The 55,696-nt window shown below is 39.7% G+C and overlaps 1 long non-coding RNA gene across 1 annotated transcript; it reads left to right on the forward strand.

Annotated features, from left to right (window-relative positions):
• Window positions 1-21,748: 21,748 nt before the first annotated feature.
• Window positions 21,749-42,276, forward strand: LOC118496779. The gene is made up of 3 exons (XR_004899331.1): window positions 21,749-22,040; window positions 40,071-40,074; window positions 42,265-42,276. It is a non-coding gene; the product is annotated as an uncharacterized LOC118496779 (long non-coding RNA).
• Window positions 42,277-55,696: the final 13,420 nt, after the last annotated feature.

Genomic DNA, 55,696 nt, shown 5'->3' on the forward strand with positions numbered 1-55,696 from the left:
ACCTGGAGCTCAGAGTTACCTTTGAACCCTTATTATTACTTTTAATGATACATTTAGTTTCCACAAGGCAGCACAGACTGACAAAAATAGCTCTCCCTCTTGGCTTTTATCTGTTATATAATTATAATAGCTAACATTTCCAGAATATTTGTTCTTTCTCAGTCATTGTTTTAAGTAGTTTACACATTATCAACCAATGGGCATTGGCACCAATTCAGTGCCAACAGGAATTACCAATTTTGGATGCAGTGAAGAAGGAAACTTTATTCAGTTCAAAACAGCTTAACTGTGATACAGCATGGTTGTGTAAACAACACAGCTGCAAGGCAGCCCTGGGATCAGGCAGCCCTGTGGCCATATGGCCTTGGTGCTAGGACCCTTTCCAGCTGGATAGCTCTGCTCTGCTCCTCACTGGTCTTCCATGCTTTGCTCTGTGCCAGTCTTCTTTGTGCTGTATCATGCTGGTCTTCTCCTTTCTGCTCCTGCAAGACACCTTTGGTGTTTCAGCTCAGCCAGGGACACACAGTCTTTAGCCTTCAGTGGAAAGGAAAAGTATGCTCTCAGAGACAGAGGGAAACTGGTTCATACATACAGAAGTTCCTGCCCCTGATCCCTAGTTGGTCTGTCCTCGTGAAAATGAAGACTCCAAATCCTCCCAGTCTGGCCCAAAAGACACTGTCCTGATTGGTCACAATAGAGCTGCTCTGGTTGTTTGGAGCTGTGCAGCTCCAGTGTGAACTGGGAAAGCCTTAATCCTATTGGTTGAAATATGATCCCAGGAAGCCCTTTATAAGGGGGAGTGAAGGCAGGAAGTTCAGTGCAGGCTTTTTCCTGAAGTGCAATTTGTGTGAGAGGCACCTATGTAGAAATGGTTGCTAGGCTCTGTGTTGTTGTTATTTTGAACCTAGTGGGCCACCATGAGCCCTTCTTACTAGGTGGCTTCTTTCTCAGGATTCACAACATGTAATTTCATTTGATAATATTACTCAGTAGCATAACCTCTCAGACATAGTAGCTGTATCTGTACTTTTAAAGGGGAAAAAACACATTGTCCTCTAACTGTGTACATTATTTGGTAGGTTAAAAACATTAAAAATATGAGGACTACGGAGGGAATGTCTATTAGGCTAAAAAGAGGCAAGCCTCTCTTTAGTTATTAAGAAAAATCATTCCTGGGGAGCCCTTGGACCCCCAAAATAATAGTTGATTTAAAAAATAATATTTAGAAAAGATTCTCAGTATGGCTAGCTATCAGAGAGATGCAAATTAAAACCACAATGAGATACCACTTCACACCAGTCAGAATGGCCATCATAAACAAAGCAACAAGCAACAAGTGTTGGAGAGGCTGTGGAGAAAAGGGGACCCTAGTGCAGTGTTGGTGGGATTGCAGACTGGTTCAACCACTATGGAAAACAGTGTGGAATTTTCTCAGAAAACTAAAAATGGATCTGCCTTTTGACCTGGCAATTCCACTGCTGGGATTATATCCTAAGAACCCTGAAACACCAGTCCAAAAGGACCTGTGCACCCCAATGTTCATAGCAGCACAATTCACAATAGCCAAGTGCTGGAAGCAACCTAGGTGCCCATCAGTTAATGAATGGATCAAAAAACTATGGTACATTTACACAATGGAATTCTATGCAGCAGAAAGAAAGAAGGAGCTCCTACCCTTTGCAACAGTATGGATGGAACTGAAAAGCATTATGCTAAGTGAAATAAGCCAGGCAGTGAAAGACAAATACCATATGATCTCACCTTTAACAGGAACCTAATCAACAAAACAAACAAATGAGAAAAATATAACCAAAGACACTGAAATAGAGAAGAGGCTGACAGTGACCAGAGGGGTGAAGGGAGGAAATTTCAGGGGAAAAAGGGAAGGGTTTACAGGAACAAGTATGAAGGAAACATGGACAAAAACTAGGGGTGGGGTGGAAATGGGAGGAAGGTGGGGAGGAATGGGTGGGTAGGCTGGGCTGGGAGTATAAGACAGAAAACCGTACTTGAATAAATATATATATGAAAGAAATCACACAAAATTCCATCACCCAGACAAAATATTCACTAACATTTGGTGAATGTCATTTACAGATATGAATAATATCTTTATGAATAACAGAGATGGAATGATATATAATTATGGATGAAATCTAAGTTGTGTACCAGGAACATTATATAGGAAAATAAATTGCAGGATGTCAGAGGAATGGTGAAGTGAGAAATCCCCTTGGCCTCTCCCCTTGACGTTTCAATAGCCCAAACAACCATATCTTAACAAAAGCTTCCCTGCTGAAGACACAAATATGCTTCAGTGACCTGTGCTTTAAGACATTTAAAGGTGGGCAAGGGGCAAAAAGGCAAAAGGGGAATGGCGCTGATATGAGCCAGGGATGCAGCCTAGTAGGTGAGAGCTCACTGCAGGGCTTAGCTGGAAAAAGGGAGGAATCTGGTCGTTGTAAAGACACCCTTCAACCAGGAGCAACAGAGACTGGGTGGGCACTTCTGCAGGAGTGAGCAGTCCTGGGCAAGAACACAGCTTGAGAGAAAGGTGTCAGTTGTCAGGCAATTGGCAATTCAGACACTGAAACAAAGCCACAAAGCCTGGCTGCCTCCCCTTCACCTCCCAGAGTTCCACCTTTTGCCTATGGTGTCTATTGTGAAGCATTTTAACTATGAACTAGAAAAAAAGATCTTGTAGAATCACATTTATCCCTGAGCAATGGGTACATACTTTGTTGTCAGCCCCAGGATCAGGACAGAGGAGGGCCACATTACTGGGAGGACAAAACAACAAAGAACATGGAGGGATCCTCCAGCCCACCCCAATGCATCACATAGCTACACTGACTGCAGAGGCTGCAGGAGGGAGAGCTGGGATCTCACAGAGCTAACAAACAAACAAACAAACAAACAAACAAAAACCCTTGTTATTTAGAACCACCTACTGGAAAAAAAACAGACCTCCTCATGTTAATCTGCTAAAGCAGTGACATACACACATTGATGCCTAGTCAGAGAAGGAATTCATCAAGTACCATGAATAGCTAATGTAGTAAGGCAGCTTAGAAAGAAAATAAGAAATCTCCATGAAACAAAAGTAAGGACATGGAAATATATGACATAAATTACAGAGAATGCAAAATTGCAGTTCTGAAAATATTCAATGAGATGCAAGAAAATATAGAAAGGCAATTTAATGGACTCATAAAACAACTTAACAAACAAAACAAGTACTTCACCAAAGAGACTTAAACTTTAAAAAGAAACCAAACAGAAATCCTGGAAATAAAGATTTCAATTAAAGAGATGAAGAATTAACTAGAGAGCATAGGAAATAAATCATACCAAATGGAGGAAAGGATTGGTGATATTGAAGATAGACATCTAGAAATAATGCAGAGGGAAGAAGAGGGAGACTTGAGCATTAAAAAAACATGAGATAACTCTACAAGAACTATCTAACTCCTTCAGAAAGAGTAATGTAAGAATAGTAGGTATACCAGAAGAAGAAGAGAGGGAAAACAGAGTGGAGAGTCTATTCAAACAAATAATTGATGAGAGCTTCCTAAATCTATGGAAAAAATTAGATCCTAAAATCCAAGAAACAAACAGAACACCTAGTTACCTTAATTCAAAAAGGCCCTCTCCAAGACACATTATATTAAAACTGTCAAAAATTAATGATAAAAAGAGGAATCTCAAAGCAGCCAGAGAGGAGGGAAAGTAACCTATAAAGAAAGCCCATTAGGTTATAATCAGACTTCTCAGCAGAAACTCTATAAGCCAGAGGAGAGCGGAACCAAATATTCAAGCTACTGGAAGAGATAAATTACCAACCAAGAAGAATACATTCAGCAAAGTAATCCTTTCAATATGAAGAAAAAATAAAGACTTTTCCAGACATACAGAAACTGAGGGATTTTATCACTATAAGACCTTCATTGCAGGAAATACTCAAGGAGATTATTCTACCTGAAACAAAGAATATAAGGTTACAAATCTTTGAGTACGATCACCAACTAACTTACATAAACAGGGATAATTTGTGAAAAGCAAAACATAAAATAGAAGGGGAAAAGGTCTGAACTGACAAAGGACAATGGAGGCCTGAGGCATTCAAAAGAAAAAAGACTACTGTATCTATGAAACTTTCTTTTTCATTATATGGATGCAATGGTAACCGCGCACACACACGTACACACACACACCAAACTCAGACACTTAGCATAGAAAAAGTGGAAACAGAGGAAAGAAGTATGGAATATCACCAAAGAAAACAACAGAAGGAAACACAAAGGAAATTAACCAATGGAGGCACATAGCTACCATAAAGCAAAAGATAAGATGGCTATTTAAAAAACTCACATACATCAGTAATTACCCTAAATGTAAGTGAACTGAATTCACCACTAAAGAGGCACAGAGGAGCAGATTGGATCAAGAAAAAAACCCCAACCATATACTACCTTCGTGAGACACATTTAAGCTGCAAAGATGAAGGCAGATTCAAAGTGAATCTCCAAGAAAATAATATCCACAGAAAATCAGGTGCAACCATACTTATATCTGACAAAATAGATTTCAAATTAACAAAGATAATGAGACAAATATGGACATTTTATAATGATAAAAGGAACACTACATCAAGAAGACATACAATTCCTAATGTATACACACCCAATCAGGGAGCACCAAGATATATAAAGCAACTACTAACAGAATTAAAGAGAAACAGACCAAAACGCAACCATAGCTGAGGACCTTAATACTTCATTGACAGTTCTAGACAGCCCATCCAAACAGAAAATCAAAATAGAAATATTTACCTTAAATGATACATTAGACAAGTGGAAATAATTGACATCTACAAAGCCTTCCATCCCACAACATCAGATTATACATTCTTCTCCAGTGCACATGGAACAATCTGAAGGCTAGACCACATGTTAGGTCACAAAACTAGCCTCAATAAATTCAAGAAGATTGAAATTATACCAAGCATATTCTCTGACCAGTGAATTTTACCAAACATTCAAAGAAGATTTGATACCTATCCTTATCAAATGCTTCCAAAAAAACTGTAGAAGAGGCAATGTTTCTTACACATTTTATGAGGCAACATAAACCTGATTCCAAAACCTGGCAACAATAACACTAAAAAAGAAAACTACAAACCATTATCTCTGGTGATGACTATGGATGAACCAATTCTAAACAAAATACTAGCAAATATAATACAACAATACATTAATACATCATGATCAAGTGGGGTTTAGTCTAGAGGCACAAGGATGGTTCTAAATAAAAAATCAATCAACACAATACACCACATTAACAAAACAAAGGAAAAATTATATGATCTTATCAACAGATGCAGAGAAAAGCATTTGATAAGATATAACATCCATTTATGATCAAACGTTCAATAAAATGGGTATAGAAAGTACCTCAACATAATAAAGGCCATATATGACAAACCCTCAGCCAATATCACACTTAAATCTTTTCCTCTAAAATCAGGAACATAACAAAGATACCCATTCTCACCACTCTTATTCAGCAAAGTTCCGCAAGTCCTAGCCAGAGCAATCAGGCAAAAAAAAAAAAAAAAAAAAAAAAGCACACACATTTGGAAGAAAGAAGTAAATGTATCACTTTTTGCAGATGGCATGACTCTGTAAATAGAAAACCCTAAAGACTTCACCAAAAACTATTAGAAACAATAAGCACAGTAAAGTTGCAGGATACAATTTCCATGTACAAAAATTCACTGCTTTCCTATGTGCTGACAATGAAACTTCAGAAAAAGAAAGAAAACAAAAAAAAAAAATTCATTTTGCAACTGCAACCAAAAAGAATAAAATACCTAGGAATAAACTTAACAAAGGGTGTGAAGGATCTATACACTGAAAACTACATAGCATTATTAAAACAGACTGTAAAAGACACAATAAAATGGAAAGATAGTCCATGTTCATGGACAAGAAGAATCAATTAGTTTAAGTGGCCATATTAACCAAAGCAAAATACAGATTAAAGCACCCCCTCAAAATCCCAATGTCCCTTTTTAAAGAAGTGGAAAGAAATCATCGGATTTGTATGGATCCCCAAAAGGCCCAAAATAGCCAAATCAATCGTGAGAAAGAAGAATGAAGCCACAGGTATCATACTACTTGACTTTAAATTATACTACAAAGTGAAGTCTGGCCAGATGGTGGTATAGGTAGATATACTTTGCTTCTTCACACAACCAAAAGAAAGATAACAACCAATTTAAAAACAAAAACAACCAAACTGCCATAAAATAAAACTGTATGGAAGTCTGACAACCAAGGAGTTAAAGAACAAACATTCATCCATGGTAGGAGGGGTGGGAAAGGGAAGCTGAGGTGGAGAGTACCCTGGGACAGGAGTGGGTGAGGCAGAGGCTGGTGGACTGGGCCATCCCATATTTGTGTGCGGATAAGCTGGGAGGAGCAACTGGGAAGGGAGACAAACTGTGCAACCCAAGGTTCCAGCATGGGAAACTAAAGCCTCAAAATCTCTGAGTGAAAAAACCTGTGGAGGCTGTGACAGTGAGAGAAACTCCCAGTCCCACAGGAGAGTCCATGGGAGAGATCAATGGTCCTAGAATGTACACAAATCTACCCACCCAGGAATCAGCACCAAAAGGGCCCAATTCACTTGTGTGAAGTGAGGGAAGTGACAGAAAGTGGGGTGAGAGCCAAGCAAGCCTGTGAGCAGCATTGTTCTCTCTGATCCTTGTTGGAAACCATCATGCCTGGTTTTAGGAGCTATAACCTTGCCAACAGGTGAAAAGACCCCATGGCTAGGGAACCTTGGGACCATAAGCCACTAAGGATACAAAACTTATCCTTCCAGCAGGGGTGCAGCCTCTGCCCTCTTTACTTCACCCTGCTTGGGCCCTGGAGGATGGCTGGATAGTCAAGGACAAGTAAGATTCCTCAGGAAAGGAATCTAAGACAGGCACAGTTGTGAAGGGCCATCAGGGAAGGACTTAGGGTATTATGGAGGAGGTACAAAAGACCCTTACCCCTCGGCTTTGTCATAGCCTGAGTCTTCATTCTATCTGTAAAATGTCTCCTAATCTCTTGGCTGCCTTGCTTCCGCCACCTGATTCAGGCTTGAAACCATGCCAAAGTGGGATGCAGCCCTGTACAGGGACATCACTTTCTGGGAGAGACCAGACCTGAGAAAGAATGCATTAAGTCCTGTGAAACCTGCTTTGCTAAGAATGTCCTCAAGCTATGCATACTAAATGTTAGGGTCCAAGCACAAAGTAAGTTTGTTTTCCCAGTTTTAATGGCCTATTGGTGTCACCCTGTCTACCAGACCCTGACTCAAAAGGACCCCCAATGATCCTACCAATGTTATCTGTTAACCTTACTTCCTTTCTTTGATAGTTACTGTCTGACACTGATTGATAAGCTTTACATGCATACTATGTATATCTATACAAACTGAACTCAGTAAAAGCCCATTGAGAAAAAGGCTCCAGGCCTTTCTCCTCTGAGAGATTGGCCAGACTTTTCTCCCCAAGCAGACCATGTCTTGGTAGATATATTCTTATCCTTGGTGGCCAGGAGAGCTCTGCTGCATGGAGTTCACCCATAGATCCCTCCTCTACATACAGCTCCACAACAGTCAAGTGGGTTGCCCCACCCTGGCAAATACCTAAGACTCAGTCCCTTGCAATGTAACACGTGTGCTGAGATTAAGAAATATGGCCCAAATGAAAAAACAGATCAAAGCTCCAGAGAAAGAACTAAGTGATGAGGAGATAGACAACCTATCAGATGCACAGTTCATAACATTAGTAATTAGGATGGTCACAGAAATTATTGAGTATGGTCACAAAATAGAGGAAGAAATGAAGGCTATGCAAAATGAAATGAAGGAAAATGTACAAGGAACCAACAGTGAAGGGAAAGAAACCAGGACTCAAAGCAATGATTTGGAACAAAAGGAAGAAATAAACATACAACCAGAACAGAGTGAAGAAACAAGAATTCAAAAAAAAAAATGAGCAGAGGCAGGGGAAACTCTGGGATAACTTTAAGTATTACAGCATATGAATCATAGGGGTGCCAGAAGGAGAAGAGGAAGACCAAGGAATTGAAAACTTATTTGAACAAATAATGAAGGAACACTTCTCCAATCTTTTGAAGGAAACAGACCTCCAGGAAGCCGATGAAGCCCAGAGAGTCCCAAAGAAGTTGGACCCAAAGAGGAACACACCAGGGCACATCATCATTAACTTACCCAAGAATAAAGATAAAGAAAGAATCTTAAAAGCACCAAGAGGAAAGGAAAGAGTTACCTACAAAGGAGTTCCCATCAGGCTATCAGCTGATTTCTCAAAAGAAACCTTGCAGGCAAGAAGGAGCTGGAAAGAAGTATTCCAAGTCATGAAAGACAAGGACCTACATCCAAGAATACTCTATCCAGCAAAGCTATCATTTAGAATGGAAGGGCAAATAAAGTGCTTCTCACATAAGGTCAAGTTAAAGGAATTCATCATCACCAAGCCCTTATTATATGAAATGTTAAAGGGACTTATCTAAGAAAAAGAAGATAAAAAATATGTACAGTAAAATGACAGCAAACTCACAATTATTAACAACCACACCTAAAACAAAAACAAAAACAAACTAAGCAAACAACTAGAACAGGAACAGAACCACAGAAATGGAGATCACATAGAGGGTTAGCAACAGGGAAGTGGGAGGAGGAGAGAGGGAGAAAAGGTACAGAGAGTAAGTAGCATAGATGGTAGGTAGAAAATAGATGGGGGGTGGTAAAAATAGTATGGGAAATGTAGAAGCTAAAGAACTTATAAGTATGACACATGGACATGAACTAAAGGGGGGAATGTGGGTGGGAGAGGATGTGCGGGGTGGAGGGGAGTGAAAGGGGGGAAATGGGACAACTCTAATAGCATGATCAATAAAATATTTTTTAAAAGATGATAAAAATATGATCAATGAAATGACAACAAACACAACTATCAACAAATGAATCTAAAAAATGGGAAAAAAACAACAAAAACAAAAACTAAGCAAACAACTATAACAGGAACAGAATCAGAGAAATGGACATCACATGGAGAGTTTTCAGTGGGAAAGGGGAGGGGAGGGAGAGGAAGAGGGAGGAAAAGGTACAAGGAAGAAGAAGCATTATTGGCAGGCATTAAATAGATGGGGAGAGGTCAAAAATGGTATAGGAAACAGAGAACTCAAAGAACTTACATGTACAACCCATAGACAGGGACTAAATGGGGGGTGGATCTTTGAGCGTTGGAGGTGGAGGGAAGGGTGGAAGGGAGAAAATTTGGGAAAACTATAATAGCATAATCAATAAAAAAAATACTTAAAAAAAAAAAAGAAACATCAGGGTCAGAGAGAAACATCAATCAGCTGCCACTGAACATGCCCTGACTGGGGACCAAATTGGCATACTAGGTATGTGCCCTGACCAGGAATTGAACCTTTGACCTGTCACTTTACGTGTTGATGCCCAACCAACTAAGGCAGACCAGTTAGTGCTGGGCAAATACTTTTTGACAAAGGAGCCAAAAATATACAATAGAGAAAAGAAAGCCTCTTCAATAAAGGTGCTGGGATAATTGGAAAGCCACATGGAAAAGAATGAAATTAGATTACAGTTTGTTCTCTTCTACAAGAATTAATTCAAAATGGATCAAAGACCTAAATGTAAGATCTGAAACAATAGACTACATAGAAGAAAACAGAGGCACTAAATTTATGGACCTTTGTTGTTGAGAAAATTTTATGAATTTGACCCCAAAGTCAAGGGAAGTAAAGGCAAAAATAAATGAATGAGACTATATCAAATTAAAATGCTTCTGCACAGCAAATGGGATTGATTATCCCTACATTATGATTTACAAATAATCCAAATAGAGTTTTCTCTTTTCTTTTTTGCTATTTTCCTTGGTTAACTGTTTGAAAACTCCCTTTATTTTTCATTTTACAACAAAACAAAAAATCAAATGGAAGATGATATTTGCAAACAACAGTTCAGACAAGGAGCTAATATCCAAAATTTATAAAGAACTCATACGACTCAATACCCAACAGAGATTCCAATTAAAAAATGGCAGATGATCTGAACAGATGCCTCTCCGAAGACATACAAAGAGCTATCAGATACGTGAAGAGATATTCAACTTGACTAGCTATTAGGAAAATGTGAATCAAAACTACAATGGGACAGCACCTCACACCTGTTAGAATGCCTATTATCAACGAAATAGGTAATAACAAATGTTGGGGAGATTGTGGAGAAAAAGGAACCCTCATCCACTGCTGGTGGGAATGTAAACTGGTAAGCCACTATGGAAAACAGTACAGCAGTTCCTCAAAAAATGAAAAACGGAGTTAGCATATGACTTAGCAATCTCTCTTCTGTTTATTAACCAAAAAACTAAAAAAAAAATTATTCACAAAGGTATGTGTGAAATCAATAAACATGTTCAGGTTTATTGCAGCATTATTCATGGTGGCCAAGACATGGAAACGACCAAGGTGTCATTTGATAGAGGACCGAATAAAGAAAATGTGGTGCATATATACAATGGAATACTATTCAGCCATAAGAAAAGATGAAATGCTGTCATTTGTGACAACATGGATGGACCTTGAGAATATTATACTAAGTGAAATGTCAGTCAGAAAAACCTAAGAACCATATGATTTCACTCATGTGTGGGATATAAAACTGAAACTCAGAGACATAGACAGATAACAGTATGGTAATTAACAGAAAGAAGGGTGTGAGGGGTTGGTAGAGGATAAAGGGGACCAAATATATGGTGACAGAAGATAATTTGACTAGGGGTGGTTAGGTATACTATGCAATATATAGATCATGTATCCAGTAATGTACATTTGAAAACTGTATGACCAATGTCACCTATTAACCAATGTCACCTCAATAAATTTAATTTGAAAACATTAATTGCATTGTTTCTCAATATACAAAATGGGGTTTCAAATAGTTCAAAAGTAAAAAGGAAAATAAGGCAAAAAAATCCTAACATGGATTACCTGTAAACCATAGTCTAGGGATGATTAATCTCCAGACAAACACAAAACAGTGAGTAACCTTCCCAGGGTCATGCTAACAATTTGAATCACGAATTGACTCTTAACTACTTTGCTATAGTTTTAGAATTTGATATTATATTAGTCATGCTATTCTATAGATTTTACATATTAAATTAGATTTACTTGAATATAGAAAAAAGAGGAAATTAAATGACTGTAAATGAGCTTTGAACATCAGCTAAACATTTATAATAAGAGCCCTCTCCTCTAAAGATAAGGAAAAGAAGATTATGAAAAACATAAAGCAACTGGAGTATGTATTTATTTAACATTTTAATTGTTGTTCAAGTACAGTCTTCTGTATTTTACCCCCATCCCATCCCACCCCCAGCCCTCCCCACCTCCCTACTGTTTCCACCCCCCCTTGTTATTGTCCATGCACCCTATATACTTGTTCCTGCAAACCCTCCCCCTTCTCCCCTGAAATTTTTTTAAACTACACATTTCAATTTTGGCAGTACCTATTGATTTCTTGCTGTGAGAAATGTAGAAATTGTATATATTTGTATACACCCCCCCCACACACACATATTCCCCTAACACTCAATTTTTGTGAACTATTTTATTCTGGAAAAATTTATAGTTTACATTGTATAAATACATCATAATTAATTTCTATGAATGCTTAACTTTGGATCTATATTAAATTGGATCCTATGCTCAATAATATTCCATTTATTCCAGCTTTTCTAAATATGAGTTCTTCATTAATGTCAGTTTTGTTGGCTGAATTTCAGCAAGTAATTTTTGTTATGGTTTGATTTTTAAAAGGCAGAAGAGACTAAAGTTATGAGTTGTTTCCCTAATGGGAGTTATGGGTTAGGGAATACAACTTCTTTCCTTTTGAGATTTAACCAGCTGTGTGACCATGGATAAGACATTTGACCTTCTTGGGTGTCAGTTTCCCCACTTCTAATATATGTACTTGAACTAATCACCTCCCAAATCCTATCCACAAATGAAAGTAGGTGGTTCTTGAACTTTGACCAAAATACTCATCCACTGAAAGCCCTATTCTTGTTTTCCAAGCAGCTTAAACACCATTGAACAGCAGGGGATGCCCTAAACACAGTGATCCATTCCTTTCCCTTTAAGCCCTCTGACAATTCAGGTGGAGAGTGGGAGAGCCAGCCAACTTCTTAAAAGCCAGCATCCAACTGTCCAGAGGCCAGCCTTCTCCCTGAACAATATGGGTGGCCAAGGCCTCAGAGAAATTTGTTGATTTTGTATCTTTCCAAATATTTGTGAGGTGAAACATTTAATTGTATTTTAAGTATGATATCATGGAAGATAATATTCTTATAATCTATGGTAACTTACTGCTCTAAAATCAAACAGATGACTAATATAGCTTTTTTTTTGGTGTGGTGGGGGGACAGTTTTTTCACATAATGTTAAGGGTTCTGCATGAACTGATTCATTTATTCATATTTATTGAGAGTCTAGTATGTGTCAACATTGTTACATCATTAATATAAACATCCCTTGCCCACATTAAAGTTTATATTGTATGAACATTTTAAGATGGTGGGCTGAAATGGGAAGCATTTCATATGTGGAACCATATTTGAGCTAACGAAGCATATAGCCCTTGTAAACACCATATAGTATCCAAAAGAAATTACTCTGGGTATAGGAAATCAGCTGACTGTTCAGGAATTTTCCCCCAGCAAAATGCGGTAATTGAGAAAATGACTGATGAATAAGTTAAATACATAGATACAACCTTCTAGAAAGAAAATCAAGCAAGAAAGCCAGTTCAGTTTGTGTGTGTCAATCTCAGGCAAGTAATTGGGGGAAGGGATATTAGTTTTCAGACTAACCAGAGCAGCTACATCACCAACTGTGGTAAACAGTGCAAGTTCTAGAATTAGACTATCCAAGTTGGAATGCCACTCCTCAGCTGGCTGACTTTGTGGAAATTTCTTAATCTAACTTCAGTGAGTCATGTGAGGAGCCATCAGAACTGCGGCCTGGCATATAGTAATTGTTCAATAAACATCTACCATACTCATTAACCATGATCATCATATAGTTTAAATTGGCCCACCTCCTGATTTCTTTTAATCCTGACTAAGTTACTTGAAAACACACTTTTACATGCCTGAATAAGTCTGCTTAGTAAGAAAAAAAAATGAGCAGCTACTAGTTGTTTGGCACTGTTCTAGGCATTAAAGATTGGCAATAAACAAGGCAGAGTATCTACCTTCTCAGGAACTTATAATTCCTGGGGATGCCAGGCAATAAATACATTAAAAAGTAAATAACAAGTGATATAATAGATATGTTATATTTCTTTCTGTTGGCATTAATTTTTAACAGCATTAAATATTATTTGTGGTATTCTTTGTGATATTGGCTATAGGCTGAATGTTGTGTACCTCCCAAAATTCATACTTTGAAACCTAACCCCAGTGTGATAGTATTTAGAGGTGGAGGTTTTGGGAAGTCATTGAGTCATGAGGGCAGAGCCCTTATAATGGGAATAGTTCCCTTATTAAAAAGATCCAGAACTTCCCACCAAGATGGAGACTTAGTTAGATACACTGTACCATCTCTTACAACCAAAAGAAGGATAACAAAAAAATTTAAAAAACAAAACAAACCAGAACTGATAGAAATTGAACTGTATGGGATTCTGATAACCAAGGAGTTAAAGAGAAACATTCATTCAGATCAGCAGGAGGGGCAAAGATGGCAGCCAGACAGAAAGGACTCACAGCAAGGAGGCAGCTGGTGGAGTGGGCATTTTCCACATTTGCATGCAGATAAACCGGAAGAAAACTGGGTAATGAGACCGACTTTGCAACCCAGGGTTCCAGTGAAGTGAAATACAGCCTCAAAACTCTGACTGAAAAAACCTGGTGTGGGTTTGCGATGGCAGGAGAAACTCCCAGCCTCACAGGAGGGTTTGTTGGAGAGACCACAGAGTCCTAGAAGTACACAACCCACCCACCTGGGAATCAGCACCAAAGGGCCCAATTTGCTTGTGGGGTAGTGGGGAGGTGACGAAAGCCTGCAGAGAGCTGAACCACAGCACTGGTTCTTGTCTCAGATGCCTCCCCCACATACTGTGCCACAATGCAGTGACTAGGGGGCTGACTTACCCTGGTGAATGCCTAAGGCTCCACCCTTTACTACATAACAGAAACACCTGGGCAATAAATAAATAAATAAATAAATAACCCAAATGAATGAACAGATCAAACTCCAGAAAAAATACAACTAAGCGATGAAGAAATAGCCAACCTGTCATATGCACAGTTCAAAATCCTGGCAATCAGGATGCTCACAGAATTGGCTGAATATGATTGCAAAATAGAGGAAAAAGTGAAGGCTATGCAAAGTGAAATGAAGGAAAATGTACAGGAAACCAACAGTGACAGGAAGGAAACCAGGACTCAAATCAATAGTTTGGACCAGAAGGAAGAAAGAAAAACCCAGCTGGAACAGAATGAAGAAACAAGAATTCAAAAGAATGAGAAGAGGTTTAGGAATCTCGTAAAGAACCTCCAGGGCAAACTTTAAACATTCCAACATCCGAATCTTAAGAGTACCAGAAGGAGAAGAGGAAGTCCAAGCAATTGAAAACTTATTTGAACAAATAATGAAAGAGAACTTCCACAATCTGGCAAAGGAAATAGAGTTCCAGGAAGTCCAGAAAGCTCAGAGAGTCCCAGAGGCTGGACCTGAGGAAGTACACACCAAGGCACAACATAATTACATTACCAAGATTAAAGATAAGGAAGGAATCCTAAAAACAGCAAGAGAAAAGGAGACAGTTACCTGCAAAGGAGTTCCCATCAGGCTATCAGCTGATTTCTCAAAAGAAACCTTGCAGGCATGAAGAGGCTAGAAAGAAGTATTCCAAGTCATGAAAGGCAAGGACCTATATTCAAGAATACTCTATCCAGCAAAGCTTTCATTTAGAATGGAAGGGCAGATAAAGTACTTCCCAGATAAGGTCAAGTTAAAGGAGTTCATCATCACCAAGCCCTTATTATATGAAATGTTAAAGGGACTTATCTAAGAAAAAGGAGAAGATCAAAAATAGGAACAGTAAAATGACAACAAACTCACAACTATCAACCACTGAACCTAAAACAAAAACAAACAAACAAACAAAACTAAGTAAACAACCAGAACAGGAACAGAATCACAGAAGTGGAGATCACAAGGAGGGTTATCAGGAGGAGGGGGAGGGTGGGCATGGGGGAAAAATGCAGGGAATAAGTAGCATAAATAGTAGGTAGAAAATAGACAGAGGAAGGTTAAGAATAGTGTAGGAAGTGTAGAAGCCAAAGAACACATATGTATGACATATGAACATGAACTAAGAGTAGGGGGAATGCATGTGGGAGGGGGTATGCAGGGAGGACGGGAATAAAGAGGGAAAAATGGGACAATTGTAATAACATAATCAATAAAATGTATTTTTTTAAAAAAGATCCAGAAAGATCCTTTACCCCTTCCAACCTGTGAGGATGCACTAAGAAGATGGCCATCTATTATTCAGGAAGTGGGCCCTCACCAGACACAGAATCTTCTGGCATCTTGATTTTTTTTTCATTGTTGTTCAAGTACAGTTTTCTGCCTTTTCCCCCCACCCAGCTCAACACCCTAGCCTTCACCACCTCCCTCCCATCCCCTCTTCATTATTGTCCATATGTCCTTTATAATTGTTCCTGTAAACCCTTCACCCTTTTCCCCTGAAATTCCCTCCCTCTCCCCTTTGGTCACTGTCAGCTTCTTTATTTCAGTGTCTTTGGTTATATTTTGCTTGTTTGTTTTGTTGATTAGGTTCCTATTAAAGGTGAGATTGTATGGCATTTGTGTTTCACCACCTGGCTTATTTCGCTTAGCATAATGCTTTCCAGTTCCATCTATGCAGTTGCACAAAGGGTAGGAGCTCCTTCTTTCTTTCTGCTGCATAGAATTCCATTGTGTAAATGTACCATAGTTTTTTGATCCATTCATTTACTGATGGGCACCTAGGTTGCTTCCAGGACTTAGCTATTGTAAATTGTGGCACCTTGATCTTGGTCAGACTTCCCAACCTCCAGAACTGTGAGAAATAGATAGTTTTTGTTTAAGGCACCCAGTCTATGGTGGTTTTGTCATAGCAGCCCGAACAGACTAAGATGTATGCTTATGTAAGAAAACATCTTCTACTCAAGGAACTGATACATGAATCCTAGAAAAAACCTTAATTCAAGATATCTTTTGGCTTCCTTCTCCACTTATACAAGATGTAAAGAGAAACTGAAGATGCTACACATTTCATTTTGGTAAAAGGGCATTGCATTTAAGTGTAATAAGATTTTAAGCCTGATTATATCTTGAACTGTATTTGTTCTAGCAAAAGACTGGATTCCAGGTTGATAGCCATAGTATAATTCCAGTAACTAGGGAATGAATGGATGGTATTTCCTTTAGGCCATATAATATTTGGATAAAATGAATATATATTATTGTTACTGGTTTTACATTTCTCACCAGTGAACCATCTTCAGCAGGAAAGGAAAGCTTCTACTAGTCCAGACAGTATCTTTGTGCAGATTAGAAAAATGCCTCTTCCTTAAGGCACTTTACTTCCATCTTCCTGAAATTTTTCATAATGTATGTTCTTTTCTACAAGATCTAATATATGAATTGTACTTCCTAGTTTTGTTCAGTGTGCAACCTGCACAGTGATACAAAACAGCTCTCCTGACAGTTCTAATTAAGTCCTATCAGGGAGAAGTAGAAGACCAATGTATTTCATAACTTAATTTTGTAATTGCCTTCTTTCTATCTTTTCCCTTAGGCATCAACTCTTTTCACCTGGTGACAAACCCAATATTTTATGCCAGTGATTATAAAGTTATTTTCCCCATACCCTAGCAATTAAGTATATTCTTGAGAGAAGGCAGTTAGCCAATATCTAGATGACCACAACAAACAAGCAAGCAAATAAAATTGCACACACACTCTTTCAAAAACCAAAATAAGACAGAAAAAGAACCAGAAGACATCTCAGTTTGGTCTGGCCATCTTTTTTGCTGCCAGGTGAGCTTTCATGCTTTTATCATCTCTGCTGAATGGGTATTGTTCCATTGTTTTGGAATTACAATGGCTCTGCAATCTCTTGAATCAAAACAAAATCCTGTATAAATGGGGGAATATCAGATCTGTTCCATAACAGTTGCTGGAGCTCCAGACCTAGTCTCCAATGCCAGGTGGATATCTCTGCATGACCATAAAGTATCTCAAGTTCAGCAAGTATGAAATTTACCCCATACTCTTCTTTTCCAATCCTCTTTCTTCTCCTGAGTTCCTTGATGTCCATCAATTTCATTACTCTCCTCTTAGTTTCACAAATGATTAACCAACTTCTGACAGTCTTCCTCAACATCTCCCTTTCCCTTCATGCCAACATCAAATCATTTATTGAGCATCCATCTCTTCCGCTAAATTCTTAAATCTGTCAGGTTCTCTCCATTCCATTGCTTCAGCCTTGAATGTAGATTTGGTCTCTTGTCCTTTCTCCCAGGGACTAAGGCAATAGCTTCTTAGCCAGTGTGCTGGCATTTGGAAGGCTCTTTACCTTTCAATTTTCTGCTCTCCTGTTATCTGTAAACAGAGAACTGATCATTTACTTGAACTACTTGTAAACCTCCAGTGACTTCTTACCACCTTTGATGTTATTGTATATCCTAATGCCCTCAGAGCTGATACTTCAAAAGTCCTGAAGAGTTGCTTGAAACCTTGAAATGGAAAGATAAGAACAATGAGATAGACAGGTGAATCCATGGATTGTTGAGAAATTTTTGATGAGCTTCAGGGGTGGAAGGGAGGAGACTATTGTTTCAGTGGGCCATTGGCTGTTTAGCTAACTAGAAAACAAAGATTATTAAAAATCAAAACTTTCACTAGAAAGTTTCCTGTATATTTGATATTATGTGGTTCTATTGTACTGTGGCTTTACAAAATGAAATAAAAGGATCTGTGCTATTGACTATAAAGTGATTATCTTTAGAAAGACAGACACCAAAATTAAAAAAATCACTAAATTAACTGAAAGTCCAGAGTTGTAGAATTGACTTAAGGGCTCCAGCAATGGGTCAGGTATTAAATGGTTACCTTTTATATCATTCTTCAATCGTTACAAAATTCAGTGTAGGGAACTGATCCACCTGGCATTGGCAAATGTAGCCCAGCCCTATTGCAAAGCCCACAGGTTAATGTCTGCACACAGGATGCCAAAACCACAGATCGGCTTTCCTGTGGGAAAACCAGGCCTGCATTATACCTAGGCTGCTTTGAGGCTTGCTCTTGCTAAAACTCACTCACCCTGAGTTGAAGCAGCAAATGCTTACTGCATATCTTTAAAGTAACTTCATGAAGTCTGTGCTAATTCTCCCAGTGACAGAGTATAACTAGTCCAATCACTCCTATCATTCCCTTGCATCTGCAACATTTTTTCCTTGTTAATCTGTAAGAAGTAGTCAGTAACATCCTTTCCTCTGTTATCTGTAAAAATTAATCACCTAAAGCAAACCTGAGCATAATGAATGAGAACCTTCTTTGATGTATGCTATTAGAAAGCCAATAACAGCCTGTCAAGGCAGGGGTTGAGGTGTTCTCCCATTGAGAGAGTGGCCAAGACACTCTCTCTCTCACAGAGTGGCCATGCCATCCCTTTTTCTCCACAGGACTTCTCTAGTCCATGTGAATTTGTTTCTCTCATCCACAATACTGTGAACACTGCAGGACGGTGTCTGTATCAGGTAGTGTCCAGACCAGGGACCCAGGCCTGCAAGCCATCATTGTGGACAACACACCAACTTGGTTGGAATGCACACATCAGCTCAGGTAAGGCAGATGACACTGAGTGCTTTTTACTAAGGTCGTAGGGTGTGTTGGATTTTGGAGGAAAGGGGTTTTCTTACTAGGTCACCCTCTTGTGACTGCTTTGCAACTGTACCTTCTTTAGTAAGCTGGAGCCTTGCTCTCTCTCCCAAGTATTTGCCACAATTTTGCAGGCACAGTTTGAGCACTTAAGAACCACAAGGGTGCTCACCACTAGAAGACTCCTATGAGAGGATAATCTGGGGCATGGACTGGGACAGAACACTAGGTTTCCTGCCAGCTGCAAGCAAAAGTCCATGCAACAAGAGGCACACTGTAAAAACACTCACAGGCCCATCCCCACCACACAACCCCCTACTAGGTCTAGGTCTTGGGAGAAAAAGCAAGGACTTTCCCTTTAATCAGCTTTAAAAACAGCAACTAGTTACAGGGCTATTTACAAGCATATCAGCAAATTCTTTCTTTCAAGCTGCTTCTTGGGTCCTTTTGATTTTGCCTTTTCCCTCCGTCTACCTGCATTAGAAAAAACAGATAGTGAATGAGTGTTTCGGTTTCTACCAGACCCCAAAGATCACTTTCCAGAAGTATTTAGTGTTAGTCACAGGTTTTGTATGACAGCCTTAGGCATTTGCTGAGCTCCGAAGACAAAAGGCACTTCCTCCCCTTGGCTTGAGAAATCGGGTATTCCCACGTGAGTCTGAACCTTGTGAGGGTATCTGGTATTAATTCCCGAAACATGCAGGGGCCTTATAGGGACCTCCAAAACAATTTAATATAACTTCTGGCTCATCCAGGGAAGCATGATATAAATGTTGGTCACCTAGAGCTTCGAGACCGCCCCCACCCCCCCACCTCACAGTCTTAAATGCTTGGGTGAATACACAAAACCCATAAGCAGGGTTAGGGTACTCGGAAAGTCTGGTACCCCATCCCAGACTCTCTTCCACAAACAGCGCATTTTGACCCACTACATTCTTTTCACTAGCAAGAAGTAGGATTTAAAGGTGCAGACAGAATGAAAACAAAATTGAAACTGGTTTTGTAATAGCTGTGCTTGCAGCAGGAGGAATTTCAGTAGAGGTTCTTTTATTTGTTAAGACATTTCTGTAAAGGTTTCTGTGAATCCTCAACCATGGGGAACGGGCTCTCTAAGGAATAAGAACAATGTTTTAAGCCAATTCAGCAGCTTTTTAAGGCTGTTGGATGTCTCCCAGATAAGGGGTCTTTAGATTTGGAAATAATGGGAAAAAGCAGGGCAGAGAAGCCCTCATAACCAGGAAAGCTTAGACAAAAAGAGAAGGGGCCTGTGGGATAGTGGCTGCAGAGACTCTGGATGCCTGCCAGACCCTTATGTGGGTTGCTCCAGCTGAATCAAGCATCATGGCCATGCCTGGTGAGCCCAGCCCAGGCGCTGGCTCATGTGCGCTCGCAGTGCCTCAGTGCGGTGGGCCGGATCTCTCCACTGAGGATGGGAGGCCGCAGCGAAGGGTGGGGTTGGTCCCCCTCCCTTCCCCTCCTCCCCGTGTGCTCCTGGGCAACCTTTGCCCCTGCCCAGTGCTGGGCACGTCCCGACCTGCTAGGTCCACCTCTGGGCCACGGTCTCACATGGAGCCTTGCCTTGGCCAGTGCCTAGCAGCAGACTTGGAACTGGTGCAGATAGCACATCATGAAGGGGAGTTCCACCCAGGTCACCCCTAAGGTAAGAGACAACAGCCCCTGTGCTTTGGGAGGCTGCTAGCATGCTTAGTTAAAAAAAAAAAAAAAAAAAAGGATTTCTATTTTGTTTACATTTCTATACCTAGGATAGAGGGTATCTCTCAGCCACACAAAAGTATGTAGACTCTTAAATGTTTTAGTCTAGATGGGCAAGTTGGATGAATTCAGTCTTATGTCCTTCCCACCCCACTTAATATCAGGGGCAGCACCCTCCTCACAATGGGGAATGGAAATCGCCCTGCTCTCAGCATTAACCCCAGAGGGTTGCAACCTGGAATGATTTGACAAATAGATGTTAATCCTAGACCTAGAAACTACCTGATCCTGAGAACAATAGATTAATACACTGCTCAAACTCACTGCAGTTTGTAGAAACAGCAAGGGGCCTATCTTTTTAAGCAGACACTTACTCAGGTGCTCCACAGGCCCTGCCCCTCACTGGGGAATCAGCAAAGAATGTTAGAGCTTGAGACCTTCAGAGACTTAGGCCATCCACAAGAAATCAAGGCTAATAATAACCTGAGGTATATTACACAAACCACTCAGGCTTTTTTAGAAAAATGGGCAATTTGGCATAAAACAGGCATTCCCTATAACCCTATGAGCCAAGCAATTATTGAAAGAGCTTACCAAACCTTTAAAACATTATTAAATAAACAAAAAGGGGGGAGTCAGGAAACATCCTCCAGGAATTTAACCATGCTGGTAATATATATGTATAATTTTTTGAATTGTGATGATAATATAAAGTCACCCATAGAAAAACACCTTATGCAAAACAGGCCTGCGGTTCCACACCCCTTGGTCTTGTACAAAGACCCATTAGGAGAAGGAAGATGGGAAGGCCCAGTTGAACTATTAACTTGGGGGAGAGGGTATGCTTGTGTTTACTCCCCAGAAAGAACTTTGGAGCTGCCAGTGAACAGGGTGAAGCCATATCGCAGAAAAGGCTACCCTGGCGATGACCCTCCTCTGCCCCATTGATCCAGGATTGTCCTGGATTCTACTTTCCTGATCCAGGATTCTCCAAGCTGTGTGGCACTCTGCTCTAGTGGAACTCCAGCCAGCACTCCTGGAGTGATATTCGACATTGCCTAAGAGGGGCTTTTTCTACCAACTTAAAGGGACAAATTGATAAATTGCAGCTAGAGTTGCATCAGCAGTTGCAGGACATTCAACGCTTGACCAAGCAGGAGGTTTTTCAAACCCTCTGTGTTAATCTTAGCTGGCTAAACCCCAAAAATTGGTTTGATGGACTTAACCTAAGAATGTGGGTCTTTGGAGCCACTGGTTGTTTACTGATTCAAATAATTCCTTGTATACTTTGATACATTTACAAATTATTTTCCCAGGGTCATATGCAAGAGTAGTAAGTAGCAAGCTTTGTGGGATCTATAGCAGTCCTAACTAAAAGCAAGGGGGGAAATATAGGGAACCTATCCTTATGGAATGATAAATGTAGCTCAGCTCTATTGGAAAGTCCATAGGCATGTGGTGGCACACAGGATTCCAAACCCACAGATCAGCTTTCCCATGGGAAATCACGCCTGAAATATACCTAGGTTGCTTTGAGGCTTGCTCTTGCTAAAACTCCCTCACCCTGAGTTGAGGCAGCAAATGCTTACTGCATATCTTTAAAGTAACTTCCTGAAGTCTTTGCTAATTCTCCCAAGGACTGAAGTGTAACCTGACCAATTATTCTTATTGTTCCCTTGCATTTGCAACATTTTTTCCTTGTTAATCTTAAGTAATCAGTACTTCTTACGGGCCAGTGTCCCCATCAATTATGTAAAGATGTAACATACTATGGGAAGTGAAGTGGTGTTATCCAATCTGATTCCAAGGTTTGAAAAGCTGTAGGTGCTCAACAAGCACATTAATATTTAATTGATTTCAGGGATTTGTTTAAGAAAGAAACAAGAACTATATATTTCAAATTATGTGTATTATTTTTTCAAATGACTTCTAAATGACTTATATAATACTTGTGTTATTTAAACCTAATAACAGAAGTTTTGAATATTCTTGTTGGCCTAAGGGGTTCATGAAAAATTACTGTGATGATCAGGCACTGTGAGCTGAGAAAATTTGAGGACCTCTGCTATAGATAATTAATCCCACCAGTAACACATATAGATATATCTTTAGCAAGGTTTTACTTAGGAGTTCATCATTTTCTCTGTTCACTATGCTACTGTGTATATTAATTTGTTGTTTTGGAATTTAAGCCTTTCCTAAAGAGGGGAACTTGTCTTTCCTACATTTTTGAAAGTATATGGTAGAGTCTATGAATGTCTTTCATGGGGGTGTGGCGCCTTTCACTAATTACATTTGTGGGGAAACTGAAAAGAAAAAATTGCTGAAAACCACAAGGAGAATTGACATGTGACCCCAACAGTACATGAAAAGCAGGTTTTTCCAGACTCTGCCATACATTTTGGGGGACTTACTAGGAAAAAAATCCCGAGTCCATGTAAACCTTTATATATTGTTTATTTTGGGGTGGTAAACCTTTACTTGTGGTTTACTTTTTGGTGAAACAAAAATTATCATCAGAATTTAAAATACCAACCTAATTGTCAGAGCTTCCATGCACTGCGTCTAGTTTGTTTGTTTAATTATTTGGTGATCTTTCAAATCCATGCAACACGGTGATGAGTCCCCTCCAAAGTGCTTGATAATGTGCTCAGGTTTGAATCAATATAATGGCATCTTCTTGAATGTTTTTTTCAACTTGAAGTTTTCCTGTATGTAAATCTTAAATGCTTGATCTAAGAACATGAGCAAGAATTTTCAGCGTCCATTTAATATAATATATGAACACAATGAGGTAGTGAAAGTTAGTGATTTCAAAAGTCCTTTATCGTATAATGTTCCTTGCTGGTCTCACAATTATGTTTTACTTCTTCCACCAGTGCCTGAGCTAACAACCTTGCAGGCACTTTTCCTATAGCTCTTGTGAGGATAATAACATAAATGCAGATTCTGGGCCCAGCCCCTCTAACTGTATCCCAACTTCTGGGGATGGAGCTGTGTTCAACTATGTTAAGAAGTTCCCCCCCCCCGCCCCCCCCCCCCCCCCCCCCCCGCCAAAAAAAAAGGAAAAAAGAAGTTCCCCAGCTAAAGGCAGTAAGGCTGGAGATAGTCAGGAAGGAAACTCCAGAGGCCCCGCAGGGCTGAGGTAAAAAACATCTATAGTGACAAAGACCCCCTAAGACTGGTTGTTCCTGTTTTCTGGGATAACTCTGAATCATGGAATGCACCTGCGTACTACCCCTGATTCATTATAATATCATTATAATGAATTAACATTGTGGGACTCCCTCTCCAGTAGCCAGTCAAGAAAATCATGGGAAACCACACATGCGCAGTAGCTTTGAAATCCAGCTCCTTGTACCTGTGCAGGAAAAGCCCGCCAAAGACTAGCCAGGGAGCTTCTGCCTTATAAGAACAGAATCCCGCCAGCGCACGTGTTCCTTCTCTGCTCAGAGTTGGCCCAGTCCCATGTCCTGTGGAGTGTACTATTGCTTAATAAACCTTCCCTCTTTCTTTATGCTACAAACTGTGTGTATTTGGTTCAATTCTTTGTCCTTGATCACTAAGAACCTGGTTACCTGTGCACACCTGTGACAGCAGGGTTGAGAACCACTGGCACAAAGGTCATTAGTGTCTCATTAGTTTCTCATCTTTTTAAATTTTCTCTTGAAATCACAGTCCCAAGAGGAGTGGTAACACTCCCTAGCCTTGATAAAAGAGAATCCTAAATTTAAATCCTTTGGTTGATTCACACTTGAGTTAACATGTTTGAAGATTAATCTTGCCAAAAGGGAAGAAACGAAAGTTTCTTTTTTTCCAAAAAAAAAAAAACTCTTATCTTATGTGGGAAATGGCATTTTGCCCTTTCAAAATTCTGCATCCCCAGCCTGAATCAGCAATTTGCATGTGATCACAGTCATCTTCTGTGTTTACAAATCAAAGCTTTTACCTGCCTGGGGTAGGGGGCATATCTTTGTCTCAGACTGCTTTGTTACCTCCTACAAATGCTCCTATTATGCTTTTTTTAAATGAGAAATTTATTTATTTTTTTAAATTTTATTTTAATTGTTGTTCAAGTATAGTTTTCTATCATTTACTCCCATCCCAGCCCAGCCACACAGCCCTCCCCATCTCCCTCCCATTTCCACCCCACCCCTAGTTTTTGTCCATGTATCCTTTATACTTGTTCCTATAAACTCTTCCCCTTTTCCCCTGAAATTCCCCTGAAATTCCATCCCCTCTCCTCTCTGGACACTGTCAGCCTCTTCTCTATTTCAGTGTCTTTGGTTCTATTTTGCTTGTTTGTTTGTTTTGTTGATTAGGTTCCTGTTAAAGGTGAGATCATATGGTATTTGTCTTTTACTGCCTGGCTTATTTTGCTTAGCATAATGCTTTCCAGTTCCATCCATGCTGTTGCAAAGGGTAGGAGCTCCTTCTTTCTTTCTGTTGTGTAGTAGTCTGTTGTGTAAATGTACCATAGGTTTTGATCCACTCATTTACTGATGGGCACTTAGGTTGCTTCCAGCACTTGGCTGTTGTAAATTGTGCTGCTGTGAACATTGGGGTGCATACGTTTTTTTGGATTGGTGTTTCAGGTTCTTGGTATATAATCTTAGCAGTGGTATTGCTGGGTCAAAAGGCAGATCCATTTTTAGTTTTCTGAGAAAATTCCATAGTGTTTTCCATAGTGGTTGTACCAGTCTGCAATGCCACCAACAGTGCAGTAGGATTCCCCTTTCTCCAAAGTCTCCCCAACACTTGTTTGTTGCTTTGTTTATGATGGCTATTATGCTTTTTGAGTAGAGCACTAGGTGGGCTCCACAGCCCTAACTCATCTTCAGGCTGGTTGCCATTAGGAAGTACTTGCTCTGTACAACTTTACCCTGCAGACCTCCAGTTACCATCAAGAACTTGCTTAACATTCATTTTTTCACTAACGGGTTCCATACATATATGCTGCCTTTTGATTAAATGGAGTCACACTGATTGCATTTTCTACATCATAAACATCTCCTTCTTAAGCCTCTTTCCTCTCCATCCCACACTCCTGGTCCTATGTGATGCTCATTGGCTCTTACCTGGACATCTGTAGTAGCTCTCTAATCAGGCTTACTGCCTATACTCTCATTCCCTTCAAACCCAGCCCACACATTGGCAAGAATCAACTACCATATTTTGCCATGTATATAATGTGCACTTTTTTGCTCAAGTTTTTGAGGGAAAAATAAGAATGAGCATTATACATGGGTAGTATTAATTTTGTATCTATATAAATGTTTTTAATTCTTTTACTAATGCTTTGTGTTACACATTGCATCTAGAAAGCAATAATGATATCTGTGTGCAAAATAATACCCTGGAATATGATAATTGGTTTTATATATAAATAAAAATTGAATTAAAAGTTAAAATGAAAGATTCTTTTCCTGAAAATTTGGGCCAAAAGCATGGGTGTGCAGTATACATGGGAGGGAATTATACACAGCAAAATAAAGCATTTAAAACTCAGATGTGGTCAGTTCTCATCCCTGCTCAACACCCTCCAGAGGCTCCTGCCACTATGATCCACACAGTTCAGTTAAAGGCTCTAGGACTTTTATGACCTGGGCTCAGCCCACTTCCTTAGCAGCCATCCCATTGCTCTGGTCTCACCAAATCCTCTAGCAAAATTGATTTACGGCTCTCCATGCACATCCCTATGGATATTGTTTTCATCACTTCCTGACATCTTGATACTGAGGAAGGGATAGTGCACTCTGGTTATGAGCAGCCAAGTATATACATGGCCCTGGACAGATGAGACTGATAGCAGTTTACTGGTCACATATACTCACTGCCCAGTGAGGAGGACACCAGCGCTATGCAGGGCCACACAAAGGCTGCACTTGGAAACAGAGGGAACAGCATGTCTCCTGAGGAGGTTGATTTTATAGTATCAAGAGAATGGGGTGACCTCTGGTTCATGGGGGAGCAGGTGATTGACTTCTTTGATCAATTATGGGGGCTGACTGGAAATTGAAACCTGCTGCTGAGAGATAAGCAGGAACTGTGACTGGTCCTCTTGACAAGAAGGGTTGTTTTGCAAGGGGACCTTTTCCCTAGGAGCAGGGTGTGGAGAGGAACTTGTGGTTAGGGCATTTGAGTCTTTCCCAGTTTCACCAGGTGTCAAAAGCAGCACCTAATATCGGACCCTCATTTTTGGCTTTATATGGCAGGCATGAGGGCTTCTTCCGCCTGTACTTTTCCATCTTCTCACCCACTCCCATTGTCTCTCCAGGCTAACTCCTGGTCACCCTTTATTTGTCAGCTCAGTCAGCCTCACCAGCAGACACTTCTCCTGACCTCTCTCCTCCAGCTAGGTCACCTGCTCATCCAAAATAGCCATCATTGCACCCTCTTGCTAAAAAATTATATTACATTTTCTGTCTTTCTTCTGGACTATAATCTTGAGGACTGGGACCCTGCAGAACTTACTTGTTTTTGAGTCCTCAGTGCCTGTCCAGAAAAGATAGACATTTTAAGAATATAACTCAAAAATTTACTTTTACAAAGAAGTTCTAATTTGCTTTTACTAAATTTTACACTGTTAGGTAAAACAACCCTCAGAGAAAACAAGCAATGACAAAAATTTTAAACTCTACTAGAAAACTGTGAAGAGAAATTATTTAAAAATTGTTCTGCTAATACATCCTGTCCCTCCTCTTTTTCACAATGTTTCATTTGGCCCCATTGAACTGTCTTCCTTCAGACTGCCTTGGAGATTGTTCTGCCCTCCTCTTAAACTGTTAAGTACAGGTTCAGAGAGAATTTGTAGTTCCAAAACACCATTTCAAAACAGTGTATTGGTATCCAGTTTTTGTGGCTAGGATCTGAGCTAACCTTAGTATTCTATAGAGGGTATTCCAAGCAGCAATAAATGTCATACCTGAACCAGTGAATCTAGGACTTCTGGGCTAAGGTATTTGGGGTCATTACCTCCAAAAACCTTCAGGTAAGAAACTAACACAGACACACAAAGCTTTTATAATCTCCAACCTACCCACAGAAGTACCCAACATCTCATGACTGGTAAGAAGCAGAGCCAGATTCAAACCCAGGTGTGCACAGCCCCTGAGAATGTGAAGAGCTAGGCTGGGCAGGGAAGTGGATCCAGTGGGCAGGCTGATGTGGAGGATCATGTACAGCAGAGAGGACACACCAGCAGCCTGGGGATCCACTGAACCCTAACACAAGTTTTGTTGGGCCTGCACTGTATTTAATTTTTTAATAATTTTTTACTGTTGTAGAATATGCATAATAGAAAATTTACATCTTAACCGTTTTAAGTGTATAGTTCAATGGTATTAAGTACATTTATGTTGTTGTACAATCATCATGACCATCCATCTCACAGAACTCTTCATTTTGTTAAACTGAAATTCTTTCCCCTTTAACACTCACTCCCCACTCTCCCCTTTACTATTGTCTGGCAACCACTATACTTTCTGCAGAATTTCTATGCATTAGACAACTCTAAGTACCTCATATAAGCAGAATCATATAGTACTTGTCTTTCTATGGCTGGCTTATTTCTCACAGCATAATGTCCTCACAGTTGTCCATGTTGTAGCATGTGCTCAAATAACCTTCCCTTTTAAGGCTGAATAATATTCCATTGTATGTGTATGCCACACTTTGTTTACCCATTCATCCACCAGTGAACACTTGGGTTGCACCCATGTTTTAGCTATTATGGATAATTATGTTATAAAGTTGTATGTGCAAATAACTCTTTGATACCATTTTCAATTCTTTTGAATATATACCCCAAAATGGAATTGCTGAGTCATAGGTAATTCTATTTTTAATTTTTTGATAAATAACCACACTGTTTTCCACAGCAGCTGTACTATTTGGCTGTCCCATCAATAATGCATAAGTGCCCTAATTTGTCCACATTATCACCAACACTTTTTACAAAATAACAATCATCCAAATGGGTATGAGGTGGTATTCCATTGTAGCTCAATTTGTATTTCTCTAATGATTAGTGATGTTTAGCATCTTTTCATACATGTATACAATGTTTTTCTAAAAATAGTTACCAACATGAAAAACCTGAAAGTTGCACAACTCAGAATTCCTGGTCTCTTTTGACAAATCAAAAGGGCTGGCAGAGCTGGGCACTTATTCCCACAAAGCAACAGCTGGAGAGGCCAGCATTCTCCCACTTACCACAGCCACCAACATTCCCTGTTTCCTGACCTGTGGGAATGTTCAGCATTGCCCTCAACTTGTCTAGGTATCCAAATATTTAGGTAAATGACTTACCCCCACTGAGCCTCATATGTCCCCAGTCCTCTGGGCAGGCTTCTGGAATACTGTAGGAGCAGCTCTAGGGACCACATGTGACTGAAGCCTCCACTTTGAGCCACCACTTCTTTTCCACATACCTCTTGCCATCTCTGAACAGGAGCCAAGCAAGTAATAGAGTAAAACCTTTCCCTATAAAACTTAATAAATCAGTCAAGAATCTGGGCATGACCAGGAAGTGACAACCTGAGTCCAGTGATATCGGGAGAGCTTTGAAATAAAGAGCATTCTGAGTGCAGTGGAGCCAGGCATGCAGCCCACCTTCCTGGCATCGTGCCTTTACGAGCACTGTAAAGGCAGTGTAAAAGGCGTTGCCATTTTGAGTAAATGGCAACAGCTCAGTTAGGCTTTCTGAAGATGACCAAGTTTGGAATACCAAAGAAATTGCCAGCATGGAACATTTATCTTGTTATGTTAACTAAATAAATGCTCAAGGGCTCTCTTAGGTGACTAATGTGCTAACAACACCCCATGGGAAGGAGCTGGTAAGTACTCTGCTCTCTCAAGGTTTGCAGACAGAACCCAGGAATTCTGGCTGAGGACACCAGGTCTTGGAGAGTGAAACCTGAGATCTTGCATGTCTGGGAAGAAAGGCAGCACCCTTGGCACTGCTCCGAGATGAACCTGGTGCATTACCCAGTACCTCACAGTGAGAAAGGTAGGAGCAGAAGTTTCTGGGGCACACCCAAAAAGGAGAATTACCTAGGGCCAGCTTCCTGGGACCTCTTACCAAGGACCTATCCATAGTAACACCTGAGTAGCATCTTCTTCCTACCACTTTGAGGATGTGTACTCATTTCACAGAAGAGGAATGCAGGTTTGTGTTACAGTGGCCCATCATCTTGGATGTGAACCATGAAAGCACTATTAAAGGTCTGTTTGGCCATTTTGAAATTCTAAGTTCCTAGCTAAGTTGATTAGGTGCAGCCTAAATCAGCAAAAAAGGTGCTCAAGCTATCCATGGCAGAGTCTTGCCATTTTGCAAATGAAGGCCTTGCCCCAGAAATACTTAAGGGGCCCATACACATAATACATATAAGGTTCAGTTGCAGGCATCCACTGGGGGTCTTGGAACCTGTCCCCCATGGATAAGGGAAGCACTATTGTACTATAATATTAGGGTTCTGTATGCTTCTCTAAAAGCCTTTCCAGAGGGAAGGGGATTTGGGAGGGCTGGTGAAAGAATAAAGAGATTAAAAAGTACAAATTGGTTGTCATGAAATAGTCACAGGGATGTAAAATACAGCATAGGGGGTATAGTCAATAATATTGTAATAACATTGCAGTGCCAAGTGGATACTGGAAATATTAGGGGGGCCACTTCATAAAGTATTGATTGTTTAACTACTATGCTCTGCACCTGAAACTAATACAAAATAATATCAAATGTAAACTGAAATTGAAAAATAAAAGTTAATAAAGAAGTAAGCAAACAAATTGCCTTTGCTTGCCCTGACTGCTCAGAGCATTGTTCCAAAAGCAAATCTGTCCCTATGCCCTTTGTGGTTTCCTACATGAAGAAAAAGCACCTTCATCCATTATTTTCTTTATTCTTCATAATACGGTGAAGGGAGTGTTAATATGGTACCTGGGCAGTTATTTACTCACAAAGCTCAGATGGAAGAAAAACCTCATGGAAGAGTTCTTCTCGGTTGCTGATGACTTCACCCCCTACTCCCCCATACAGCAAAAACCTCCTAAATAATATTTCACACTAACATTTTCTTGTAAAATACATTGCTCTTTTTCCACATTCATCTTTCTTCCCCTCCCTCCCCCTCCCTCCCTCCCTCCCTTCCTTCCTTCCTTCCTTCCTTTCTTTTCTTTTTCTTAAAGCAATTGTAATGGGAAAAAATGTAAAATACATTACATATTTTCTTACTTTATTCTTTTGGAGCAGCTTTGTTTTAAAAAAAATGTTATCATTGTCACATTACAATTGTCCCCATTTCCCCCCCATTACTCTCCCCTGTCCTACCCCCCACTTACCGTTGTCCATGGGTCTCTTATACATGTTCTTTGACTTAACCCTTCTCCTTCTTTCCCCATTATCTCCCTCCCCTCTCCCCTCTGGTTATTGTCAGTTTGTTCCTTATTTCCATATTTCTGGCTCTGTTTTGCTTGCTGTTTGTTTTGTTGATTATGTTCCACTTATAGGTGAGATCATATGGTATTTGTATTTCACTGCCTGGCTTATTTCACTTAGCATAATACTCCAGTAGCAGAAAGAAGGAACTCCTACCCTTCATAACAGCATGGATAGAACTGGAGCAGCTTTTTAAAAATCTGTTTGATGCCCTAGCTGGTGTGACTCAGTGGATTGAGTACTGGCCTGAGAACTGAAAGGTTGCCAGTTTGATTCCCAGTCAGGGCACATGACTGGGTCCCCAGGTCCCCAACTGGGGGCATGTGAGAGGCAACTGAACAATGTATCTCTTACATTGTATGTTGATGTTTCTCTCCCTTTCTTTCTCCCTCCCTTCACCTCTCTTTAAAAATAACTAAATAAAATATTTCTAAAAATCTGTTTTATGAAGATCTTTGAAGATACACAGAAATAGTTTGTAGTTGAATGACCCCACAGTACCCATCACCCAGCCTGAACCTTTACCAATGGTGGCCTGCCTGCTCCTGCACAGCCCACTCAGTGACTCTCCATCCACTTAATTCTGAAGCAAATCCCAGGCATTGTATCACTATGCTTCTAGATTTTTCTGTATGTATCTCTAAAAGAGAAAATTCTTTTAAAAATATAATTGCGCTACATGTAAAAATTAATAATAATTTCTCAATATCATCATATGTCCATTTGTGTTCACATGTTCAATTGTGTCACAAATTCAGACATCTTTAGCAGTTTTTTTTAAAGAATCAAGATTCAAATAGGAACCTCACTTTGCAATTGTAATATGATTTTTTAAGTGTCCTAAAATTTTGCTATTTCTTTTTTTCTTATAATCTATGTGTTGAAGAACCCTAACTTCTTTTTATCAGAAAAAGTATCTATTGTTTACTTTGTAGACAGAAGGTAGAGACGTTGTATGTCTTATTTCTTTTCTTAATTTTTAAAAAAATTATAGTTGATGTGTATTTGTGTTTTTCTTGGTGTTTTGGGATTGTCACATAAAATGTCAGAATGTACTATCCTCTGCTACAATGAGAATACTTTCAGGGCCTTACTACATAAAAATCTGAGCTGAGGTCTTGTTAATCCTTTTCCTGTCTGTTCTGCCTCTGCTCCTGTGGTCCTTCTGTCACACCTCATGACTGGGACCTGTCTACAGTGACCCTCCTTCTCCCCTAACCAGCTGTAGGCTGGCACAAGCTGCTCACCAGATTTGGAGTCCACTGCCCTGTGCTGTGGTGAGTGGGAAGCTGTGCTCCAGTCTTGAACCTGAGCCATAGTGTGGACACTTGGCTTTCCACAACCCACTCTGTTTGCTCTCTCAGGTAGTATTGCTGAGTAACTGGACTCTGGCTAGGAGAGGTCAGTGTAGTAATAAGCAAAGCAGCTAACAGCATTGTTTCAATACATTTTGCCTTGAATCTTACTCTAAATTATTGACCCTCTTTTGAGGCTATCGAAACAACAGCTAATGTTTGTTGTGTATTTATAATATGTCACGCCTTATTCTAAGGATACCACATAGAAAATCTCATTTAACCACCCTATGAAGTAGGTGCTATTGTATCTCCATTTTACAAATGAGGACACAGAGGCACAAGGGGTCATATCCTCTGCACTGAGATGCCCAGCTATCTGGTGGGGCAGCCTGTACCAACACTCAGGAAGCCTGCTCCTGAGCCCTAGATCTTGACCAGCACATTGTTAATTAACTGGACACAGTGGAGAGACTGAAGAATGCTAGCTTGGAGACTGATTTTTTTTCTTAGTGTAATATTCTCCAGGTTCATCCATGCTGTTGCAAAGGGTAAGAGTTCCTTCTTTTTTATAGGCATGTAATATTCCATTGTGTAAATGTACCACACCTTTTAGCTTCTCATTTACTGATGGGCACTTGGGCTGTTTGCAGATCTTTGCCATTGCAAATAATGCTGCTATAAACATAGGGGTGCATATATTCTTACTGATTGGTGTTACAGGATTCTTAGGATATATTCCCAGAAGTGGGATTGCTGGGTCAAATGGCAACTCCATTTTAATTCTTCTGAGGACATTCCATACTGCTTTCCATGGTGGCTGCACCAGTCTGCATTTCCACCAGCAGTGCACTAGGGTTCCTTTTTCTCCACATCCTCCCCAGCACTTGTTGTTTGTTGATTTATTGATGATAGTCTTTCTACCATGTGTCCAGTGATACTTCACCATATGCTCAAATTCATATATGGAATCTAATGAACGAAATTAAACCAGAGGCATGGATACATGGAACAAATTGACATCTCAGGGGTGGGACTAGAAGAGATTAGCCAAAGAACATATATGCATGGCCCATGAACACAGAAAACAATGTATTGGAGGCTGAGATGTTGGGGGAAGTGGGAACTAGGTGGAGGGAGCAAAGAGGGGGAAAATGGAGAACACGTGTAAAAGTGTCAACAACAAAAAAATGACAACAGCCAACACACACAAACACACACACACACACAATCACAAGGATGCTAGTTTTCTGTCTAAGGCCATACCAACCTAAATGTGCCCAAGTCTGATCTTGGAAGAATGCTGGTTTCTTTTTTTTTAAGTATATGTTATTGACTATGTTATTAGAGTTGTCCTGTTATTAGAGCTGACTGAAAAAAATGTGTGGGGGTTGCATTAGCGAGAGAAACTCCCAGCCTCACAGGACAGTTCATTGGAGAGATACACATGGTCCTAGAACATATACGAGCCCACCAACCCAGGAATCAGCACCAGAAGGGCCAAATTTGCTTGTGGATAGTGGAGGAAATGACTGAAAGCCAGCTGAGAGCTGTGCAAGTGAGATTGTTTCCTCTAAGACCCCTCCCCCACATAGAGCACCACAACACAGCCAAATGGGTTGTCCTGCTCTGGTGAATACCTAAGGCTCTGCTCCTTACTTCATGACAGGTGCACTGAGACAAAGAAATATGGCCCAAATGAAAGAACAGATCAAAGCTCCAAAAACAGAACTAAGCAATGAGGAGATAGCCAACCTATTAGACACCTAGGGCAGAACACTGGTAATCAGGATGCTCACAGAAATGGTTGAGTGTGGTCACAATATAGAGGAAAAAGTGAATACTATGCAAAGTGAAAAAGAAGAGAACAAACAATACAGGGAACAAACAATAACAGGAAGGAAACCAGGACTCAGATCAATGGTTTGGACCAGAAGGAAGACATAAACATTCAGCCAGAACAGAGCAAAGAAACAAGAATTCAAAAAAAAGTGAGGAGAGGCTTAGGAACCTCTGGGACAACCTTAAACATTCCCACATCCAAATCATTTGGGTGCCAGAAGGAGAAGAGGAAGAGCAAAAAATAGAAAACTTATTTGAACAAATAATGTAGGAGAACTTCCCCAGTCTGGCAAAGGAAATAAACTTCTAGGGATTCTGAGAAGCTCAGAGAGTCCCAAAGAAGTTGGACCCAAGGAAGCACATCAAAGCACATCATTATTACCTTACCCAAGATGAAAGATAAGGAGAGAATCCTAAGAGCAGCAAGAGAAAAGGAGACAGTTGCCTACAAAGGAGTTCCCATAAGGCTATCAGTTGATTTCTCAAAAGAGACCTTGCAGGCAAGGACCTTCACCCAAGATTACTCTACCAAGCAAAGCTGTCATTTAGAATGGAAGGGCAGATAAAGTGCTTCCCAGATAAGGTCAAGTTAAAGTTCATCAGCACCAAGCTCTTATTATAGGAAATGTTAAAGGGACTTATTTAAGAAAAAGAAGATAAAAAATAGGAACAGTAAAATGACAGCAAACTCACAACTATCAACAACTGAACCTAAAAGACAAAAAGAAAAACAAAAATGAACTAAGCAAACAACTAGAACACGAACAGGATCAGAGAAATAGAGCTTGTCAGAAGGGTGGGCAGGGAGAAAGTGGGAGGAGGTACAGGCAATAAGAAGCATAAATGGTAGGTACAAAACAGGCAGGTGAAGGTTAAGAATAGTATAGGAAATGGAGAAGCCAAAGAAGTTATAGGTACAACTGATGGACATGAACTAAGGGGTAGAATGCTGGTGGCAGGAGGGGTACAGGGAAGAGTGGTTAAAGAGGAGGGAAAAATATAAAGAGGAGGGACAACTGTAATGGCATAATCAATAAAATATATTTTTAAAAAACTAAAAAAATTAAAACGCTATACTTCCTGATCCAGTAAGTCTTCCCCTGCTAGAAATTCAACCTACTGATATATCAGAGGTCAACATTCAGTGAATGAAAATCTTAGAGGAACATTATTTATAGGAGCATTGGGCTGGAAACAACTCAATTCTCTTTTTTATAGGAGACTGGCCAAGTGTATTCTATAGAATGGGGATTGACAACGCTTTTCTTAAAAGGCTTTATGGGCAAAGAGGCAAGATAGAGGTAATTATGTGGGTACTACTTTAAAACTATTCTCAGCTCAGGTACAAAAACGGGCTAGAATATCCACACCATGAAATGCTATCCAGGGAACATATGAATATTGTTTGTGTAGAAAAGTCCCAATGCAGACAGTTTTTAAAAGCAAAAATATTGAGCAGGATACAAAATCAAATATTAGTTGCATTTCAGTGCACCAGCAATGAACAATCTGAAAAGGAAATTAAGAAAATAACTCCATTTATAGTAGTATCAGAAAGAATAAAATACTTAGGAATCAGTGAATGAGGTGAAAGACTTATGCACTAAAAAGTACAAAACATCACTAAAAGAAATTAAAGAATACATAAATAAATGGAAAGATATTTTGTGTTGATGGATTAGAAGAGAGTATTTTCAAGATATTAATATTACCCAGAGTGATCTACAGAGTTAATGTAATCCCTTTCAAAACCCTAATGATACTTTTTGCAGAAATACAAAAGTCCATCCTTAAACTCATATAGAGAATCTCAAGGGATCCCAAATAACTAAAACAATCTTGAGAAAGGAAAAAAAAAAACATATTGAAAGACTTACATTTCATGATTTCAAAATGTACAACAAAGCTACACTAATCCAAACTGTGTGGTACTGACATAAAGACATAGAAACCACTGGAATAGAATAGAGGGCCCAGGAATAAACCTCATCTATATAGTCAAATGACTTTGACAAGTGTTCTAAGACCCTGCAACGGGGAAAGGACAGTCTTTTCAACAAACAGTGCTGGGAAAACCTTTATCCAGAGAAGATATATGAATAGCTAATAAGCACATGAAACCATGTTCAACATCACTAATCATTAGGGAAATGCAAATCAAAACTACAATGAGATACAACCTCACATCTATTAGGGTGGCTACTATTTAAAAAAAACAGAAAATAACAAGTATTGGTGAGGATGTGGAGACATTGGAAGCCTTGTTCAGTGTTGGTAGGACTGTAAAGTGGTACACACCTGTTGAGGAAAAGAGTATGGCAGCTCCTCAAAAACTTAAAAATAAAATATTGTATCATCCACTTCTAGGTATATACCCAAAAGAATTGAAGCAGGGTCTCAAAGAGATATTTGTACACCATTTTCATAGCAGTATTATTCACAGTAGCCAAAATGTTGAAATGTTCATTGACAGATGAATGGATAAACTAAATGTGATTATCTATATATCTCTCTCTCTCTATATAGAGATAGATAGAAGATAGATATATATAATATTCTGATATATATTATATATAAAATATATAATATATAGATATATCTATATATCAGAGTATTATTCAGTCTAAAAAAGAAATGCTATTTTGATACATACTCGACACAGATGGACCTTGAAGATATTGTGCTAAGTGAAATAAGACACACAGAAGGACAATCATATGATTTCATCAGTATAATGTACCTAGGATAGTCAAATTCATAGAGAACAAGTAGAATTGTGGTTGCCAGGGGCTGGGGAAGGAAGTATGAGCAGTTACTGTATGATGTGTATAGTACCATTTGGAATAATGAAAGAGAACGTAGATATTGGTTATGGTTGTACAACAATGTGAAGGTACTTAATGCCATTGAAGTGTATACTTAAAAATGGTTTAAATGGTAAGTTTTATATTATGTGTACTTTATCAGAATAATAAAAATATTATTAAAGTTGTCCAAAAGCAAAGGATATAATATCAAGCTGTCATTTGGATAAATTAATATGTATATACACACAGGTATATATTTGTATGTGTATAGGAAATTTCTGAAGGACACACAAGGAGTGATAGTGAGTTTCTGGGAAGACAGAGAGGCTTACTTTTTCAATAAAAATACTAGATTTGGAAAGGAATATGTGCCTTAAAATGGTAAAGAGTTTTCAATAGTCATAAGTCATCAATATCCCTTTTGCCACACCAAACTTGTATTTACAAACCTGCTCGCCCCACAAGTCACACAGGCACATCATAACTGCTGTTGGAGCCAACATGAATGCAATCAGCATCTTTCTGTAATTAGAAAAAAGCAGCCATTCCTTTGGGAGGATGTAATCCCCTAGGCATACAGCTTGGGAGTGGAGAGGAGGATGGGTTTCAACCCCCATTCTCTGGGTATCTTTCAACAGTGTACAGTAAGCATACCTGTTTGTGGTGGCTCTAGCTGGAGCCACATTTTCCCCATACAACCAGTGCTATTATTTATAGACCAAGAAAAAACACATAGAATCTGTTTACTTTAAACACAATTTTCCTAAAAATAAAGATTTCTTGGAAAAGCACACAAAAGGTAGAAGTAGGGGATATCTCACTCTTTTCAGTTGTTTCATTGATGTAATACAAAGGCACTGTCCAAATTTCTTGCTGTTTTTTGCTGTGACTTTCATAACCACAATGACCTGTCCACAAAACTTTCTGTCTAGTACTTGAAATTTGATTTTTTTTTTCCTCAGAAGGTCCTAATTGTTTTGATCGTAGAGAAAAATCCTTTATTCTTTATTTTCCTTCCCATAAATTGGGTCCTGTAACCAAAGCATTGTATTAAAGAATATAGTCTTTCACCCTGGCTGGTGTGATTCAGTGGATTGAGCGCCAGCCTGTGAACAGAAAGGTCACTGGTTCAATTCATAGTCAGGGCATATGCTTGGGTTGTGGGCCAGATCCCCAGCTGGGGGCGTATGAGAGGCAACCAATCAGTGTATCTCTTACACATTGACATTTGTTTCTCTCTCTTTCTCCCTTCCTTTCCCTAGCTCTAAAAGTAAATAAATGAAATCCTTTTTTTAAAAAAAAAAAAAAAAAAAAAAAAGAATGTGATCTTTCTAGATCTGGTCTGAGTACATCAATGCACCAATGTGAGGCCAGAAGAAGTTACAGGGTCAACATGACATGTGATTTCAGGTAAGCAAAATTCACATCAACTGGTTTTTGTATTGCCTTATTTTTAGTATTCTATAAGCCACATCACTCCATGCAAAAAAATATATAATTATTTGTAATACTTATGAGCTAGGGGTTCATTTTTCAAACCTGGAAAATCAGAAAGACTTGGCAATACTGAGTCAACAAGGAGCAAAGCAGGAAGGAAAGTCTCAGTTACCTTGACAAGTGGGTTTTTGTTATTGTTGTTGTTTTTGTTTTTTAAGTATATTTTATTGAGGATGCTATTACAGCTGTCCCAATTTTTTTCTCCCCTTTATCCCCCCACCGCCCTGCATCCCCCATCTCCAGCATCCCCCCCTACCTTAGTTCATGTCCATGGGTCATACATATAAATTCTTTGGCTTCTCCATTTCCAATACTATTCTTAACCTCCCCCTGTCTCTTTTGTAACTACCATTTGTGCTTCTTATTCCCTGTACATTTCCCCTCCTATTCTCCCCACTTCTCCTCCCTGCTGATAACCCTCCATGTGATCTCTATTTTGGTGATTCTGTTTCTGTTATAGTTGTTTGCTTAGTTTTAGTTTTTGTTCTTTAGGTTCAGTTATTTATAGTTCTGAGTTTGTTGTCATTTTACTGTTCATAGTTTTTTGTCTTCTTCTTTTTCTTAGATAAGTTCCTTTAAAATTTCATATAAGGGATTGGTGATGAACTCCTTTAACTTGACCTTATCTGGGAAGCACTTTATCTGACAGGTAGTTTTTCAGTCTTTCCCCATATGCCTTTCTCTACACACCCTGAGTCCATGATAAAGAGGTATCTTATAAAACCAGACTATTCTGAACCTAAAGGTAAATCTCTTTCTGTGGAACCTAAAAAAGACCAGTTTGATATGTATTCTGTCCTTTTTTAAAAAAATTACTTTAGAGTTAGAAAAAAGTTGCAAAAAAAATACAGAACTACCATTTATTCTTAACCCAGCTTCCCCTAATATTAACAGCTTGCATAACCATATAAAAATTAAGAAATTGTCATTGGCACAATACTTTTAACTAATCTGCAAACTTTATTTGGACTTCAACTGTTTCCCCACTATTGTATTGAAATGTCATGTATCCTTATTCTCCTCAAATCTGTGACAGTTCCTCAGTCTTTCCTTGTCTTTCATGATTTTGACATTATTAAAAAGTACTGGTCAGTTGTTTAGAATATTTTTTAATTTGGTTTTGTCTCAGGATCAAATGGAAGTGATGCATTTTTTGCAGAAATACCTCTTGAGACGTTGTCCTCAGTGCATTGGATTGGGGGAGCATCATGTTGACAAAACTTACTGGTAAGTTTCCTTTGATCATTTGGCCAAGGTAGTGACTGCTAAATTTATCCACTGCAAAGTTGCTTTTTCCCTCCTTCATAAATAATAAGTTTCTTGGGGGAGATATCTGAGATTGCAAGTATTCTGAATTTTTACCTCAAAATTTTGCTAACTACTTTTATCATTCATCAGTCAATTTGACTATTATTACTATGGTTTCCTCAAGGTGAGTTCCCATTTTCCTCATTCTTTGTATAATCATTAATTAGAATTCCTCTAGAAGAAAGAGGTCCTTTATCCCTCATTTATTTACTTACTGATCAGTATGTACTCATGGATACTTATTCTATGGTATGGGTTACAATCCAACACTATTGTTATTTATTTTATTACTTCAATGGCTCCAGGTTAGGCCATTAGGAGTTCTCTCAGGTTGATATCTGTGCCTTTTGACAGGTCCCCATCTTTTTCAAGTATTTCCTTCCTTATTGGCACCACAAAATGCTTCAGGCTCATCTAGTATTTTCTCTGCTTCTGCCCTTGAAAAGAAATACAAATGATAGTTAATTGCTGTTTAATTAACTATCAATAGAACAAAATATAATTATTGATATCTACATGATACAACTAAAATAATATCCCAGACCTTTTTATCACTACCACTTAGAAACTCTGTAATTAATTTAGATGCTCTGGTTTTATTTTGCTTTTTAAAAAATTTATCTTATTTTTTTAGAGAAAGGGGAAGGGAGGAAGAAAGAGAGGGAGAAAAACATCAATGTGGGGTTGCCTCTCACACATCCCCTACTGGGGACCTGGCCCATAACCCAAGCTTGTGCCCTGAATGGGAATTGAACCAGTGACCCTTTGGTTCATAGGTGGGCACTCAATCCACTAAACTACACCAGCCAGGGCTTATTTTACTTTTTTGTTTACTTAAGTAACATCTAAAACAGTACATGACAGAGCTGTAACATAGGAGCTCTAAGGATGCATGTTCCACACTAGAATTTTTCGTGCTTAGCCTCAGAAGACTTACCCACAAAACTGAATTTGGGTTTTTCTTCTTCTTTAGGATACTGTAAAGATGATTAGCGCACATCTCTGCTGACCTCAGGTCTTATGCTCAGAACAGCCCTCAACTCTGAACCTGAATTGCAGAAACAGGGTGGGAAATGTGAAGGGAGAGAGGGCAGGACCCAGGAGGGGTTTGAGGAGGAGTCCAAAGTCACCACCTCTGGAGGGCTTGTGAGCCTGCCGGCCCAGCCAGTGGGCCTTGCCAGCTTATTTCCACATAGTTGTTGTTATTGCTGTTTTTCTATGGATCTGCTCATCCTCAGCCTCAGCACTGCTTAATTGTGATGAGAAAGAATAAGAAAGCAAGCAAATACAGGGGTTTTTCTCTGCAAGTGTTACCTGGATGTGTCTTGGGTCTGCCACCCAGCCAAGAAAAATGTGGATGATACAAGAGTAATCACACTGCAAGACCTACCACCCTTCAACTTGAAGGTTTCCTTCTTCTAGAGTCTGGGGTAAAGAAGTTAGAGGCTGTTTTATTCTCTCCTGAGGCTCCTCAGCCTGCTGCTGTGCCTCCCTGCACTCACTATAAGCTCCTCAGAGGTGTGAGACAGGGTGCTGAGGGCATGTTTCCTATGGGAGCCAGCTGAAAAGCCAAATGGTGTTCAACTAGAAGGAAAGCAAAGGAAAAAACAAACAAAAAAAACAAGGTTAAAGAGTCATCCCCATGAGTCAATGTAGGGCTAAGAAAGTGTATAAAGCCAGGGTGACGCAAAGATACCACTTACTTTCTTGGTTCCTGAAACTGATTTTGGGGGGACCTGTTAGCCAATAAGAAGTACCATAACAAGAATAGGAATTCCTAGTCAGGTCAGGTTTAAAATGGACTTAAACTTGGGGCTTTTGGCATAGACACTATTTTTCTACCCAGTGAGAGACTTTGCTGCAAAGAAAGTATTGCTTCAATTTTTTAAAGAAGAGTATAAGAGAACTCTCATGTTTCTTTACATCTCTACATCTCTATAGACTTTTATGTCTTCATTTCTGGAAAACTGGGACCTTATGAAAAAAATTTGCTGAAATCATTGAAAGTGGGAACAGCTATTATGGATTGAATTGTGTCTCCCCATCACTGTTGCCCTGAAAAATGTATTAGAGCCTTAATCCCTGATACCACAGAATATGACCTTATTTGGAGATAGATTCTTTGTAGATTTAACAGATTAAGATGAGGTCACCGATGCCCTTATAATAAGGGAAAATTTGGACACAGACATACCAGGAGAATGTCATGTAAGGCTGAAGGACTGGAGCAATGCATCTATAAGCCTAAGAACACTCAAAGCTACTAGAAGCTAGGAGAAAGGAATGGAAAAAATCCTGCCTTAGAATTTCACAGAGAGCTTGCCCCTGCTAACACCTTGATTTCAGATTTCTTGCCTCCAGAACTATCAGATGATAAATTTCCATTGTTTTAAGCCACACAGTTTATGATGTTTAGTAACGGCAGCTTTAGGAAACACATATAGCAGCATTGGATAGCTGCAAGTTCACTGTTGGAAGATTATGTTGATAAGACAGGCTCTAGGCTCTTTGAGGGTTTCTAACAATCATTATTGCCCAAGGAAGTCTTCAGGAAGCAGCTATGGAGACAGACACATGGCTGTGTGATCTTGGGAAGCTCCAAAATTTCTCTGAAGCTCTTTCTACATTCCTAAAATGAGGCTAATAAAACTTTCTTCCCTAGGGTAGCTTGAAGACTAAACAAGATAATGCTTTTTAAGAAGATTACCTATTGTGGGCCTCACACATGGTAACCTTTCAACATATGTTGGTTCCTTTTCTAAAAAATATGAAGGAAGGCCTCACCCTCCAGCAGCCAAGCTGGTAATGGCGTTACCTAAGAACCTAATGTCTATTTATCCTAATAGATACTAGTAACTTTAGTAGACCCTGTCAGGGCTCTGCCCAGATCCCCTTGAACCCTTGTAACTGTTTTTGCTATCCCACCTTGAGTGTGCTGCCAATGGTTCACACCTGAGAATATTGGTGAACTGTTCTCAGGCTACTGGGGCTACTTATTCCACACTCAGGTTGATAAAAGTGGGAATTAATATCCTTAACCTAGGGCAGCGCATGACCAAGGCCTGGAGGATGTCAAAGTTTCTTTTCTTTGAGTCAGCGAAACTCTGAGGCACAATTTACACTCTTGGATTCCCCCAGGAAAGTCATAAGACTTAACTTGAAGATCAGAGTTTCTTACCCTTTCCTGTGCTGCTTCTACTCCCACACCAGCATTTTGAGTGAGTACATCCTTAATAAATTACTTACACTCAAGTCCTCAATCCAGGGGCTGCTTCGGGGGCACCTGATGCAAGACAATAAGCTTTTGAATAACTTGTGCAGAAATACGACATAATATTTAAGTTTTGATGGTCAAAGCTAAACAACTGATCAGATTGTGCATTCAAATCATTCATTATTTTAGCAGATATAATAATCATACTAGTAACTACTTATACATATGCCCAATCTCTGCATTATGTTCCACTCTTATCCTCATAACCCACCTACAAAATAGGTACTTTTATCCCTGTGACTATTTTTTAAAAAGTGACAATCATCCATCAATCAATCAATAAAACCATAAAACAGAAATTTTAAATGGCCATCAATTCTTTGACTCTCTCCCCATTAAGTTCTATGTCCCCTCCTCTTTAATCTTGTTATTTTTAGAGACAACTTCTCTATTTTGATAACTTCTCCCTCTATTGTCAAGACCTGGCAACCCTAAGATACCTTTGCCAAGTGAGGACATCCAGCCATGTGGGTTGATTAAACTTAAATTGTACCTCTAGTAGTATGGATATAGTTGAATCTTGCTTTTATATTTAGTCTGACAATCTCTGTCTTTTGATTGAAGTATGTGGTCCATTTATATTTAATGTAATTATCAATATAGTTGGATTTGGGTTTACTATTTTGCTATTTATTTCTTTTTTATTTGTCTCATCTGGCTTTTGTTCCTTAGGTCTCTTTTCTTGCCTTTTTTGGTTAAATAAAATATTTGAATAAACTTAGACTTTAAAATCTCAGATTTTCAAATCACACAAACCTCTTCCCAGGACCAATCTGGAATTACAACTAAGCTGTAGAGAACTCACCAGGAATAAAAAACTGAACAATAATGAGTGAGAAGCCTTATAACCTTGGACAGACAGAAGAATCAACTTCAGCACAACCTGTCTGGTAAGGAGTGTGGTGGAGACTGGATAAGGCTGGCTGGGTGACCACAGGCAGCAGGGAAGTACCGGAGGGATATTTAAGTGGCCAGTTGAATCCCCTGAGAAAAGTAGGGTCTAAACCCTAAGCAGGGATCCCCAGCCTAGAGCACCACACCCCAAAAAGTACACAAATAACATGCAGTGGTGACAAGTAGCAGGGTTGCTCTCTGCCAAAGATGAATGGCTGGAGACACAAAGAGCCATCTAAAGAGCCAAAGCATAAATTTTCATTTGCAGCTACTTACCCGGAGCACCAGCAAGGGACAGGAGGAAGAGTGGACTAGAGACACTTGAGGTGACTGGGGACAGAAGCTTTGGGCAAAGAACTGAAAAAGTAGCTGCCAGGATCCTGGCACTAAGTTGTTCTCCATACAGCAGCAGCCATCGTGCTTAGCAGTCCACTCCCCTTCCACCCCCTATTCCAGGAGGGATCCTGCCCCTCCCTGTGATGCTTAAGCCTGACTGCTGAGTGCAGAGTGATTAATTAACAACTAAAGGAGTCAGCCACAAACAATAGATCCCTGGAAGTCTTTTTTTTTTTTTTAAGAATACCTGCTGATTTTTTTTAAGATTTTATTTATTTATTTTTACAGAGGGAAGGGGGGGAGAAAGAGAAAGAGAAACATCAATGTGCGGTTGCTAGGGGCCATGGCCTGCAACCCAGGCATGTGCCCTGACTGGGAATCAAACCTGCGATGCTTTGGTTCACAGCCCGTGCTCAATCCACTGAGCTACGCCAACCAGGGAGATCCCTGAAAGTCTTGAACAGACTGCCTACAGTTAGACAGGGTCAACATGATGTTAACATGTGACATCACCAGAGGTGGATCCAGAAAGAAAAAACAGTGGTAAATACTAGATGCTAAGAGATGAAATCCACCATGGGACTTCCGGCAAGATGGAGGAATAGGTGGATGCACCGTACCTCCTCGTACAACCAAGATTAGAAAACCAATAATTTACAACAATAATTTACTATCAGAATAACACCCAGATCCGGCAGAGGATTTATCTGAATGGAAGTCGGGCAGCCAAGAGGTTGAAGTAGACGCGTTCATCCGGACTGGTAGGAGAAGATGAGCCGGCGGGCGCGGGGCTGGCTTGGGCCAGCGGCATGCGGAGGTCGGGGGAAGGTTTGGCGCGAAATCGGCGCAAAAGCCATCGGGCACGCAAGAAGGCAGCGGTGATCCCTGAGTACGCAAGCTGCGGCTGGCAGACCCAGAGGGGCAGCGATTGTGGACCAGGGCAGAATTCGCGGCCCGGAAGCCCAGACAAGGGTCTGAGTCTAGGGGAACGGAACTACCGCCATTGTTTTCTCCCGCCCCGCTCCCGCTCCCGCCCCGCCCCCACGTATAACGTCACAATCTAGCGACGGGGTGCCCAGCCCCGGTGAGCACCTAAGGCTCCGCCCCACACCGTAACAAGAGCAACCAGACCGAAAAAAAAAAAGGAGAGACAGGGGGAAAAAAAAACAAAACCATGTTTTCACCAGAGCAGATCAGTCTCCCAGGACTCATCCTTTTGAGCGACCAAGAATTAGCCAATCTATCAGATGCGCAGTTCAAAACACTGGTGATCAGAAAGCTCACGGAACTGGTGGATTTTGGACGAAATTTAGATGAAAGAATGCAGATTACCATAAAACAGATGCAGGAAGACACGCGGAGGAGAGCCAATAGTGAAAGGAAGGAATATGAGTCTCCAAACAATACAGTGGACCAGAAGGAAGATAGAATCAACCAAGCAGGAAAGCATGATGAAATAAGAATTCAAAAAATTGAGGAAAAGATTAAGAGCATCCAAGACACCTTTAAACGTTCCAATATCCGAATTATAGGGGTACCAGAATCGGAAGGGGAAAAGCAACAGATAGAGCACGTATTTGAACAAATAATAAAGGAGAACTTCCCCAATCTGGCAAAGGGAACAGTCTTCCAAGAAATCCAAGAAGCTCAGAGAGCCCCAAAGAAGTTGGACCCAAAAGAAACACACCAAGGCACATCATAATTACATTAGCCAAGGTAAAAACAAAGGAGAGAATCCTAGAAGCAGCAAGAGGTAAGGGGACAGTCACCTACAAAGGAGTTCCCATCAGACTGTCAGCTGATTTCTCCAAAGAGACCTTACAGGCAAGAAGGGGCTGGAAAGAAATATTCCAAGTCATGAAAGACAAGGACCTACATCCCAGATTGCTCTATCCAGCAAAGCTCTCATTTAGAATGGAAGGGCAGATAAAGTGCTTCTCAGATAAGGTCAAGTTAAAGGAGTTCATCATCACCAAGCCCTTATTTTATGAAATGCTAAAGGGACTTATCTAAGAAAAGAAGATAAAGAAAAGACATGTATAGTAAAAGGACAGCAAACTCACAAATATCAACAACCACACCTAAAGCAAAACCAAAAGAAACGAAGTAAACAATTAGAACAGGAACAGAACCACAGAAATGGAGGGCACATGGAGGGTTAGCAGCAGGGGGTGGGAGGAGGAGAGAGAGGGAAAAGGTATAGAGAATAAGTAGCATAGAATGTAGGTTGAAAATAGATAGGGGGAGGGCAAGAATAGTACGGGAAATGTAGAAACTAAAGAACTCATAAGTATGACACATGGACATGTACTAAAGGGGGAAATGTGGGTGGGAGGGGGGTACAGGGTGGAGGGGAGAGAAGGGGGGAAATGGGACAACTGTAAAAGCATAATCAATAAAATATATTTTTAAAAAAAGGAAAAAAAAAAAAGAAATCCACCATGGTCTTCTCCATGATTTGTGATGTTTTTTTTTAAATATATTTTATTGATTATGCTATTACAGTTGTCCCATTTCCCCCCTTCTCTCCCCTCCACCCTGTACCCCCCTCCCACCCACGTTTCCCCCCTTTAGTTCATGTATATGTGTCATACTTACGAGTTCTTTAGCTTCTACATTTCCCGTACTATTCTTGCCCTCCCCCTATCTATTTTCAACCTACATTCTATGCTACTTATTCTCTATATCTTTTCCCCCTCTCTCCTCCTCCCACCCCCCTGCTGCTAACCCTCCATGTGACCTCCATTTCTGTTGTTCTGTTCCTGTTCTAATTGTTTGCTTAATTTCTTCTGGTTTTGCTTTAGGTGTGGTTGTTGATATTTGTGAGTTTGCTGTCCTTTTACTATACATGTCTTTTCTTTATCTTCTTTTCTTAGATAAGTCCCTTTAGCATTTCATAAAATAAGGGCTTGGTGATGATGAACTCCTTTAACTTGACCTTATCTGAGAAGCACTTTATCTGCCCTTCCATTCTAAATGAGAGCTTTGCTGGATAGAGCAATCTGGGATGTAGGTCCTTGTCTTTCATGACTTGGAATATTTCTTTCCAGCCCCTTCTTGCTTGTAAGATCTCTTTGGAGAAATCAGCTGACAGTCTGATGGGAACTCCTTTGTAGGTTACTGTCCCCTTACCTCTTGCTGCTTCTAGGATTCTCTCCTTCGTTTTTACCTTGGCTAATGTAATTATGATGTGCCTTGGTGTTTTTCTTCTTGGGTCCAACTTCTTTGGGGCTCTCTGAGCTTCTTGGATTTCTTGGAAGACTGTTCCCTTTGCCAGATTGGGGAAGTTCTCCTTTATTATTTGTTCAAATACGTGCTCAATTTGTTGCTTTTCCCCTTCCGATTCTGGTACCCCTATAATTCGGATATTGGAACGTTTAAAGGTGTCCTGGATGCTCTTAAGCTTTTCCTCAATTTTTTGAATTCTTATTTCATCATGCTTTCCTGCTTGGTTGATTCTATCTTCCTTCTGGTCCACTGTATTGTTTTGAGACTCAGATTCCTTCCTTTCACTATTGGCTCTCCTCCGCGTATCTTCCTGCATCTCTTTTATGGTAACCTGCATCCTTTCATCTAAATTGAGCCCCAAATCAACCAATTCCTTGATCTTTCTGATCACCAGTGTTTTGAACTGTGCATCTGATAGATTGGCTATTTCTTGGTCGCTCAAAAGGATGAGTCCTGTGGGACTGATCTGCTGTGTTGAAAACATATTTTTCCCTGTCTCTCCCCCGCCCCCCTGTCTGGTCGCTCTCGTTAAGGTGGGGGGCGGAGCCTTAGGTGTTCACAGGGGCTAGGCACCCCAGTGGCTAGATTGTGACATTATATGTGGGGGCGGGGGAGGGGGCGGGAGCGGGGACGGGAGGGAACAATGGAGGTAGTTCCATTCTCCTGGGCTCAGACCCTTCTCTGGGTTCCCGGCCTGCGAGTTCTGCCCTGGTCCACAATCGCTGCCCCTCTGGGTCTGCCAGCTGCAGCTTGCGCACTCAGGGATCACCGCTGCGTTCTTGCACCCGGGATGGCTGTCGCGCCGATTTCACGCCAAACTTTCCCCGACCTCTGCGCGCCGTAGTCCCGCGCCAGCCCCGCACCCGTCCGGCTCGTCTTCTCCTACCAGTCCAGATGAACGCATCTACTTCAACTTCTTGGCTGTCCGACTTCCATTCAGATAAATCCTCTATTGGTTCTGGGCATTGTTCTGTCTGTAAATTACTGTTGTAAATTATTGTTCTAATCTTGGTTGTGCGAGGAGGTACGGTGCGTCCACCTATTCCTCCATCTTGCCGGAAGTCCAATTTGTGATGTTTTTTAATGTTCATTTCTTATCCATCAAGTCTGTGTATATTAAGGCACTAGATTTTATACTATAATTTATTTTAATTCACATATTTTGCCACTCCTTTCTCTTACCCCATTTGACCTTCTTCTCTCCTCTTATTATTTTCATATGAAATGTTGTTTTCTGTCATGCTACAACTTGTTTCCATTCCAGGAGGGATCCTACTATTTCTTCCCTGTCCCACCTCTAGAAACCAATTTTCTTGTCAATGGTCATCTCATATTTTTTTTCTGTTCTTTTTTTTTAAGTATATTTTCTTTTATAAAGATTTTATTTCTTTATTTTTAAACAGAGGGCAAGGGAGGGAGAAAGAGGAGAGAAATATCAATGTGGAGAGATACATCAATTGGTTGCCACTCACAACCCCAACTGGGGACCTGGCCTGAAACCCAGGCATGTCCCCTGACTGAGAATTGAACTCGTGAACTTTTGGTTCATAGGCTGGCACTCAATCCACTAAGTCACACCAGTCAGGACTTAAGTATATTTTATTGATTATAATATTACATTTGTACCATTTTTCCCCTTTATTCCCTTATGCCCTGCACAATCCCTCCCACCCACATTCCCCCCACCCGTAGTTCATGTCCATAGGTCACACATACAAGTTTTTTTGGCTTCTACATTTCCTACACTATTCTTAACCTCCCTCTGTCTATTTTCACCTACCATTTATGCTATTTATTCCCTGTATCTTTTCTCCCATCCCTACCTTCCCCCTTCCTACTGATAACCCTCCTTGTGATCTCCACTTCTGTGATTTTGTTCCTGTTCCAGTTGTTTGCTTAGTTTGTTTTTGTCTTTGCTTTTGTTTTTAGGTTCAGTGTTGATAGTTGTGAGTTTTCTGTCATTTTACTGTTCCTATTTTTGATCTTCTTCTTTTTCTTAAATAAGTCCCTTTAATATTTCATATAATAAGGGCTTGGTGATGATGAACTCCTTTAACTTGACCTTGCCTGGGAAGCACTTTATCTGCCCTTCCATTCTAAATGACAGCTTTGCTTGGTAGAGTAATCTTGGGTGAAGGTCCTTGTCTTTCATGACTTTGGGAAGTCATGAAAGCCCCTTCTTGCCTGCAAGGTCTCTTTTGAGAAATCAACTGATAGCCTTATGGGAACTCCTTCGTAGGCAACTGTCTCCTTTTCTCTTGCTGCTCTTAGGATTCTCTCCTTATCTTTCATCTTGGGTAAGGTAATAATGATGTGCTTTGATGTGCTTCCTTGGGTCCAACTTCTTTGGGACTCTCTGAGCTTCCCAGAACTCCTAGAAGTTTATTTCCTTTGCCAGACTGGGGAAGTTCTCCTACATTATTTGTTCAAATAAGTTTTCTATTTTTTGCTCTTCCTCTTCTCCTTCTGGCACCCAAAAGATTTGGATGTGGGAATGTTTAAGGTTGTCCCAGAGGTTCCTAAGCCTCTCCTCACTTTTTTGAATTCTTGTTTCTTTGCTCTGTTCTGGCTGAATGTTTATGTCTTCCTTCTGGTCCAAACCATTGATCTGAGTCCTGGTTTCCTTCCTGTTTTGTTTGTTCCCTGTACATTTCTCTTCTTTTCACTTTGCGTAGTATTCACTTTTTCCTCTATATTGTGACCACACTCAACCATTTCTGTGAGCATCCTGATTACCAGTGTTTTGCCCTAGGTGTCTAATAGGTTGGCTATCTCCTCATTGCTTAGTTCTGTTTTTGGAGCTTTGATCTGTTCTTTCATTTGGGCCATATTTCTTTGTCTCAGTGCACCTATTACTTAGTAAGGGGCAGAGCCTTAAGTATTCAGCAGGGCAGGGCAACCCACTTCACTGTGTTGTTGTGCTGCATGTGGGAGAGTGGTCAGAAAGGAACAATGCTGCTTGCTCAGTTCTCTGAGGGATTTCAGTCACTTCCCCCACTACCCACAAACAAATTTGGCCCTTCTGGTGCTGATTTCTGGGTGTGTAGGTTTGTGTATATTCTAGGACCCTGTGTATCTCTCCTGTGAACTCTCCTGTGAGGTTGAGAGTTTCACCCACCACCACAACACCCACAGGGTTTTGCAGTCAGAGGTTTGGAAGCTTTCTTTTCCTGCACTGGAACCCTGGGTAGCATGGTCTGTCTTGCTCCCCAGTTGTTCCTTCCAGTTTATCCACATGCAGATGTGGGACCAACAACCACCATTTGCCCATAGGTCCACCAGCAGCTGCCTTGCCACACATCCCCTCTAGTCTCGCTGTCCATCTCTGACACTCCTACCAATCTGAATGAATGTTTCTTCTTTAACTCCTTGGTTGTTGGACTTCCATACAGTTTTATTTTCTGTCAGTTCTGACAGAAAATTTTTTGTTTTTAAATTTGTTGTTTTCTTTCTTTTGGTTTTACGGGGAGGCAAAGTGTATCTACTTATGCCTCCATATTGACAAGAAGTTCTCTTTTCAGTCCTCTTTAATCCTCTTTTCCCATTCTTAAAATACCCACATTCTCTCTTCACCTTTAGCAGTCTTTGCTCATTCATTGTGGATAGGGTAATTGTTGCATTTTTCAATTTCATTTCTACATTTTCACTAATTTTGTATTTCAAATCACAAATTTTACCATTCTACTCTCTTACTCTTTCTTTTTTTCAAATTTTACTTTTGCCTTGTCTTAGCCCATTTTTCTTTTTCTCTTTCATCCAGTCCCTTTTTCTTTTGTTTCAAATTTTAATTTTTCCCTGTCTTAGCCTGTTTTTCATTCCTTACTCTTAGTGTTCCCTCTCCCTCTATCATCTCAAAATCATCCCCATTCCTCTAGACATCTCTTAAGCTTTTCTTTCTTTATTTTTCCCCTTGTTCCCATCCCATCTATATTAATTTTGGATCATTAGCACTATTGATAGTGCTGTGGTGTATCTTTGTCTCTGATTTGATTCTTATTTTTATTATTTATTTACTTTTTTATTTTCTCTCACTTTATTTTATTTTAATTTCTGTTTAAACCTAATACTATACACTTTCCTTCTTTTACTCCATTCCTCCTTCTTCACTCCTTTTTTATTTATGATGTAAATTTTACTTTCTCCCTTTGAATTGCTCTAATTCTCAACTTTTATTAATGCTCCTTCCTCTAACTTCTCAAAATAATTTTTCTTTCAGTAAGGTATCTCACAATTGCCCTCCTTTCTTTTTTTTTTAGATGTTATTTATTTTTGGACAGAGAGGAAGGGGGGTAGAAAGACAGAAGGAAACATCAATGTGTGGTTGCCTCTCACATGCCCCTGCTGGGGACCTGGCCCACAAGCCAAGCACGTGCCCTGATCTGGGAATCAAACCTGCATCCCTTTGGTTCACAGGCTGGTGCTCAATCCACTGAGCCACACCAGCCAGTAATTTCCCTCCTTTCTTATAATAGTCTTAATCTCTTTGAACTTTTATTAATACTGGTTCATTGGCTGTTGATAGTGGGATTGTGGGTGGGAGTTATTTTTGTGAGTGTGGGTTTGTTTCCTGGGCTTTATGGTTTGGTTCTGGCAGTGCCTGCATAACAGCATACAATGTGGTGGGCAGAGGTACACTCAGTCAACCAGCTGGAGGGAAGGACCCACTAAAGAATGACCCAACTACAATCAGAACCCAATTACATATAGAGCCAATGTAAATGGCCAAAAGGGCATCTTAAAAGCATCAAGTTCAGGAGATCAAGGAAACTACATCACTGAATGCCACATGTCTCCTATCATAGAAGTTCACACCACAAAGAACAGAAGTCAAAACAGATAAATTAATAAGCAGAAGCAAACACATAAAGTCTCCAAAAAATGGGAAGTAAAGAAACAACCTCCAATTGAAAGGAATGAGGAATCATCAGAAAGAATTCTAAATTAAATAGAGGCAAGTAAACTACCAGATATTGAGTTCAAAACAATGATTATAAGAAAGCTCAATGATTTCAGGGAAGATTACCAAAAACTCCAAGGAAGTGACAAGGAATTTACTGCAAACTCATCAGCATGAAGAAGGACATAGAAACTATTGACAAGAGCCAGGAGGAAATAAAGAATACAATTTCTGAATTGAAGAACATGGTAGGAGGAATCAAAAGCAGGCTAGATGAAGTGGAGGATCAGATCAGTGATTTGAAGAACAAGGTAGAAGGAATTCCCAGAATGAACAAGAAAAAAACAACAAAAAAACCCTCAAAAAGAATGAAGAGAGGTTAACAGCTGCAGGACAACATGAAACAGTATACTATCCATATAATAGGGATACCAGAAAGACAAAAAGAGGATTGATGTATACAAACCTGTTTGAAAAAGTAATGATGGAACATTTCCAAAATTTGATGAAAGAAAAAGTCACACAAGTCCAGGAAGCACAGAGGATCCCAATGAAGATGAACCCAAAGAAGCCCACTCCAAGACACATCATAATTAAAATGGCAAAAATCAAAGGCAAAGAGAGGATCTTAAAGGCAGCAACAGAGAAATGGGAAGTAACATACAAGGGAGCTCCAATAAGACTAGTTAGCTGACTTCTCAACAGAAACACTACAAGCAAGAAGAGAATGGCAAGAAATATTTCAAGTGATGAAAAGCAAAGATTGATTTCTTTCAACCAAGACTATTCTACCCATCAAGGCTCTCACTTAAAATGGAAGGCAAAATAAGGAGTTTCTCCAACAAAGAAAGGCTAAAAGAATACACCTACACCAAATCAGTATTGCAAGATATGTTAAAGGGACTGCTTTAAGAAGATGAAGAAATAGAGTGAGAGAAAGAGAGGGGCACAGGTACAAAGGGCAAAATGGCAATGAATAAGTATCTCTCAATAATAACCTTAAATGTAAATGGAATAAATTCTCCAATCAAAAGCCACTGGATAGCTGAATGGATAAGAAAACAATGACCTGCACATATGCTGCCTACAGGAGACCCACCTCAGAACAAAAGATCTACACAGACTGAAAGTGGTGTGTTGGAAAAATATTCCAAACTAATGGACAAGGAAAAATTAGCTGGTGTAGCAATACTTATATCAGACAAAAAGGACTTCAAAACAAAAGACATAAAAAGAGACAAAGAAGGACACCACATAATACTCAAGGGAAGTATCCATCAAGAAGATATAAATATGGTAAGCTTATATGTACCCCACATATGAGCACCCAAATATATAAAGAAAAATCTTGGAGGACTACAAGAAAGATACAGACAGCAACACACTTCAAGAAATATATAAACAACAACAACAACAAACAACATAGTAGAAGATTTTAACACTCCACTGTCAACAATGGATGGACCTTCCAAGCAAAATATCAACAAGGATACTGTGGAACTGAATGAAGCACTGGATCAAATGAACTTAACTGATATGTATAGAACCTTTCATCCCAAAGAAACAAAGCACACATTCTTTTCAAATGTGCATGGAACATTTTCAAAGATAAGACCACATGATAGGACGCAAAACAAGCCTCACAAGTTGAAGAAAGTTGAAATCATATCAAGCATTTTCTTGGACCACAAGCAACATCAAGGAAAAAACTCAAAAATATTCAAACTCATGGAGACTGAATAGCACAATATTAAACAATGAATGGTTCAATAATGAGATCAAGGAAGAAATCAAAAAGCTTCTGGAAGCAAATGAAAATTAACACACAACAGCCCAAAATCTATGGGATACAGTGAAGGCAGTCCTGAGAAGGAAGTTCATAGCAATACAGGCCTACCTAAAAAAAAGATAGAAACATTTCAAATCAACAACCTAACCCTACATCTACAAGAACTGGAGGAACAACAACAAACAAAGCCCACAGCAAGTAGAAGAAAGGAAATAGTCAATATCAGAGCAGAATTAAATGACATAAAAACTAAAACAAAAATTCAAAGGATCAATAAATCCGGGAGATGATTCTTTGAAAGATGAACAAAATTGAAAAGCCTTTAAGCAGACTCATCAAGATAAAAAGAGAGAAGACTGAAATAAATAAAGTCAGAAATGAAAGAGGAGAGATTACAACTGATACCACAGAAATACAAAGGTTTGTAAGAAATTACTATGAACAACAATATACCAAGAAATTTGAAACCTAGTGGAACTGGACACATTTCTAGAAACATATAATCTTCCAACACTGAATCAAGAAGCAGAAAGCCTGAACAGAACAATAATAGCTAGTGAAATTGAAGAAGTAATAAAAAAAAACTCATGGCACAGAAAAGCACTGGGCCAGACCATTTTACAGGAGAACTTTACAAAACATTTAAAGAAGAGCTAACCTATATCCTTCTAAAACTATTCCAAAAAATCCAAAAAGAGGGAATACTCCCGAACTCTTTTTATGAGACTGGTATCATCCTAATCCCCAAACCAGATAAAGACACAACAAAAAAAGAAAACTTCAGGCCAATATCACTGATGAGCATAGATGCTAAATTCCTCAGCAAAATGTTGGCAAAGCCACATCAAGCAATACATTAAAAAGACCACACACCATGACCAAGTGTGATTCACCCTGGGATGCAAGGATGGTACAGTATTCTCAAATCAATAAAGGTAATATGTTACATAAACAAAGTGAAAACAAAAATCACATGATCATATCAATAGATGAAGAAAAACCATTTGATAAGGTACAGTGCCCATTTATGATAAAAACACTCAGCAAAGTGAGAGTAGTGGGAGCATACCTCAACATAATAAAGGCCATATATGAGAGACCTACAGCCAACATCATACGCAATGGGCAAAAACTAACTGCTGTCCCACTAAGATCAGGAACAAGACAAGGTTGTTCACTTTCACCACTTCTATTCAACATAGTAATGGAAGTCCTAGCCACAGCAATAAGACAAGAAAAAGAAATAAAAAACATCCAAATTGAAAAGGAAGAAGCAAAACTGTCATTGTTTGTCGTTGACATGATAGAGTACATAGAAAGCCCTACCACTGA

The sequence above is a fragment of the Phyllostomus discolor genome, chromosome 9, assembly GCF_004126475.2.
Source record: "Phyllostomus discolor isolate MPI-MPIP mPhyDis1 chromosome 9, mPhyDis1.pri.v3, whole genome shotgun sequence".
Classification (NCBI taxonomy): domain Eukaryota; kingdom Metazoa; phylum Chordata; class Mammalia; order Chiroptera; family Phyllostomidae; genus Phyllostomus; species Phyllostomus discolor.